General features: G+C 41.8%; 1 protein-coding gene across 2 annotated transcripts; it reads right to left on the bottom strand.

The window, feature by feature from the left end:
* Positions 1-1,157: 1,157 nt before the first annotated feature.
* On the bottom strand, positions 1,158-56,192 carry EPS8L1 (EPS8 signaling adaptor L1). 2 transcript variants are annotated; one of them, XM_060780440.2, is made up of 21 exons: positions 56,087-56,192; positions 42,447-42,506; positions 41,477-41,520; positions 37,858-37,916; positions 36,571-36,732; positions 35,229-35,378; positions 34,645-34,727; positions 31,580-31,695; positions 30,527-30,579; positions 28,489-28,615; positions 25,198-25,286; positions 25,029-25,103; positions 24,177-24,325; positions 22,681-22,822; positions 21,731-21,759; positions 13,937-14,033; positions 12,720-12,884; positions 10,341-10,440; positions 8,056-8,224; positions 4,730-4,862; positions 1,158-1,953 (listed from the first exon to the last, which is right to left on the bottom strand). In XM_060780440.2, the coding sequence occupies exons 2-21, from the start codon at positions 42,461-42,463 to the stop codon at positions 1,879-1,881; spliced, it is 2,034 nt and encodes a 677-aa protein (XP_060636423.2). In that variant the 5' UTR covers positions 42,464-42,506; positions 56,087-56,192; the 3' UTR covers positions 1,158-1,878. The 2 variants fall into 2 exon arrangements, with proteins under 2 accessions (XP_060636423.2, XP_067325981.1); XM_067469880.1 differs by having other exon boundaries at positions 56,083-56,189.
* Between the last annotated feature and the right edge of the window lie 1,348 nt (positions 56,193-57,540).

The raw sequence follows: 57,540 nt of genomic DNA, 5'->3' as shown, positions 1-57,540 counted from the left end.
GGAGAGACTGCCATCTTGTGATCAGAGGAGACTGAGTTAAAAACACCTCGTATTGCAATGGCAGGGAATATTTGATCCTCCTGAAACTGTTGAAAATCTTCTAGCAAGTTATAAGGCATTTTGGAAGGCCCCACTTTCGTTCCAAATTGACAACATGGGAAAAAAAAGGTGTTTGTTGAAAAGCAGCCTTTCATATTGATAGAGACAGTATTTTGTGAACTGGCTTCTTCCATTTTATCCCACGTTACCCTAAAATAGAAGGGACAGAGAGTTTCATCTATGATGACGATCATACCATCACAGCTCAAGCAGGGAGCTTTGTAATGGTTGAACAGAAGCCCTTGACAACATGGAAAAAAGGTTTCGTTGTTTGTTTGTTGAAAAGCAGCTTTTCATACTGATAGAGACAGTATTTTCTGGACTGGCTTCTTCCATTTTATCCCATGTTACCCTAAAATAGAAGGGATCGTCTATGATGACGATCATGCCATCACCACTCAAGCAGGGAGCTTGGTAATGGTTGAACAGAAGCTCTCTGAAGCTTTAGGTACTTTTACTGCCTATTACAGGGAAAACCATCTAAAACACAGACATGTGCTTTTCATCTTAACAGACAAGCATCGAGAGCAGTACTTGATAGCCCACACAAATGAAACATATTGAATAAGTTACTATATGGTAAGTGTGCAAATCCTATTGATTCAAGAGTCCAATCAATGTGGGAGTAGAAATTCAATCTAAATCATTACATATCCACAGGGACATCCAAGTTACATCTTGTGTCTGCTTGCCTTTTCAGCTCCTTTAAAAAAATGTTAGTGCCTCACTCTTCCTGTCACTTTTTCTTTAAACTTATATTGATTGCGTCAAACAGAATTCAAAGTGCATAACTGGTTTGCACTCCATTAACAGCTGGGGGAAAGAGAAGAAGAGGCAGAATTTTGTACTTCCCAGTAGGATCAGGCAAAAGCAAACAGCTGCAGCTTGTGTGTTTTTCCTCATTAATAAGATATACCATATTAACCACATAGTAATGTAGCTTGGCCATATGTGTCTCTCTTCTCATCTGTGAAATGAAGCAGGCTATGTCACTATTCCTGAGATATTTTGTGCCAAGTTCTCACCTACTCCCTAAAGCAGGCATGAGCAAACTTCGGCTCTCCAGCCAGTAGGCTGTTAGGAATTGTGGGAGTTGAAGTCCAAAACACCTGGAGCTAAAGTTTGCCCATGCCTGCTCTAAAGCCTCTGTTTATTCTTAACAAAGTAAAGACAGCAGGATAAATCTGAGGAAGAAAACATTCCTAGCTTAAAATGTGGTGAAGAGTCAGAGATTTGACTACAAGTCTTTATCTATGAGGCAATGTGCAAAATAATTACAAGAGGGCGGGGGGTGATCATTTTAATGCAGATTGCTGACCAAGAAATGCATGCCACTCAAAAAATATGTGCAGCAATATCTAAAACTGGGAAACTGGATAATAAAAAGTTCAGTTTCTCATTTTCCTACCTACACATGAGAAACCTAAATAAACACCATTCTTTTAACAAGAGAAGATAAATAAGTGCAATATGAATATTCTGCATTATGAGGAAGAGTAGGGCGGCACTATTTTCAGCTTTTTCCAAGTGTGCAAGGAAAAGAGTCCACGAACCAGATGATTGCTTCTTGACAGCTATTTCAACAAGGGAGATTGTTACTTGGAGAGATTTTTTTTGCAACTGATCAGAAATATAAATTATGCATTCAACAAAAGCCGCTTAGCTCAAGTACATGTTTCTGTATAAGGTGCGTGGAAGGAAGCTTGAATGTGATGCCTGAGACTGAAATCCAGTAGTCCAACATTTCTTCAGTAGAGGGCACTCCCATATCAAAGATTGCTATTCACTCACTCCCTCCAGTTTCCTTTTCTGTTTCTTCATGACTGCTTCCAGCTCTGATACTTTACCGGAATCCTGGAAGAAAATGATACGCATTAGGAACAGATGCTGTTCTGCCTTGAAGCATTTACCAATCCCCCTCCCATCTCACTTTGCTTTTTCACATCTATGACGCATGTGATGCTTTCTAAAATCAGCAACTTTCTGGATTAACTCCATCCTCCTGCTCACAGTCTCTGTATTTTAACTCCAGGCTGATCTCAGAAGACCAGAAGATCTCAGAATTTGTTCCTTTTTCTTTCCAACTTTATTTTGGTTATCTATTTTGGATATTTTGGATATGGTGTGTTCATGTCAGAATATTTTCTGTCAACTCCTAATATGATCAGACTCCGATACCAGATTCCCCAGGACAGGCTATTTGAACCCCATATAACTGATTAGCTGATTCCTAATCCACCTAAAACAGTGGTTCTCAACATGTGGGCCATGGCCCAGAAATGGGCCACAAAATCGAAAATCCGGTCTGCAAACCTCCTTCCTCTTTATTTATTTTATTTTATTTCCACTCCTTTCCATAGAGCTTACCATCCCAGCCCCTTTTGGTACTAATTTTGGAGAGTGGTTCTTGGTCAAAGTGGTTCCTGGTTCCTTAGGCAGCACATATACTAAAATTGGAATGATATACTAAAAGTGGTCCACCTTCAAGTGGGCCCTGGTCAAAAAAAGGTTGGGAACCACTGATCTAAAATGCAGACACGTGCTTTTCACCTTAATAATAGACAAGCATCTCGAGTCATTCTGTACCGTGCTCTGACTTGTAAGAAGCACTGCTTGACTATCTAGCAAAAAGTGGTTACTCGAAATAATATCATATGAAAGCTGACTGGAACAACCTGGGGATCACAACCAGATATATTGAAGACATCTGCCCTTGCACTTTGCTACTCTGATTTTCAGATATGCATGCCCAGTGTGGAATACATCTCACCACATTATGGCTCTTAATGAGACATACCTCATTATCACAGGATGTCTATGCCCTACACCTCTGGATAAATTATACTGTTTAGCCGGTATTGAACCACCTGACATCTATCAGGAAGTAGCAGCTAGCAATGAAAGGACCAAGGCAGTGACATCTCCAGGCAATTCTCTGTTCAGATACCAGCCAGCATGCCAATGCCTTAAATCAAGAAATAACTTCCTAAGATCTACAGAGATACTCGTAGAAACACCTCAGCAAGCAAGAGTCCAAAAGTGGCAGGCTAAAACCTGAAACCTCAACTTGTGGCTAATATCAGATGAGAAACTCTCCCCTGGGCATACAAAAATCTGTCCGACTTGGAAGGCGCTGAACAGACTGCAATCTGACACCAGAGATGCAGAGCTCATCTTAAGTAATGGGGCTACAAAGTGGAGTCCACGACGTGTAAATGTGGAGGAGAGCAAACTACAGATCACTTACTACAATGCAGTCTGAGCCCTGTCACATGCACAATTGAGGACTTTCTTATAGCAACACCAGCTTCTGATAAAAGGAAATCTAGTACAATGCCAAGTTTTTAACTTTGTTTGTGTTTTTTAATGCAATATAATTGTATCCTCAATTTGCTTCTGACACGATAAATAAATACCCCATATAACATTGGGAAGAACAGGAACAAAATCTGGGCGTTTTCCATCCATCTGGATGCACCCTGTGCTAAAGCCTCTCAGGGCCCTTCCACACAGCCCCATATCCCAGAATAGCAAGGCAGAAAATCCCACATTATCTTAGTGTGGACCAGGCATGTAGCCAGGGGGGGGGCTCGGGGGGCTTCAGCCCCCCCCCGAAATTTTCATGGTGGTTCGCGAAAAGGCCTTACTGGTGCATTATTTAAACTGTTATGTTTATTCCTATCATGATCTGATCACCATGCTCAATATATCCCATATGCATGGGGGTATTGGGGTAATGATACAAAAGGTTTGCTAGGCTAGACCCTCTTTCACTCAGACTCAGCCCCCCCCGAAACTCAGCCCCCCCTCCGAAACCCCCCCGAAAATTTTTTAGCCCCCCCCGAAACGAAATCCTGGCTACGGGCCTGGTGTGGACTTAGATAACTCAGCTCAAAGCAGATATTGTAGGATTTTCTGCCTTGATATTCTGGGATATAGGGCTGTGTGGAAGGGCCCTCAGATGTTCCTCTCAAAGAGATTTCCACCAACACCCTTCCAAATAAGTAGGCCATCCACTGGGGGTCATGAGAATAAGATGCCAGCAAAAGTGGAAAAACTGCAAATAAAAAACCCACAATTTTTAAATCTCCAGTCTCTTTGAAACTTCCACATTATCTGCTTTGAACTGGATTTTTTTTTTGTCGTGTCAGGAGTGACTTGAGAAACTGCAAATTGCTTCTGATGTGAGAGAATTGGCTGTCTGCAAGGACGTTGCCCAGTGGATGCCCGGATGTTTTGATGTTTTATCATCCTTGTGGGAGGCTTCTCTCATGTCCCCGCATGATGAGCTGGAGCTGATAGAGGGATTCGAACTTGCGACATGTTGGTCTTCAGTCCTGCCGGCACAGGGGTTTAACCCACTGCACCACCGGGGGCTCCGTTTTGAACTGGATTATATGAGTCTACACTGTGTGGCAAGTTCAAAGCAGATAATCCGAATTTTATGTGGCAGTGTAGAAGGAGCCTCAGAGAACATCTCTATGAATCTCTAGGTCCTCCAGTGTGATTCAGTGGTCAGTGTTGACCTTATAATTGCACTGGAGGACCTACAAATGTCTAGACAAGTGTTCTTGCTAGGAATCTCTATGTCCCCGAGTGTCTATGGAAAACTCTTAGGAAAGATTTGTACCTCCAAGAGAGCTCTCTGGACGGTAACCTGGCTGTACACCCGAGCGCCTTCCTCTGGGCTGACCGCTTTGAACTCATCCTTCTGCAGGGAGAAGAGCTGAGCGCCACTCAGAACTCCAAAGGCTTTCACGGTGCTGCAGTATCAGAGGATAGATACAGAAGTCATGGAAAGAAGTCATATTTCTCTGATTTACACCCATCAAACTCTAAATACCACACAGTTATGAAATTGAGTTATGTCACACTGAAAGAGGGATGGAAGATTAGTTCTGAAGAATGCAGTTAGAATCTACTATACGCAAACAGCAACTGAACAAATAGTTTGGCATCTCCTATACTCCATAGATTGTCTTTGGCAATGAGTCAGTAGGATAGTCTTTGCAAAGCATTTTATCATTGAGGAAATCCTTGAAATAATGGGTTGTTGTGGGTTTTCCGGGTTGTATGGCCATGTTCTAGAAGCATTCTCTCCTGACGTTTCACCTGCATCTATGGCAGGCATCCTCAGAGGTTGTGAGGTCTCACAACCTCTGAGGATGCCTGCCATAGATGCAGGCGAAATGTCAGGAGAGAATGCTTCTAGAACATGGCCATACAGCTCAAAAAACCTACAACAACCCAGTGACTCTGGCCATGAAAGCCTTTGATAATATCTTCAAATAATGTTCTGCTCATAAGAAATCCCTACAATAAATAATTAGATATATAGCTCTAAAATGCATTTCTGGCCCTAGGTGCTTGGAGATCTGCTACTGGATCTCTTTGGGAGCCCGATGGTTTCAGGGAAACATGATTGAGAAATCCTGTAGTAGGGAGTCACTTTATTGTTCATTCATTCAGCCGCTTCCAACTCTTCGTGACCTCATGAGCCAGCCCTCAGCAGAGCTCCCTGTCGACCGTCACCACCCCCAGCTCCTTCAAGGTCAAGTCAGTCACTTCTGAACATTATTTCAAGGTATTGTCAAAGGCTTTCATGGCCAGAGTCACTGGGTTGTTGTGGGGTTTTTGAGCTGTATGGCCATGTTCTAGAAGCATTCTCTCCTGACGTTTCGCCTGCATCTATGGCAGGCATCCTCAGAGGTTGTGAGGTCTCACAACCTCTGAGGATGCCTGCCATAGATGCAGGTGAAACGTCAGGAGAGAATGCTTCTAGAACATGGCCATACAACCCGGAAAACCTACAACAACCCATTATTTCAAGGATTTCCTCAAGGATAAAATGCTTTGCAAAGACTATCCTACTGACTCATTTTGTCACAACAACAATAATTGAGAATCTTAATCAGGACAAGATTCTATACAAGAGTCTATACAAGATTATTGTCCTGCATAAATAGGAGTCTAGTGTCGAAGTCATGCTACACTTCTATTCTGCCTTGGTCAGGCCACACCCTGAATACTGTGTCTAATTCTGGGCACCACAATTGAAGGGAGATGTTGACAAGCTGGAATGTTTCTAGAGGAGGGCGACCGACTCAAATGATCAAAGGTGTGGAGAACAAGCCCTATGAGGAGCGGCTTAAAGAGCTGGGTATGTTTAGCTTGCAGAAGAGAAGGCTGAGAGGAGACATGATAAGGGTTATGTATAAATATATGAGAGGAAGTCATAGGGAGGAGAGAGCTGGCTTGTTTTCTGCTGCCCTGGAGACTAGGAAATAGAACAATGGCTTCAAACTACAGGAAAGGAGATTCCACTTGAACATTAGGATAAACTTCCTAACTGTGAGAGCTGTTGAGCAATGGAACTCTCTGCCCCAGAGTGTGGTGGAGGCTCCTTCTTTGGAGGCTTTTAAACAGAGGCTGGATGGCCATCTGTCAGGGGTGCTTTGAATGTGATTTTCCTGCTTCTTGGCAGGGGGGTTGGACTGGGTGGCTCACGAGGTCTCTTCCAGCTCTATGATTTTATGATTCTAAGTCAGCTCTCCCAAGCCTCCAATATACATCCATGGAACACTGGAGCTGATTGTTCTGAAAGTGGATTAATTGCTTTCACACATCAGTGCTAAGTGGCCACTGTAAAGATCTGAAAGCCATGCATCACCTCACACAGGCTGAAAATTTAGAGTGAAGGTCATGATTTGCCGCATACTGGGTTCTATTCCATTCTATCCAACTCTCACAATTGTTTAAATATGCTTGATAACATGCTGCATCAAATTAACATGGCTAAGTCTTTCAGATTTAACTAGCATTACTCGGGATGTCAAACCCCTACTGAAAAATTAAGCAACGACACTGCATGAGAAGCCATGTGTTATTGAACAGGCCAGGAAATCAACGGCTGCTTCACATGGTGGCCAGTTGGGGAAATGGCTAATAAAATGGTCAGATGCTTGCCAACTAAGGAAAATGCGTGGGAAAAATTGGCTTATGCCGTTGTTATGGCAGGCCCACACCCAACATGAAATTTTAATGCACTAAGGCCAGTCAATAACAAAGGCAAGAGGCAGTTTTGGCCTGTGTTAAGGAGTATATGTGTGTGTGTATGTATGTGCATATATATATATCTTATATCTTATATCTATCTTATATCTATCTTATATCTATCTTATATCTATATAAATAAAATGTAATGTTAGTTTGTGGGATTAACATAACTCAAAAACCATTTGACGAATTGACACCAAATTTGGACACAATACACCTATCAGGCCAACGAGTGACCATCACTCATAAAAACACTGAAAAACATAGCGGAAGGGACTTTAAAAGGCCAAAAAAGCAAAAAGACGCTACAGTGCAAAAATGACTCCCCCTGGCAAACAACGCACAAGATAGCATATCCACACCCTCTTCCAGACTACAGATCCCAGCATCCCCTAGACCAGGCCCTTTAGGGAGGGGAGGATGATCCAAATGCACTGCTTCCAAGATGCAAGCTTTCTTCTCTTCGGATTTATTTTGAGAGCATCCCAATCCTTGCATATTTCCAATTTCCTATTCCTGGACTGCACCTCCCAGAAATCCATCAGATAGATAAGGTAGATAGATTAGACAGAGATCAATAGGTAGGTAGATAGATGGATCAGGAGGACTGCTGGGAGTTGCAGTCCAAGAATAGGTAGAGAAGGAAGAAAAGGGAGAAAGAGGAAAGAAAAGGGGGGTGAGGGAAAAGGAAGAGAAGGAAGGAAGGAAGGAGAGAAGGAAACAAGGAAAGGGAAGGAAGGAAGGCAAGAAAGAGGGAAGAAAGGAGAGAAAGAGGTAAGGAAAGTTGGCCACAGCAATGCGTGGCAGGTACAAGTAATATATATATGTGTGTGTTTGTGTATAGGCTTTTTGCTAACTACAACCCCACTATATATTTTTATATTAAAAAGACCAACTCACAATGGGTTGAACCCCTTGGCCTCTAGCCATGTCTGGACTTCAGCAGTATTTGAATCATATCTTAAAGGCACATTGGTATCAGGAGCACGCTGGATTTGAAGATTCTTGCGGGCAGTTGAGCCATTGGCCAACCTCAGGGCCAGCTCCTCATTGACGGTGTTGAAGCGCTCTGTCGGGGCAGGAAGTGATGTTATGCATGGTCCCATTGAGTTGTAAACATTTGCATGAATAGACAGAAGAATGAACTTTGCTTCCCGCAGTACAATACAAGTATCTATTGTAGTCGTTCAAAAGGTCATATTCTTTCAAGGAATTCCTGTAGTATGCTAATATAAGGGCAGCTATAAACTACCATATATACTTGAGTATAAACAGAGTTTTTCAGCCCCTTTTTAGACTGAAAAAGCCCCCTGTGGCTTATACTCAAGTCAAAGTTATTATTTTACTCTATTATCATTATTTTTATTTACTAATTTACTTTATTTATTATTATTATTATTATTACATTTATTATTTTACTCTATTTTATTATATTTATTATTTAACTCTATTATTATTGTTGTTGTTATTATTATTACATTTATTTTGTTTTACTCTGTCATTATTTTATTACTTTTATTATTTTACTCCATTTATTATTATTGTTACATTCATTATTTTATTCTATTTTTATTATCAGTACATTTATTATTTTACTCTATTTTATTATATATATATATTATTTAACTCTTTTATTATTGTTATTATTACACTTACCTTGTTTTACATTATCATTATTATTTTATTACTTTTATTATTTTACTCTATTTTTATTCTCATTACATTTCTTATTTTACTCTATTTTATGATTATATATTATTTAACTCTTTTATTATTGTTATTATTACATTTACTTTGTTTTACTCTATCATTATTATTTTATTACTTTTATTATTTTACTCTATTTTAATTATTATATTTATTATTTTACTCTATTATTATTATTATTTTTACATTACTTTATTATCATTACATTCATTATTTTACTCTATTACTATTACATTCATTATTTTACTCTATTATTACTTTTACTATTACATTTGCATTATTTTACTCTATTATTATTATTTTACTCTATTATTACTGTTACTACATTTCCATTATTTTACTCTTATTATTATTATTATTATTATTATTATTATTTTACTCTATTATTACTGTTACTGCTACATTTCCATTATTTTACTCTATTATTATTATTATTATTATTATTATTATTATTATTATTTTACTCTATTATTACTGTTACTATTACATTTGCATTATTTTACTCTATTATGATTATTATTTTACTCTATTATTACTGTTACTACTACATTTCCATTATTTTACTCTATTTATTATTGTTATTACTACATTTATTATTTTACTCTATTATTATTGGAAGGATATGTAAGCACATTTACGTTGAAGAATGTTAGAATAATATTTAATCAGAGTTGGACAGTTATCTTAAATTACAGTTTTATGTAAAAATTGGAAAAAAAACATTTAACCTACTGATGCCTCAATTAATTTAATTTTATTGGTATCTATTTTTATTTTGGAATTCACCAGTAGCTGCTGCATTTCCCACCCGCGACTTATACTCGAGTCAATACGTTTTCCCAGTTTTTTGTCATAAAATTAGGTGCCTCGGCTTATATTTGGGTCAGCTTATACTTGAGTATATACAGTATATTCTTTTACTGCTTTGTCAGGCCAACACAGTGTAATGGTTAAGTGTTGGACTGAGACTCTGGGAAGCCAGAGTTTGAATCTTCACTAAGCTATGGAAACCGGCAGGATGACCTTGCATAGGACACACTCTCTCAGCTTCAGAGAAAGGCAAGGGCATTCCTTCTCTGAACAAACCTTTCCAAGAAAGCCCTGTAATAAGTTCACCTTAAGGTCACCATTTGCCGGAAATGACTTGAAGGCACACAACAATGGCTTTTCATGGCCAACTAGTCTTAACTGTTTCAAGTATCTAATGTAAAGTGCTTTGTTCTAGAGGCAGGATTTGGGACTCCCCAAGGTAGTAGAGAGTTTTATTGCAGAGGCGTGAACAGCAACAAGACCTCTCCCCATTTCAATAGTTTATACTCAGAATGGGCCAGAAGCCAAAAGATTATTCTTGCAGTGCTATAAGGAGCAACTAAGACATCCTCTGCTCTGTGCCAAGATTTCGCTGATATCACTAGGACGAATTTGTTGGAACAAGGCTGGGGGTTCTCCATGTCTTCTACAAGGGAAGAGGGTCTTACCTCGATCACTCAGGTCCATGTTAAGTGCCTCTGTGCTGGCCCAGCTCCTGCCATTGGAGTACACACCTTTGGTCTTTGGTGGCGGTTGGGGTGGAACTTTCTAAGTAAAGATAAATAAGCAAAATGGGTTGCTGTGAGTTTTCCGGGCTGTACGGTCATGTTCCAGAAGCATTCTCTACTGAAACTGTTCCAAGACACAAGAAGATTAGAAAAACCAAGGACCAGGAAGGCACATCTACTGTGCTCCCTGACTTTCCTTCTACGCTCCAGAGAAATGGACACTCTCACACAATTTCTGCAGCCAAAAGGACTTTCAAAAACACCACAAGCTCACCATATTTACGACCATCTAGAATGCAAGGAGACGATGCTTCTGGAACATGGCTATACAGCCCAGAAAACTCATAGCGACCCAGTGATTCCAGGCAAGAAAGCCTTCAACAATACAATAAACAAATTGTATAGCTTGCCTCCTAAAAAAAAATCTTGTAGGGCAGGATATGGAACAAAGTACACTATCGGTACCACCTGCATTGACTTTCCAAGATGGCAGGCTTTTAACTTTGAAGCCCCTCAATGGTTTGGTTTGTACAGAACTTCTTAGGTAATTACTTTGTGTATGTGTACATTTGAATGTACAGCCTATATGGGTGATAATAAATGCCTGATTTTCAAAGCATTCTCTTTCACCTTTAATCTTCTTGAGTTTGAAAATAATAATAATAATAATAATAATAATAATAACTGCAAAGACTCTGGCACAAGCCAGTAAAGGTGGTTCCAGTGGTGATCGGCACACTGGGTGAAGTGCCTAAAGACCTTGGCCTGCACTTAAACACAATTGGCGCTGACAAAATTACCATCTGCCAGCTACAAAAGGCCACCTTACTGGGATCTGCAAGCATTATTCGCCGATACATCACACAGTCCTAGACACTTGGGAAGTGTCTGATGTGTGATCCAATACAACAGCCAGCAGAGTGCCCTTGTTTGCTGTGGACTAATCTTGTTGTGTTTCAAATAATAATAATAATAATAATAATAATAATAATAATAATAATAATAATAATAATAAACGGCACACTGGGTGCCGTTCCAAAAGATCTCAGCCAGCATTTGGAAACAATAAACATTGACAAAATCACAATCTGTCAACTGCAAAAGGCCACCTTAGTTGGATCTGCGCACATCATTCGAAAATACATCACACAGTCCTAGACGCTTGGGAAGTGTTCGACTTGTGATTTTGTGATACATAGATCTCATTTGCTGTGACATACTGTGTTTTTGTGTCAGTAAAATAATAATAAATAAATAATAATAATAATAATAATAATAATAATAAGGTAAAGGTTTCCCCTGACATTAAGACTGGTTGTGTCCAACTCTAGGGGATGGTGCTCATCTCAATTTCTAAGCCAATGAGCCGCCATTGTCCGTAGACACCTCCTAGGTCATGTGGCCAGCATACAACCCAGTTAACTTCCCGCATAAGCAGTACCTCTTGATCTACTCACATTTGAATGTTTTCTAACCACTAGGTTGGCAAAAACTGGGCCTAACAGTGGGAGCTCATTCTGCTCCCCAGATTCAAACCGCCAGCCTTTTGGTCAGCAAGTTCACCAGCTCAGCGGTTTAACCCACTGTGCTATCAGGTGGCCCAATAATATAATAAAACACTTTATTTCTAGGCTGCCCTCTCTCCCCGGAAGGACTCAAGGTAAACATTCAATGCCTTGAAATGGGTACAAACACATCAAAATAATACCGAATAATGGATTGTAACAGCAGAAAACTTACAACAAAGGAATTAAGCATCAAAATGAAATAAAAGTGTCCCAATCCTCCTTCTCTCCATACGCTAAAGTGCTTAAGTACATATTTAGAAGATTCTTAAAGGAGAGGAGGGTGGGAGCCATTGTTATTTCTTTAGGAAGGGAGCTCCAGAAACAGGAAGGTCCCCTCTCTCGTTCCCACCAAACGAGCTTGTGACAGGGGTGGGACTGAGAGGAGGGCCTCCTCTGTAGACTGCAGTGCACGTGATGCTCTATACAGGGAGATATGATTAGACAAATATCCTGAACCCAAGGCGATTAAAGGCGATTAAAAGAAATGGCATCTGTTCCATTCCTTAAGACTCCATGAGCTTGGGTCATGAGAATAGAAGATAGAGAATAGAAGAGCCACTCTTCTAGATTAGGTCACACAGCAATAACTACCTAGTCCAGTGCCCTGTTCCCAACAGTGGCCAGAGATATTCTGTTGAAATCTTGCATACAGGGCAGGAAGGCAACCATCACACTTCATTGCCTATTTCTAGGATTTGGTATTCAGAGGGATATGGAACCCCTGCAATTGAGTGCTGTAACAATTGCTCACCTTGCTTACCACAGGACTAGTCCCATTGACCTGGGCAGTTCTCTTGTGGTTCTGGACATCAGACTCTTCTCCAGTCGAAACTGGGCTAAGAATATTATAAGGAACATAGCCAACTTGTCCGTAACGGTTCTGAACTTTCCACCATTTCTTGCTGTCGTCCATGACCTACCAGCGAAGGAAAAACAATAGCCCATCAGTTAAACAGAAATGAAGTTTTACCCCAGTGTTTCTCAACCTTCCCAATACCATGAGCCCTTAACACAGTTCATCATGATGTGGTGACCCCCAACCATAACATTATTTTCGTAGCTACATCATAACTGTAATTTTGCTACTGTTGTGAATCGTAATGTAAATATCTGATATGCAGGATGTATTTTCATTCACTGGACCAAATGGCACAAACACCCAATATGCCCAAATTTGAATACTGGTGGGGTTTGGCAGGAGGGGTGTGTGTGATTGATTTTATCATTTGGAAATTGTAGTTGCTGGGATTTATAGTTAACCTACAATCAAAGAGCATTCTGAGCTTCACCAGTGATGGAACTGAACCAGACTTGGCACATAGAACTCCCATGACTAACAGAAAATACTAGAAGGGTATTTTTGGAGTTGTAGTTCGCCTACATCCAGAGAGTACTGTGGACTCAAACAATGATGGATATGGACCAAACTTGGCACAAATACTCAATATGCCCAAATGTGAACACTGGTGGAGTTTGAGGAAAATAGACCTTGACATTTGGGAGTTGTAGCTGCTGGGATTTGTAGTTCACCTAAATCAAAGAGCATTCTGATCCCCACCAACGATTTATTTATTTATCATGTCAGGGGCAACCAGACAATTGCATTACATTTCTAACCGATGAAGGTGAAAAATAAGAGAGAAACTGGGGTATTTTAAAGAAAACTAAGAGTCACTGTCAAACTGGGACAGTTTGAAGTGTATGTGATTCTCAGATGCAGTCAGCTTCTCTGAGACAATATCCAGCAGCATCTATACTACGCATGGGTAAACTCTGGCCCTCCAGATGTTTTGGACTCCATCTCCCACCATTCCTAACAGCCTCAGGCCCTTTCCTTTTCCCTCTCTGCTGCTTAGCAATTGTGGGAGTTGAAATCCAACACACCTGGAGGGGCCAAGTTTGCCCATGCCTGATGTATACCAATGAGCCCCCCACTCCATGTATAGGTTCTGTAGGACACTAACTCACCTCTAATAAGTCTTCTTGAAGCACTGAAAGTTCATTGTTGTTTCTGGCTGTGAAGTTATGGGTGCAAATTGCCAGCTTCTTGTCTGGATGTCTGTGTCTGTGAAGAAAGAAGGAAGAGAAAGTATACTGAATTATAAGTGAGGCAACATAGGAGTTCTTCGACAAAACATAGTCTTCGACAAAAAAGCCTTTGACAAAACATAGGAGTTGTGTGTCCTCTAGAACTGTGGTCCCCAGTCTTTTATTTTCCAGGTGTTTGGAATTTCAGCCCCAATAATTCCCAGATGTTGGCCAAGCTGGGCTACTGGGAATTGAAGCCCCAAGCCCCTGGAAGACCAAAGGCTGAGAATTATTGTCCTAGACCAGGCATGGGCAAACTTGGGTCCTCCAAGTGTTTTGGACTTCAACTCCCACAATTCCTAACAGCTTCAGGCCCCTTCCTTTCCCCCCTCAGCTGCTTAAGCTTGCCCATGCCTGGTCTAGATGGTGAAAATTACATCTAGAGATCCATCACACCAAGATTCAGCTTTGAGATGCAAGAGTTACTACGCATAAGGATATATCTGCATCGGTAAACTTGCTCCATTGAGATTTAATTTCACTTTTCTACTTCACCATCCTACTATTTGAGATGTGCATGCTTGAGACCTTCATATAGACTTATACTCTTTGTTTGATTTAATCTACGGCTACAGTGTTGAGCTAATATAAATCAGTGAATTAAATCCACCTTGATTGACAAACAAGATTTTCCTGAATAATTGAGTTGTTAAAATGGTTACACATGAATTTTAAGCAAAGTGTCTTGTAAAAACTGTAGATGCCAAATACCAACATAAAGCTAAGTGCATCAACGAATACTGGCAATTCCAAGCTAAATGGAAAATCAACCTAGGATTTCTTTAATTTCTCAACATGGGAGTCAGGACCCCTGGGGTGGTTGCATGGGAGTGTCATAAGAATGAACTACAAATCCCAGCAACTACACTCCCAAATGACAAAATCAATCCAACCCCACCAGTATTCTCATTGGGGCATATTGGGTATTTGTGCCAAATTTGGCCCAGTGAAGGAAAATTCATCCTGCATATCAGATATTTAAACTGCGATTCAAAGCAATAGCAAAATGACAGTTATGAAATGGCAACGCAAATAATGTTATGGTTGGGGTTAATCACATGAGGAACTATATTAAGGGGCCATGGCGTTAGGAAGGTTGAGAACCACTCAATGAATTAGATTATAGTCCCTGTTTAATAAACTTAGACCTTTAGCTGATAAATCACCGAAAGCAAGTTGGACTGAAAATGGTGCTTTACTCATTTGATTTCTTCCACAATATTTTAGTTTGGTTATGTTAGTACAACAGGAAATGAAAAGGAAATGATTAAACACAACCTAATGAAGTGTGATAGATTTTATTTATTCAGTTGCAAACATCGTGCAGTTCCTTCAATATCTTAGAAAGACTGGGGTTTGGCAAGATGCTGAAATTTTCATCGTGCCGGAAATTGAAGCCTGACTAAAAAGTCAAACGGTGAGTCAATTAAAAATATTTCAATGTATTTCAATAGATGATAGACCTCATTTTAAATCAGTTTCATTTAAGAAATGCTGAATTTACAAAATTCTTCATTAATATATACATTACATAGACCACAGTTGGGGTGCAATTTCCTGGTTTAAAAACATCGTGGGGGAAAGATTGTGAAGAAGCCGTGCTTTTAGCATACAACAGCAATTCTGATTATCAAGGTAAAAAGGTAAAGTTTTCTCCTGACATTAAATCTGACTAGACTTAATGGTGGTGATCTCCATTTCTAAGTTGAAGAGCTGGCGTTGTCCATAGACACCTCCAAGGTCATGTGGCCAGCATGACTGCATGGAGCACCGTTACCTTCCTATAGAGGCAGTACCTGTTGATCTACTCACATTTGCATGTTTTCGAACTGCTAGGTTGGCAGAAGCTGGGGCCAACAGCGGGAGCTCACCCTGCTCCCCGGATTAGAACCACCAAATTTTTGTTAAACAAGTTGAGCAGCTCAGTGGTTTAACCCGCTGTGCCACCATGGGGCTCTGATTAGCAAACCATCCAGTTAAATGGAGAAAATAATGACAATTCCTGGTTGCACAAATTTTGTACAGGAAATAGAAAATGTGATACTGAAGGAAGAGCATAATAATGTCCGGAAAGAAAAAAAAATGTAAGATCCACACAGTTACCCCTTTTATTCAGAGAACCTCTCCTTTTATGTTCCTTTTCCTAGCTGGAGTTTCAGAAAAGGGACCCACATTTTTCCAAGGGTTCAGAGAAGGACAGGAGAAACAAAGAAGGAAAAGAAGGAAAGTCATCCCGTCCCCCCACCCAGTCCTACCTTAGCTGGCTGCCTAGTGTCCCCCTCTCGGCTTTCTTCTCGGCGCCATCATTAAACCGCTGTCCTCTTCTTTTCATCCTGTTATCTCTCCTTTCTGTTCCCATCACCACAGCAGCTGACCTGCACCACTTGCTCCCTGCATCTGGGGACATTCCCAGTCCTGTCTGGTTCCCTTTCTGCCCTCTAAATCCCATCCGAAAATCTAACATTCCTGCTGCAACCCATCAATTGTATGAATCCTAGTCCCTGGCCTCTTCTCTGCACTTTTTTAATCCTAACAATCTCCACTTTTAAGATAATCCAAACTCTATCGCTCTGACACATTCCCATATCTTCTTAGAGCACCTAGGTCTCCTGATTCTTCCTTTCCATGCCTTCTGCTATATGGGTATGACTGACCATATTCTGACTTTAGTTAGCTTCCTGGCAACTTTTGCCTCCAAAGGATGAAAAATTCATAGTGTCCTTTTGTGCTATGGCTGGGAATGTTGTTTTGTTTGTTTAGCCAAGGCATGGGCAAACTTTGGCCCTCCAGGTGTTCTGGACTTCAAGTCCCACAATTCCTAACAGCCTCAGGTCCCTTCCTTAATATAATTTTACTATGCCTTTATATATAACTAGCTGTCCCCTGCCATGTGTTGCCGTGGCCCAGTCTGTTTATATGTGTTTTGTGTGTGTGCATATGTTTATATGTGTATTTTTAAGTCTCTTCCATTGCGTTTTTCAGTCTTTTTATGAGTGATGGTCACTCCTTGGCCTGATAGGTGTATTGTGTCCAAATTTGGTGTCAATTCGCCCAGTGGTTTTTGAGTTATGTTAATCCCACAAACGAACATTACATTTTTATTTATATAGATGGGACTTGAGCATCCACAAAATTTGATATCCACAACGAGCCCTGGAAACAAACCCCAGGGGATTCTGAGCATCCCCTATAGCTTAATAAATGTGTTGTCGAAGGCTTTCATGGCCAGAATCACTGGGTTGTTGTGAGGTTTCCAGGCTGTATGGCCATGTTCCAGAAGCATTCTCTTCTGATGTTTTGCCCACATCTATGGCAGGCATCCTCAGAGTTTGTGAGGTCTGTTGGAAATTAGGTAAGTGAGGTTTATATATCTGTGGAATGTCCAGGATGAGAGAGAGAACCTTTGTCTGCTTGAGGAAGTGTGAATGTTGAAATTAGCCAACTTGATTAGCATTGAAAGGCCTTGCAGCTTCAAAGACTGGCTGATTCCTGCAGACAAGAGTTCCCTCTCCCATCCTGGACATTCCACAGATATATAAACCCCACTTGCCTAGTTTCCAATGGACCTTACAACCTCTGAGGATGCCTGTCATAGGTGTGGGTGAAACGTCAGGAGAAAATGCTTCTGGAACATGGCCATACAGCCCAGAAAGCTCACAGCAACCCAACTTAATAAATACTCGGTTGAGAGGTGGTCAGCTTCCATCGTGTAACTATTCTGTTTTTATTTTTAGCACAGATGTGGCTCAGCCCATTTTCTGAAAGATGTTTGAAACTGGACAGCCACAATCTTAAGACATTAGTGAAACATGTGCATAACATCTCTATGTAAACACCACACCATAAATACTTGAACAAATCCACCCTGTTTAAATGGAGAGGTCACTAGTCTCAATTGTTTTAGCGATACGTAGGAATCTTAAGCAGTCTCTGTTTTCTATATCCGGCCACATACGCCTCAGTTCCAGAATATCTAGTTCAACTAGAAAAGAGGCATCTGGTATTAATTTATTTTAAGAACTACGAAATAACGTTTTTTCTGCTTTGGCATACTAGGCAGCAGTAGTCAGCTACTTCCTCATGTTGGGCGTGTATAGGTAGGGCAAGGTGAAGCGGACTCTATTCCGCTTGTCTATTTTATCCAAGGCAAATGTTGTTGACATCTCTGAGTTGGACTGATTGTTTAAAAGGCATGAGCAAATCATTGTGGGAATATCGATACTGAAGAATTTGAAACACCAGTTTCATAGTCTTATCCTTTCTTAGGAAATTATGGGCACTGTAGTTATTGTTATTGTGTGTCTTCAAGTCATTTTGGAGTTATGATCACTCTTTCATGGGGTTTGTTCAGGGTTGGTTTTCCTGGGCCTTCTTCAAAGGCTGAGAGAGTGTGACTTGTCTAAGGTCACTCACTACATTGATCCCGATGGTGCAATGGGTCAAACCCTTGTGCTGGCAGGACTGATGACTGACAGGTCAGTGGTTCAAATCTGGGGAGAGCAGACTGAGCTTCCTACATTGATCCCAGTGGTGCAATGAGTCAAACTCTTGTGCTGGCAGGACTGATGACAGACATGTCAGCGGTTCAAATCTGAGGAGAGCAGATTGAGCTTCCTCTGTCAACTCCAGCTTCCCATACGGGGACATAAGAGAAGCCTCCCACAAGGATGGAAAACATCAAAAACATGAGGGCATCCTAGGGGCAACGTCATTGCAGATGGGCAATTTTCTCAACCCAGAAGTGGCTTGCAGTTTCTCAAGTCACTCCTGACATGGAAAAAAAACCCCAGTGGGATTCATGGCCAGGGGGATAGTCAAACTCTGGCCCATTACTAATGCCACTAGACCAGGGGTCCTCAAACTAAGGCCCAGGGGCCTAATACAGCCCTCCAAAGTCATTTACCTGGCCCTCGCTCAGGGTCAACCTAAGTCTGAAACTACTTGAAAGCACACAACAACAATAACAACAAACGCTATCTCATCAGCCAAAAGCAGCCCCACGCTTCCCATTGAAATACTAATAAGTTTATATTTGTTAAAATTGTTCTTCATTTTAATTATTGTATTTTAAGTGTTTTTGCACTACAAATAAGATATATGCAGTGTGCATAGGAATTCATTCATTTTTTTCAAATTATAATCCGGCCCTCCAACAGTTTGAGGGACTGTGACCTGGCCCTCTGTTTAAAAAGTTTGTGGACCTCTGCACTAGACCATGCTGGTTCTTGGGAACAGTACTTTGAGATCACTACACATTTTCAGATCATACCATGCCACAATTTTCAGGGCTATGCTGAGAGAAGCTCATGATCATTGAAATAGTTTACGAAACTTTGAAATAGTTTCACTTTGACCCACCACTAAGATAAGTTGTAATTCAGGCATGAGCAAACTTTGGCCCTCCAGGTGTTTTGGACTTCAACTCCCACAATTCCTAACAGCCTACCGGCTGTTAGGAATTGTGGGAGTTGAAGTCCAAAACACCTGGAGGGCCAAAGTTTGCCCATGCCTGGGATAACTACTCTACTAGGGAATACTATAGAAGAATTAATGGGCTTTGAATATATTAACTGTCTAAGAACAATTCTGCCAAATTATTTTATTTCAGTTTGCAATTATTTTTGATATTGCCAAGGAAGCTGTGCCATGAAATTTACAGAAAAATTCAGCACACTCTGGAAACTACACCTCAGATCTCCTCCTACGTAGATCTAAATCCACCTTGAAACTATTTCCCTATTATTTAAAAGGTGTGTGTGCATGTGGAGGAGTATTTCCCCCAAAATTGAATAGTGTTTGTAAAACGTTTGCTTTGGGGTTCTTTAGGAACTATCCTACTCCCTATTTAGGTGACTTTATTCCTGAATGTGTTATGGTGGTCAGGCAAACTCTTTGCCCACAGTTACCACAAACCTAGATATGGAACAATAATTTGAAGTCCTTGCGTACACTGAAAAGCCGATCGTCCCCTACCCTAAGCTCTCACCCTCTGAGTCACCTTAGCAACCTGCAATGTTGTCTTAGGCAAACCACCACCTTTCCCCAGCTAGACCCTTAGTCACCCCACCACTATTTCACAATTGAGCCCATATTGCTAGCTTCATGCTCACCACCTGACCCACCTAACACCCAGTGCGGAAAGACAGAGAGAAAAAGAAAACAGCTTTAAGGAGGTGGAAAAAAAAGCAATCAGAATTTATTTAGGCTTCCCATGAACAAATGCCCATGACTATTCTCTACCCGAGAAAGTCCCTTGAATATTTTCAAACACCACCCAATATTTGCATGTACAAAGTTGAACCAAACCACATCCTGCTCTCCAAGTTTGACCATCAGAAAGATCTTCAATATTGCAACCCCTATGGTTATTGTTTTCCTCATTGCTGCTCTCTAGGACAGTGTTTCTCAACCTGGGGGTCGGGACCCCTGGGGGGGAGGTTGTGAGGGGGTGTCAGAGGGATCGCTAAAGACCATCAGAAAATACAATATTTTCTGTTGGACATTGTGGTTCTGTGTGGTAAGTTTGGCCCAATTTCTATCTTTGGTGGGGTTCGGAATGCTCTTTGATTGAAGGTGAACTATAATTCCCAGCAACTCCAATTCCCAAATATCAAGATATATTTTCCCCAACCTTCACCACATTTGGGCATATTAAATATCCATACCAAGTTTGGTCCAGATCCATCATTCTTTGAGCCCCCATGCTCTCTGGATGTAGGTGAACTACAACTCCAAAACTCAAGGTCAATGCCCACCAAACCCTTCCAGAATTTCTGTTGGTCATGGGAGTTCTGTGTGCCAAGTTTGGTTCAATTCCATCATTAGTGGAGTTCAGAATGCTCGTTGATTGTAGGTTAACTATAAATCCCAGCAACTACAACTCCCAAATGACAAAATCAATCCCACCCCCACTCCCACCAATATTCAAATTTGGGCATATCGAGTATTTGTGCCAAATTTGGTCCAGTGAATGAAAATACATCATGCATATCAGATATTTACATTGCAATTCATAACAATAGCAAAATTACAGATATGAAGTAGCAACAAAATAGTTTTATGGCTGGGTGTCACCACAACATGAGGAACTGTATTCATGGGTCGCGGCATTAGGAAGGTTGAGAACCACTGCTCTAGGTCGCAGGGAATGCTTTAGAAGCACATGATGCAGATTCAAGGAGAGAGTGCTTGGGTTGGGAATTCTTTCTGCAGTTGGTCTTCCACATATGTGGATTTGATTATTCAAAGGTTTGCTTAATACATTATCTCTAGGAATCTACAGGTCATCCAGTATGACTCTATGGAAGGCATGGGCAAACTTCAGCCCTCTAGGTGTTTTGGACTCCAACTCCCACAATTCCTAACAGCCTACCAGATGTTAGGAATTGTGGGAGTTGAAGTCCAAAACACCTAGAGAGCCCATGTGTGCCCATGCCTACTCTATGGTCAACTTTCACCACACATTTTAATGACTAGATAAAAAATAGGAGACCTCACAAGCTCTTAGCCTTAGTCATCCCATTCTATCCCACTGCATCCTCATCTCTCCTCCTTTTCCCTTCACTTTTTTATCCCTTCATTTCTCCAGATGTCTCCATTCATTTTTCAAGACATCTCAAGCTGAACATTCTCCCAAATGCTTATCAAGTGTTGGAAAGGTTATAGAAGACTTACCCATTGGCTGCAATTGTGACAGCTGATTGCTGTAAAAAAAAGAAGGGGAAGAAAAGAGAAGGAGTGAAATTCCAAGAAATCGCAACCATTACAGTGAGTCCAACGTCTCACTAAAGAAAGTATCTTTCCCTGTTACCTCTTTCAACTTATTAGTGCCATGTCATTGGACCCTTTTACACCACAAATTATAGCCCTGATTATTTTTTAATTAGTTTTTAAAATTCTAGTTATTGTCGAAGGCTTTCATGGCTGGAATCACTAGGTTCTTGTGGGTTTTTTCGGGCTATAGGGCCATGTTCTAGAGGCATTTCTCCTGACGCAGGCGAAACGTCAGGAGAAATGCCTCTAGAACATGGCCCTATAGCCCGAAAAACCCCACAAGAACCTAATTCTAGTTACAATTCCATTACAAATGTTTCATCTTTTGCCCTGAAAAAATACAATAAATACAAGATAAAATACATTGATCTATGTCATTAAACTTCCCTATTAACCACCCATTCCTTGGGTAGGAGACATATCTTCTCAATACATACATAATATATACCTTCCTAGGTTGTGTCTCTAACTAGGTTAATCTAGCTAGCCATTTTATATAGGATAGAATCAAGGTGATTTTCCCCCCTGCTTCTGAGTGACTCAAAATGCTCAGCCAATACTTCTGTGTCTAATTGAGATTTTTCTTTAAGCATCATTGTAAGTTTGTCATTGCTGTGCATTTGAAGACCTCTATGATCCATTCTTCTGTTGTTGGTGTAGCTGTCTTTTTCCAGTGTTGTGCATATTGCATTCTTATTTGTATGGTAGTATTAGTCAGTCCTGGTAAGGATTTGAATGGAGCACTACTATCCTCATCCCAAGAAAAACAGCACTTTTGTACACAGGTTTTCCTGCCGTAGAACTGTGTTTGGGATCCATTCATTTTACTGGTTTTGTAAACTATTGCTCACCTGAGCGCGACGTTCTTCGTGCCGGTGTTGCATCTCTACTGGATCTTCCCACGGCTGCCCAGAAGGGTCCAGGCGTGGGGGCTCCCAGCCACTTCGGAAAGTTGGGTTGTAGGGAGCAGCATAGTCCCTGGGGAAGTCCAGTCTGGAGGGAGGTGGGCAAAACAGAGGAGAAAGAACAGGAGGAAGGCAATTAAAAATGGGAATACAGAGGTGAAACTATGGAATCTTCAATCATGTTTCTGATTAGAGCTGCCAAAACTATTCAACTGATCTCTGTCAAGCTGGTAAAATGTGTTGGAAATAGCAACCTTCTCAAGCCTCTACTAGTTGTTTGCTGTGTATATAATTGTTTACTGTATTGTATGTGTGTATTGGTTTGCAATTTTTCCTAATCTCTTTGTTGGGGGAGGGGCTGCAGACCATGTGATCAGCTCCAGACATGTTCAGGACCTGAGACGCCATTTTAGATCAGTGTTTGCTTTAGTCTTCAGTGGAGATAGAAGCCATTAGATTCTTAAAGAGAGTGGAAGCTGTCTATATATTTAGAGATCGGACACTTATGCTTTGGACTATGGACTATTGAATCTATGGAAGATGCCCTGTGTTACCTACATAGAGAAACTACTCAAAATCCTATTATAACTGGATTCATAAGCAAAGTGCCTGTATGTTGTATAGGTAAAGTAAACTCTTTTAAATAAGACTGTTTATTTTGCCTCTTGAGACATGATTTAAAGGCTACACACACACACACACACATATACATACACACACGCACACTTTAATTTCACACACACACCACACTTTAATTTTTATTTATTCAAATAGACATAAATTTGTGTTTGTTGCATACAGTACAATACTTTCCAGTTATTAGTGTTCCATAGTTATTTCTCAGATATAATATATTTTCTTTAAGGGGTCACGGTCTTCTATTTAAATAATACATATAAAGGTATCATAGGCTCTTACTTAACAAATATATTTTAAAGGGGAGTAGATTTTTTTGGGCAACTATAAGAACACTTCTGAAACTCTGCTGAATAAATATATGTTTTTGTGCAAAGGCATGTCTTTGTCCCTGACAGATCAAAGTACATCAGTTTAACAGCTGAGAGACCTAGTTGCCTTGCAAGAATGCTGGTGAACATCATTTTTCAACAGGTTGTGACTTCTAACACGGTCATACCTTTCCTATGACCAGTGGTTTTTCAAAAAGGTTATGAATCCCATTTCCCAAATGGTTATGGAGAGTCACATTTTAAAAAAATGCTTGTAGCAGCCGGTGGTCCAGTGTTGGCAAAAGCTATCCAAAGTGATAAGTCCACCTGGACTAAAAGCTTGATGAATCTGACACCAAACTGACATGTAAGCCACTGGGTGTCACTGAATGTCACTGTAAAACACACCCTCTAGTTCACCTGAACAATCTGAGCATTTGAGAAGGAACACACAGTCACCCAGGAGGAGACAAGTCCCATCTCCCAATCTCTTACCTTGGCCTGATCCAGTTGTCTCCCAGTGAATGCCACAACTCGGCTTCCTTTTCCCCTAGGCAGCTGCGCATTAGTGTGACTGCCTCCAGGGTCAACATGGGACTGCGCACCTCAGAAGCAAATTCTGGTCCCCCAGAAGACTCTACAATCTGAAGCAGGATATGAGAATCAAAACATAGAACATGTGGCTCCCCAAGATAGACAAAATTATAGAATTATACTGTTGGAAGAGACCAAAGGCCATCCAGTCCAACCCGAATCAAAGCACAACAGAAAGACACCCAGCCTCTATTTAATAATATATGGAAGGGAGACTCCGCCACATTCCAAGGCAGGTCTTACTATCATGAAGGCCTTCCTAAAGTTTAGGTAGAATCCCTTTTCCTGATTCTGGTTTTTCTCCCACAGAAACCGGCTGAGGAAGCTCTAGCTGGAGATCTTGCATTAAGCAGTTGGTTGTTCCTGATGATCCACAGGGTACCATCCAACTCTATGATTCTATGAAATCTGCATTTTCTCTTCAACGCTAGGAGTTACTCTACCCATACCACAGAATCACCTGACACAATGGTTTGTACCAAACTGTTCTCCATTAGAGTGAATCATACAATTGGTGCTTGAGAAGTACAAGCTTGTTGCTAGTATACTACTGCTCACTGCACATAGAAATCTAGCTTGTCAAGGATAAATGTTCTAGGCTAACCACCCCTTGGACATATTCCTTATTTGTGTGCAAGGACTCTTTTCCCCCACGTTGGGCTTCAGTCACACGTCTGCCATCTATGATAAGTGGTACTGCTCAGCGACGACTATACCTTCCCCACACATCCCTCACTTGAAGCCAGGACATACCATCTTCAAGGGATTGAAGAGAAAATGAATCAGCTCCTCTGAGGTAGGGTTTGTGATGTTAGACTGCAGTCTTGCCTAGATAGTGAGAATAAAAGCACAAACAATTAGCATCAGCCCTGCCAGCAAGCATCCGCTCTCTTGGTAGAAAAGAGCACTCAACAAAGCTCACCAGAATGCTGAAAGAATATTTGATTTTAGCCAGAGCATCTTCAAACTCTTCTTGGGATGGAGGGCGAGCTCGGATTGTCAGGAGTCCCTCTGTAGATACAGCAAAGACAGACAAATGTGTCATACTCAGTCTTATACCTTACAAAGGATTTTTTGCAACAGGCTGTTGAGCCTGACATCCTAGTTTATCATTCATCTTGTCCTGTTAGTTTTGAAAGTTTCTAGTACAACAACTGTCCACGCAATGGTCTGTCATACCCTCCAGTTGCTCTGAACTGATTAATCAATTAATAATCTATCATTTGATGCTTTTCTCTATTCTGCACCCACTTTTCTGGGCCAAAACATGAGATGTATGAAAAGCCCCTGATAATGTCATTAGGGGTCACAGTGGTGCAATGGATTAAACCCTTGTGCTGCTGAACTGCTGACCTGAAGGCTGACAATTGGAATCTGTGGGATGGGGTGAGCTCCCACTGTTAGCCTTAGCTCCTGCCAATCGAGCAGTTTGAAAACATGCAAACTTGAGTAGATAAATAGTTATTGCTTCGATGGGAAAGGAAAAAACACTCCAAGCAATCATGCCGGTCACATGACCAGGAGGTGACAACGCAGGCTCCTCGGCTTGGAAATGGAGAACAGCACCTCCTCCAGGGCCAGAGATGAGCACCATCTCCAAAAGCCAGAAATGAAAGGAGATACCTTTGCCTTTGTTTGTGTGTCTCATTGTATTGTAACAAGGCACTGAATATTTGCCGGTATTTGTTTATATTGTAATCCTCTCTGAGTCCCCATGGGGAGAAGGGTGGAATATAAATAAATTATTATTATTATTTTACTGACACAAAAGCACAGTATGCCACAGCAAATGAGATCTATATGCCGGATTTCGTATCACAAAATCACAAGTCGAACACTTCCCAAGCGTCTAGGACTGTGTGATGTATTTTCGAATGATGCGTGCAGATCCAAGTAAGGTGGTCTTTTGCAGTTGACAGATCGTGATTTTGTCGATGTTTATTGTTTCCAAATGCCGGCTGAAATCTTTTGGCATGGCACCCAGTATTCCAATGACCACTGGGACCACCTGTACTGGTTTATGCCAGAGTCTTTGCAGTTCGATTTTGAGGTCTTGATAGCAGCTGAGTTTTTCCTCTTGTTTTTCCTCAGTGCAACTGTCACTTGGAATGGCTACATCAATAATCCAGACTTTTTTCTTTTCCACAATCGTGTTGTTGTTGTTGTTGTTGTTATTTGAAACAACAAGTTGAGCCCACAGCACACAAGATGGCTCTGCTGGCTGTTGTATTGGATCACACGTTGGACACTTCCCAAGTATCTAGGACTGTGTGATGTATTGGGGAATAATGCGTGCAGATCCCAGTAGGGTGGACTTTTGCCACTGGTAGATGGTAATTTTGTCAGTGCCGATTGTGTTTAAGTGCAGGCCAAGGTCTTTGGGCACTGCACCCAGTGTGCTGATCACCACTGGGACCACCTTGACTGGCTTGTGCCAGAGTCTTTGCAGTTCGATCTTTAAATCCTCATATTGTATCAGCTTTTCCAGTTGTTTCTCTTCAATCCTGCTGTCGCCTGGGATTGCAACATTGACAACCCATATTTTGTTTTTTAACATGATCATGGGGTCAGGAGTATTGTGCTCCAAAACCCTGTCAGTCTGAATTCGGAATTTCCAGAGTAGTTGAACGTGTTCATTTTCTGTAACCTTTTCAGGCTTGTTACTACTACTACTACTACTATTATTAGTTTTGTTTTATTTATCATATTGGGAGCAAACCAAACAGTTGTATTGAATTTTAAAAAGAAACCAAAACAAAAACACAAAGTTTGCAAACTTGGCATTCTATTAAATGTCCTTTGACCAGTAGCTGGCCACTTGGAGTGCCTCTGGTGTTGCTGCAAGAAGGTCCTCCATTGTGCATGTGGCAGGGCTCAGGTTGCATTGCAATTGTGGTCTGCAGTTTGCTCTCCTCTACACTCGCATGTCATGGACTCCACTTTGTGGCCCTATTTCTTAAGGTTGGCTCTGCATCTTGTAGTGCCAGAGTGCAATCTGTTCAGCGCCTTCTAAATCACCCAGATTTCAGTGTGCCCAGGAGGAGATGAAAGAAGCCTCCCCGCAGGATTGCAAGATGCCCTGGTCAATGTCTTTGTAGATGACTGATTCTCTCACTCCAGAAGCGACCAGAACAGACTTGCAGCATGTAACCAAACTATTATTAGTGTTATGTATTAACATAGTGAGTCACAACTTGCCATTCAAGCACACACACAAAGAGATGAAGGGAGACAATCTATTTTCCTGTTAGAAAATTATAACAGAAATCTTAACCATAAAGGATGTCCCAGGAAATCGGATGATTACACAACTTTTGTTCCTGGGTTACAAATGTCATTTCCTAATTGGTTCTATCATTAAAAAATGGGGAAGATTTATTAACTGAGAAAACTTTGTTTTTGTGGTCTGCACATTCATTGAAGAAAATTATAAATGAAGTGCCAAGGCTGAATGAAATAGTGTCACCCTCAGTCACAAAAACAAAGTTTATGGAGCGTAACAAGTACTTTCAAAGTAAGAGTCATACAATTAAACAGGAAATAACACTTTCAAACCAATAACATAATAACACTATGTAACTATTTTGTTGCATAGTGTTATTCTGTCTAATTTATTTAGGGAAACAGCATACAGAACATTTAATTTAGCCTACTGCTTCTAGCTGGGAGGTGGATGAAGAACAGCTATAAAAAAATCCATGTCATGAGTGACTTGAGGAACTGCAGGTTGCGTCTGGTGTGAGAGAATTGGCCATCTGCAAAGACATTGCCCAGGGGACTCCTGGATGTTTTGATGTTTTACCATCCTTGTGGGAGGTTTCTCTTGTGTCCCGCATGGGGAGCTGGAGCTGACAGAGGGAGCTCAACCCACTCTCCCCAGATTCTAACCGCTGACTTGTTGGTCAGCAACCCTGCTGGCTCAAGAGTTTAACCCATTGGGGCTCCTGGAACTATAATGAGTGGGAGGAAAGAAAGAAATGAAATAAATATAGACCCCACTGGAGAGTTTTTTGAATTGCAACAACAATCCAATTAAGCTTTGAAAATTGCAGCAACTATTCTTCTAGTTGAATTGAAGATTTGCACATAACACTTTCCTCTTCTTTGGAACACAGCCCTCCAAACTGGAGAAACTGCAGCCTTTTCTCCTGCATGGATATGATTCACAAAGACTGGAGATTCAGGACCTTAGAGGGCTGCATCTCACTCTCACCTCCTGGCTCTCGCCGACGGCCTCTGGCAGAACGTTTGCGTTGATCCAATACACGAAATGCTTCAGCAGACTTCTGCAGTTTCCCGACAAAGGCTTCCACGTCATCAAAAACCCGGTTCAACAGCTCCTGTCATCCAGAGATACAAAAGATAGGAAAAAAAGAGAATATTCATGTAAAAAGAGTTCACCGCACAGAAGGGTTATTGTACAATTCTTACATGTCTGCTCAAAAGAAAGATTCACTGAGTTTTAGGTATGCAAGTACAGTATTGTGCCCTCACTTTCTAAAACAGTGGTTCTCAACCTGTGGGTCTCCAGATGTTTTGGCCTTCAACTCCCAGAAATCCTAACAGCTGGAAAACTGGCTGGGATTTCTGGGAGTTGTAGGTCAAAACACCTTGGAACCCACAGGTTGAGAACCAGTGGCCTAAAGCAAAAAGTGCTGGGGTTCAAATCTATTCATGGCATACATTAGTTTTGCCTAAAATGGCATTTGCCATTTGTTGTTTTGTTCCTCCAAGGCATTCCAACCTATGGTGAAGCAAGGCAACCCTATATGACAGGGATTTTTGTTGCTGTTGCAAGATTTGTTCAGAAGGAGTTTGGCAATGCCTTTCTCTAAGGATGAGAGAGTGTGGACCCAAGATGATGGGAATTACAGTACACCCACATCCAGAGATGACTGTGACCCCCACAGATGAGAGATCTGGACCAAAATGGGCTCAAAGAACCCCCATGATGAACAAAAAATACTGGAGGCATTTAAGGGAATGGACCCGAGATGATGGGAGTTACAGTCCCCTCACATCCAGAGAGCCCTGTGGCCCCTACCGATGATGGATCTGAACCAAAGTTGGCACACAGACCTTGCCATGACCAACAGGTGGTGACTGAGGGGGATGGACCCAAGATTATGGGGACTGTGGTTCCACCATATCCAGAAAGCTCCCACTGGATCCGGATGAAGCTTGGTACACAGAGATCTCCATGACGAGCAGAAAATACAGATGGTGATTAAGGGGAATGACCTGAGATTATGGGAACTGCAGAGAGTCCTATGAATCCCATCAATGACGGATGTGAACCAAACCTGATGCACAGATCCATCATGGCAAACTTCAGATACTGGTGGGGCAATGACAGAGGATGATGGGAATTGCAGTCACCAGCATCCAAAGAGCTCTGTGACCCCCACCAAGAATGGGTGTGGACCAAGTGTGGCCAACATACCCAACATGACCAACTTTAAATACAGGAGGAGTTGGGACAGGGGAGGGTTGACCCAGAATGTTGAGAATTTTCTAGTGAGTTCATTCTTAAAATCCAAAACCTAACCATGAATAATTCTTATGCTTCTCCTTCCAAATCCTTCCAAATTCCCTAACCTGGACATCACTAGGTACCTAAGCTAGAGTAAAATATATATAAAGAGAAAGAGATCCTGATAGACCACAGTGCTACACAGATTCTGTGTCTTCCACAGTTGTGCAACATGCAGAAATACAATACAGATTACCTCTTCTCATCACTGCTTTGCCACTTAGGTAAAGATAAGGTTTCCTCTTGACATTAAGTCTAATTGATTCCAACTCTGGGGATGGTGTTCATCTCAATTTCTAAGCCAAAGAGCCAGTGTTGTCCATAGATGCCTCCAAGGTCATGTGGCCAGCATGACTGTTACCTTCCTGCAGAAGTAGTACCTATTGATCTACTCACATTTATTTTGTTTTCAAACTGCTAGGTTGGCAGAAGCTGGGCCTAACAGTAGAAGCTCACTCCACTCCATGGATTTGAACCGCAACCTTTCAGTCAGCAAGTTCAATAGCTCAGCAGTTTAATCTGCCGCACCACCGGGGGGGGGGGGGAGGAGGCAATTACATCTGCTAAAAGTAACTAGGGCGAAAGATGGACAATCCTACTTGATAGGAGCAAAGGAGATATAAGGCAATGCATACATCCTTCTGCTTGGCGATTACACCTACCCCCCCCCCCTCCCACCAATCTAATCCCATTTTTCATGCCCTTCCAGCTAACTCACCACATCTCTCTCAGCACGGATGAAGGATGGGTCAGTTTCTCCTGCCATGAGATCTGTAAGACAAAAGAGTAAAGAGATTTGGATACAGTTGACAGACTACAACCCAGGGTTTTTCTTTTAATACAGTGGCTACTAGGAAAATGCTCATCCACTATGTATATCCATCCAGCCCTTCTCTCCCCTTTTGTTACATGGAGCAAGAGTTAAAAATGAAGTTTGTTTTGTTTCGCTTACAAGTACAGTGAGTGAAAGGACCAGAAGAAATATGGGACATAAATGTTGCTGATTGGAAAATTGTAGAGGATCTCTCGCGCCTCCTTTACACTACCATTTAATCCAGATTATCATATCAGATAATCCACATCTGTTTTGAACTGTCTACACTGCCATATAATCAAGTTCAAAGCAGATAATTGGGATTTTATATGGCAGTGTTTTCACTAACTATGGGCCCTTCCACACAGCCATATAACCCAGAATATCAAGGCAGATAATACACAATATCCACTTTGAATTGGATTATCTGAGTCCACTTGAACATGAGGAAGAACTTTCTGACTGTGAGAGTTGTTCAGCAGTGGAACTCTCTGGCCCAAAGTGTGGTGGAGGCTCCTTGTTTGGAGGCTTTTAAACAGAGGCTGGATGGCCATCTGTTGGGAGTGCTCTGAATGTGATTTTCCTGCTTCTTGGCAGGGGATTGGACTGGATGGCCCACGAGGTCTCTTCCATTTAATAGATTCTATGATTCTATTAAATCAGGCATGGGCAAACTTTGGCCTTCCAAGTGTTTTGGACTACAACTCCCATAATTCCTAACAGCCTATTGTGGGAGCTGAAGTCCAAAACACCTGGAGGGCTGAAGTTTGCCCATATCTGCTATAAATCATATGATTGTTGTTGTTCATTCGTTCAGTCGTCTCCGACTCTTCGTGACCTCACCCACTAATCATATGATTAGTGGGTGAGAAAACCCTCTCCTCACTTCAAATATACCCTTTTTGGCAGTGTAGACACACAGGAGAAGCAATTTTGGATTGAGAGCCACATTCTCACCATTGTCTTTTTGCTCTGGTGCAATGACCTTTGTCCTGGAAGACACCTGTTTGGGAGGCTGAACAGCAGTCACCTGTGCATTTTGGGTCTGCTTGCCAATCCACTTCTGGGTATCTCTGTAGATGAGAGATGAAGCAAGTGGTTGAGATAAAGGGGGAAGGGTTTTCTTATGTTCTAGATCTCTGTGACCCTGGTGTACAGTGTACTCTATTCAGCCAGGCAATAGAAGAACGTGTTTTTTTACATTTTTATTTCCATGCTTTTAAGAGCTGTCTGCCAGGGAGAAAGTAAGGCTTTCTTTTTGGCACAGGGGTGAAAAAAGTAATGGGAAAATCTGTTCAGCATAATGCTTACAAGTCAGGTTGCTTGCAAACCATCGAATGAGTCCTCCGAGGGAAGCAGAACACGAGGCATTCTTCCTCTACAGATCTTAAAGCTTGATTGGGCTCAACTGAGAGAATACAGCCCTTCAGGTGTACTAGCCCCAAGCTGCCTAGGGCTTTCTAATAATTAATAATAATAAATACTTTATTTATAGCCTGCCCTATCTCCCCGAGGGGACTCAGAGCGGCTTACAGCAAAGTGAAACATATTGGCGAACATTCAATGCTGAAGGTACAAATAACAAATCAAAAACAGCTTAAATAAACAAGACATAATGCAATCACATTTTTAATATATTAGATTAGGCATGGGCACACTTTTTTGCTTTGGGGCCACACTCTGGGTCCGACCGTGAGCCGGTCCAGGGCATGTGAGAGGGTGGGCTGGGACCTAGGGCAGGGCCCAGGTCATCCTCAGGTTGTCCTCCTGGCATAAGAACGGAGTTGCTCACCCCATCCTTATGCCAGGAGCAAAATGAGAAATGTGGTGACTGCCCTGATCCTCCTCCCTGATCCTCTTTCCCTGATCTTCAGGCTGTCCTCTCAGTATTATGCCAGGAGGAGGATGAGACAGGAGATGCAGGGCTCTGGAGGGCTCTCAGCTACAGCATGCCTTCCTCAGACTGTCCTCTCAGCATAAGGACGGGGCTGCTTGCATCATCCATATGCTGGGAGGAGGATAAGACATGCGGTGGCTGAGAGCACTCCAGGGGGCTCTCAGCTGCGGTGTGCTTTCCTCTCCCATCCTTTCTGCGTAAGGATGTGGCAGGCCACTGTCTCCTTATGCTGAAAGGACAGGGAAAATAAGGAGGGCCTGAGATCAGTGCCCAGGGGGCTGCATCCAGCCCCTGTGCCTTAGTTTGCTCATGCCTGTATTTGATCATTTAAAACTCTTAAAATCCAACTAATATTATTGAGGCTAAGATGGTATACAGCAGATTAACAAAGGTAGATGCTCAACAAAACAAGCTGGTGTGTATATAAGGTGTAATTAGTCCTCCTTCTCTCCATAAGCTAACGTGCATAGATATGTTTTGAAAGCTTTTTAAAGGAGAGGAGATAGGGGCCCATTTTTAATTCTTTGGGGAGGGAGTTCCAGAGCCAGGGAGTGATCATGGAGAAGGCCCTCTCTCTCGTTCCCACCAGCCGTATTTGGGATGGGGGTGGATCTGAGAGGAGGGCCTCCTCCACTGACAGCAGCACTCCACTGTGGCCCCCCGACTCTGGAACTCATTGCCTGGTGAGATTAGGCAAGCCCCCACCTTAGCAGCCTTAAAGAAAGATCTCAAAACATGGCTTTTCCATTGTGCCTTTGGGGAGTGATATGATATTCTCTTTTGTTGTTCCTCCCATAAGGTTTGTTCTCATAATGGACTTTATTTTGCACATTCCCCTCCCTGTTTGAAGGCCTGTCTCCACTACTCAGTCTCCTACTTCTTTTTCATCCCTATCTCATCCTGAGTGTTATCATTTTAACTTGTTCATGTGGCCCGCCCTTGGGATTGATTTTACACTGTATTTAGGTCATGCTGTTTTTATTGTATTCTTATGTTTTATTGATTTAATCATACTGCGTGTACTGTTGTTTCGGTTTTATTTTACTGTAATGTATTGTTGGGCTTGGCCTCATGTAAGCTACCCTGAGTCCCCTTTGGGGAGATGGTGGTGGGGTATAAATAAAGATTATTATTATTATTATTATTATTATTATTATTATAGTACATGGAGATGCGGTTTTTCAAATAGTTTTGACTCAAACCATTTAGAGCTTCTTAGGTAATGAACAGCACTTTGTATTTAGCCCAGAAGAAAACTGACAGCCAGTGGAGCTGCCATAACATAGGAGTTGTGCGCTCCCTGTATGGTGTTCCAGATAGTAATCTGGCTGCCGATCTCTGGACCAGTTGAAGCTTCCGAACTATCTTCAAAGGCAGCCCCATGTAGAGAGTGTTGCAGTGGTCCAGATGGGATGTGACTAAGGCATGGACGACCATGGCCAAATCTGGTGTTTCAAAGTATGGGCACAGCTGGCACACAAGTTTTAATTGTGCAAAGGTCCTCCTGACCACCGCTGATACCTGGGATTACAGTGTCAGCAATTAATCTAGTATCACCCCAGACTGCAAACCTGTGTCTTTAAAGGGAGTGTGGCCCCCTCCAACACAGGCTGTAACCCCACACCCCTGGTCCACCTTCTGACTGATCTCTGTTTTGTCTGATTTCCCCTCAACTTATTAGCCCTCATCCAGTCCATTAACGTTGACAGGCAGAACCAGCATTGAATTACGTCTGGAAACAGATCAGTAGAGAGCAAAACTGTTGTAAAGAGTGACTCACAAATTCCCTGCACCTGGCCCTGAAATATTTTAAATGTACGAAGTTTCCAAATACTTTTCAAGATAGACCTATAAAGAGCACATCCCAGAATTTTAAACAGGATGCAAGTAAGTGGTGTGTCACTGTGGTCAGATCAGACAACTCTAAGAATAGCCACAGATGATGCACTAGTTTAAGCTGTGCAAATGCACACTTGCTGTCAATGCCAAAACTTGAGCGTCCAGCTTCAGGGATGAAACCAGCACTACGCCCAAATCATCTCCTCCTTACTCTTGCTTAGATCATACATACATCCGGATATGAGTATTTGTTGCTTGTGAGTAAGGTGTATGGATCTTTATTCACCTGAGTGCCTCCTTCCGTTGGGTATTTCCCCCTGACTTGAAGTCCTGCAAAGCACTGTTAATGTCTTGTCGGATCAATTCTGCCTGGAAATGCAAAAGGGAAATCAGATTGAAAGCTCAGTCAAAGTGGACATAACTCTTCTACTACCTCAAACCTCAAAGAATACATGCTTTAGGTAGGTAAAGGTAAAGGCTTCCCCTGACATTGTCTAGTCATATCTGACTCTTTTTGGTGGTGCTCATCTCCATTTCTAAGCTGTTGTCCATAGACACCTCCAAGGTAATGTGGTCGGCATGACTGCATGGAGCGCCATTACCTTCCCACAGAAGCACTACCTATTGATCTACTCACATTTGCATGTTTTTGAACTGTTAGGTTGGCAGGAGCTGGGGTTAACAGCAGGAGCTCACCCTGCTCCCCGGATTTCAATTGCCAAGCTTTCAGTCAGCAAGTTCAACAGCTCAGTGGTTTAACCTACTGTGCCACCAGAGGCCCCTTTAGGTAAGTATAATGCAATTTACAGTACATGGAACAAGATGTCACCACACAGCCATTTCCAAAAGCATACCACTAAATGTCCTTACCCCAACAAGGTTGCATTCGAAGAAGTGAACATCAGGTTTCAGCTGAGTAGGATCCTGGCACACAAGCAGAAGCAAGGACTGGGAACGGGACTCGGGTCTCACAGCCTCGCAACGAGCCACAGCTGCCAATCCATAGTTTTCCAGTTCTTCCTATAAGGGAAGACAAAGTCACCCAATGATATGCCACCCCAGAAAACCAGTATACATCCTTCTCTACAGAAGAGCTATTGCAACACAAGGATCAAGTCTGGGAGTTACATTTCAGGATTTGTTCTGAAATTATCTGTAATCTTCATTCCTTGCTATGTTGACAAAATAACTTGAAATTTGTTGTTAGTTTTGTTACTTTTTTGTCCTTTTGAATGACCCCCCCCCCCCCCGTTAAGCTATACTTTTTAGATTCCTGTCAAATTTCCTCACCTGCTCTTAAAAAGCAATTCGCAGTTGCTAATAATGTCACCAGAAATGTAATTTTACTCTTCCTTGTTGTCTTATGTGTAAAATGTAACTCCATTATTGTGAAGTCTTAGCTCTGCTTTTTCCTCTCCTCTGTTTTACTTTCCCGTTTATAGGTTTTCCCAATTGTGTAGATACCTTCCTTTGTATTACTTTTGGGGTGGAGCTTAACACCCTCCCCCCCCCCCCCCCCCAAGAGGCCAGCCTTAGTTGATCTGTTCCATTTGCCTGTATAGAGCTCCTTTGCTGGACTCCTTTTTCTGCAGTAGAGCTACAGAGAATAGTGGCTTGTGTATTGTCTGGTAACCCTAGGCCCAAGAAATTAAAAACAAAAACAAAAAACCAGACATCCTTAGCATCTGGTATAAGTAGTATTCTTATACCATCAGTCCCAGTGGCAACAGAAGCTTTTGACCAGCTTAAGCTTCATTAGAAAGAAGATTGAGACAGCTTATAAGCACCAGCTTGTAAACCATCACTTTGCAGCAGAGGCAGAAGACTCCAGAGATGACTGTAGCCAGCAAAGGCTTCTTTTGTAATGTACTGATTTAAGTTACCTTATAATAGTCCTGGGTGGAATTAACCCTTCATTCATCTTGTTTTCAGTAAACTCAGTTTGGTTATCTTTTCATCTTGCCTAAAGTGCCTCTCTGTGTTAAGAGTCTCAATCTTAACAGAAGGTATACAGATAGCCCTCGAGTAAAGCCAGACACTACAGATTTTTCCCAAAGGTTCAGGCGTGCCATCACAATTATATATCTGCTACACTCCAAAACATAACTACTTGTAGTGAACTCTGTTACTTGTGACTTTTCCCCTTCCAAGCTCTACAGAAGTGTTTAACCATGTTAGCCTCCAACATCATACTCCTTGGTTGCTCCTTCACCTTTGAGTCTATGTCAAAGAGCTTGATGGCCGACCCATTGACTTGAAGTAACATCTCCTGGACCCAGATCTTCCCTTGGGCATCCATGACGGACAGTTTCCTGGTAGCATCCTCTACAGATGCCAGATCATCTTCTTCCCCAATTGAAAAGGTCACCAGATGCTGGAGGATATAAAAAAGCAAATGAGATATGGACATATCAATTACACATCCCTGACATTTTCTTTTAGTTTACTTCATTGGTTTCAAACTAGGGATTGCCCTCCATTGCATAATACCTTTCACTCTTTGATTCCAGAGAAAGACACCTCCATTTGTCCTGGCCTTACAGAGCAGAATTAGGGTTTCCTATTGGCTGTTAGGAATCATGGGAGTTGAAGTCCAAACACTTGGAGGGCCCATGTTTGCCCATGTCTGGTTTACTCCTTCTGTTATATTGTGTATGTTGCCAGTTCTGTATCTCTCTGCACTCCTGCCCCACAAAACATTATCCCAATTGGCATTTATCAATTTATTGTGATTTTATGTTGACATCTGAACTATTTTCTTGTATGCCACCCTAACAACTTTACTGAAATCACTTGTGAAGACACACACACAAAATCCTCCCCAAACACAAGCTTAAGCAGGATTCTGCAAGAAATGAATGCATGCTATTGAACCCTGGTCTAAAGCTAACAAATCAAGACCTAGAATGAGGCTTTCATGCCACACATACAAGGTGTACCTTTAAACTATTTGGAGATAACCAATAGGTAGTAAAAGGTTAAGGTTTCCCCTTGACATTAAGTCTAGTTGGGTCCAACTCTGGGATATGGTGCTCACCTCCATTTCTAAGCTGAAGAGTCGGCGTTGTCCATAGATGCCTCCTAGGTCATGTGGCCAGCATGACTGCATGGAGCGCTGTTATCTTCCCGCCAAAGCAGTACCTACTGATCTACTCACATGTCATGTTTTCAAACTGCTAGGCTGGCAGAAGCTGGGGCTAACAATGGGAGTTCATCCCATCAGCAGATTCAAACTGTTGACCTTCCCCGGGACATTTGTATCCTGTCCTATCTCGACCTCCGCAGAGGGACTCAGGGCAGCTAACAACCAGCACACCATGGTGCCCACAACCATAAGCCTAAATATACAATTTAAATAAAAACTATATAAAAAGAGTATAACAACATTCAACAGTCAAATAGCATGCTCTCTTCCATTCTCAATTCATCTATGCAATCCTCAGCTATGGTTCCCTAAAATTCAGCACAATCCAAACTCAAATGTTGAAGAGACACCTACATTGACAGCATACTGGGAAACATCTGCCATGATGATGTTGGAATACTTCTTCCTTTGCTCTGCAGAAAAATAGTAAACATTAGTCAATGGAGGAGAAACTGGCTTGGAATGTTGACTAAAGCAGTCAATTGGAAAGTACAGGCTGGGTCACACACAACTACAAGTCAGATTTCCGCAGCTCTAACTCAATAGACCACAGAAGGGGAATGGCAAGACAACTCATAAACCTCCTTCCCAAACACAGCTTTTGTTTTTCATCAGGGATAAAAAGCAAGGTGGCACATATTGGATTGTCTGCAGACCACCAACAAGAGGACTTTGCTTAGCTGAAGAAGCTGTACACACCAGTTGTGAGACATTTCAGGGATTCCATTCGCCTCTCCCCGGATTCGAACCTGTGATGTGTTCGTCTTCAGTCCTGCCAGCACAGGGGTTTAACCCACTGCAACACTGGGGGTTCCGTGGAAATAAATGAAGATGTGCTGTTGAAGGCTTTCATGGCCAGAATCATTGGGTTGCTGAGAGTTTTCCAGGCTGTATAGCCCTGTTCCAGAAGCATTCTCTCCTGACATTTTGCCCACATCAACAGGACCTCACAACCTCTGAAGATGCCTGCCATAGATGTGGGTGAAACGTCAGGAGAGAATTTATTTATCATATCAGAAGCGAACTAAGGGGTACAGCTGTAAACACACACACACACACACACACACAAACAGAGCTAAAAACTTGGCATTATACTAATTGTTATTTGACCAGTAGCTGGCCACTTGGAGTGCCTCTTGTGTTGCTATGAGAAGGCCCTCAATTGTGCATGTGGCAAGGCTCAGACTGCATTATAATAGATGGTCTGTAGTTTGCTCTTCTCCACACTTGCATGTTGTGGACTCCACTTTGTGGCCCCATTTCTTAAGGTGGGCTCTGCATTTTGTGGTGCCAGAACACAGTCTGTTTGGTGCCTTCCAAGTCACCCAGTCTTTTCTGTGCCCAGGAGGGAGTCTCTCATTCGGTATCAACCAATGATGGAGGTTCCAGGTTTTAGCCTGCCACTTTTGGATTCTTGCTTGCTGAAGTGTTCCTCCAAGTATCTCAGTAGATCTTAGAAAACTATTTCTTGATTTAAAGCATTGGCGTGCTGGCTGATATCCTAACAGAGAATGGGCCGGAGATGTCACTGCCTTGGTACCAGAAGCAACCAGAAGTCAGGAGAGAATGCTTCTGGAACATGGCCATACAGCCTGGGAAACTCCCAGCAACCCAATAAATGAAGACTTACAGTACAGAAATTTCGAGTCAAGAATTACAAGTCGGAAGTGATTATAGAGGAGCATTCATCTTAACCAATTTAACACCCATAATGAAAGGGAATGTAACACAATGTAGACAAATTCTGATTCAAGTTCATCTGATTACAGGACTTCATGTCACCTAGTGACTTATCCCTCTAAGGAAGACATTTCTGTTTTTAAAGAGCCATTACCTCTCCTATAACACAAGGATATAATTATTGCCTCTCCCTCGGGGAACCAGTTTAGCTTGTGAGAATTACACACACCCTTCTCCTCTTTTCTTACAGTTTCTCCGGTAGCTAGTGCCTCAGGCTGGTGTTGACAACATTTGGGTTTTACAACCCGGCAAACCCAACTTTAAATTCCAGAGTTCTTTCAGATCAAATAGCCCCCTCTAATTCAAGGAACCTAGAAGGTTCAATTTGCAGGGATCTAGGGGAGAAGATTGTAGCTGTTCTCTCAAGTGAAAATGACACCTTTCAGCTTGATAAAACACAACAAAATATGGGATACAAGCAAGGAAAATACAACCTCCTCCCACATTAAACCTTCATGAACAGTTCAGCCTTTAGCAAACTAATTTGAAAAATTATGTATATATAATTTATTATAGCACAGGATAGTCTTTAGAGCAGTGGCTCTCAACCTTCCTAATACAGTTCCTCATGTTCTGGTGACCCCCCCCCCCCAACCATAACATTATTTTTGTTGCTACTTCATAACAGTATTTTTGCTCCTGTTATGAATCCTAATGTAAATATCTGATATGCAGGATGTATTTTCATTCACTGGACCAAATTTGGCAGAAATACCCGATACTCTCAAATTTGTATTCTGGTGGGGTTGGGAGGGGGATTGATTTTGTCATTTGGGAGTTGTAGTTGATGGGATTTACCCTAGAAACCTTTAAAAAGAACCTTAAAACCTGACTCTTCCACTGTGCCTTTGGTGAGTAGGTATAACCTTACACTATTGCTTAGACTCAACATCATTGGAGTATATGTAGCATCCCCCCGTCCCATCCCCCCCCCCCCCGTGGGAAAACTTGATTCCTCAAACCCCGCTATAATGAGCCCTCCTCCACAAATAACCTGCTTCTCCTTTGTCTCACCTGAGTTTTTAATTAGTTTTTAATTAGTTTTTCTTTCAATTATTACATGTAGCCCGCCCATTGTCACTGTGATTGTGCTTATTGTAATTTTATATTGTTATGTATTCACATGTTGTATGTAATTATGATGTTGTTGTTTATTGTTTGCATTTTCGGTTTGCATTTCCGGTTTTACTCTGTTGTAATTTGTTGTTTGGGCTTGGCCTCATGTAAGCCGCCCCGAGTCCCCATTGGGAGATGGTGGCAGGATATAAGTAAATATTATTATTATTATTATTATTATTATTATTATTATTTATAGTTCACCTACAATCAAAAAGCATTCTGAACTCCACCAATGATGAAATTGAACCAGACTTGGCACACAGAACTCCCATGACCAACAGAAACTACTGGAAGGTCTGCTGGGCATTGACCTTGAGTTTTGGAGTTGTAGTTCACTTACATCCAGAGAGCACTCTGGACTCAAACAATGACTGGACCAATATTGGCACTGATACTCAATATGCCCAAATGTGAACACTGGTGGAGTTTGGAGAAAATAGATCTTGACATTTGGGAGTTGTTGTTGCTGGGATTTATAGTTCACCTTCCATAAAAGAGCATTCTGAATCCAACCAATGATATGGGCCCAAACTTCCCATACAGAACCCCCATGATCAACAGAAAATACTGTGTTTTCAGATGGTCTTTGGTGACCCCCTGACACTCCCTTGTGACCCCCCCCCCCCCCAGGGTCCTGATCCCCAGGTTGAGAAACACTGCTTTAGAATTTTACAGGTTTTACAGGAAACTGATTTGCAAAAGAGTATAAATATTATTTTTGCATAGCACAGGAATGCTTCCTGAAGTTTTGTAAATTAATAAGGTTAGTTCCCTGCATTCAAGGAATGTATTATTTAGACTGGAGTGCAGGGGGTTTGTCAGAGGAAGGGAGGGAAGGCGAGGAGTGGGTGGGGCAAACGATGAATACAACCAAACCCACTTATTAAAGCGTTAACTAGAAGTTTCACAGGAAACACGAGAAGGACAGTAAGGCACAGGACATGTCAAGTTAAGGAAGTTGTGGTATAAAAGAACCAGTTCTTATGAGAGCCGGTGACCTTGAATTGGCCAAGGATAGGAGAGTTGGAAGTGAGGCTTTCGTTAGGCTCTGATCATTACCACCTCCTTGTTATGAAGGAATCCTTGTGATACATTCCCGCACCCGCAAACTCACCATATATGGCTCTGGCACTGGGCTTTGAGACATCACCAACTAGGCTGGAAGATAAAACAGACTATTGAAAAAAAAACCTGTAAGCGTAAATTCCCAGAGCACCATTCCTCCTTCTCAGAAACCATTAAGCCCTCAGGCTCTTTGAGAATCCCGGAGACAGTTATCCCCTTTATCCTGACATCTTGCAACAATTGACAAAGATCCATAATTCATACAGAAAACGGATGCCATTTAATTTAACTTGAGAAGATTTTGTAATTCTACTGAAGCAACGTAGTTCCCGATCCAGTAGGTTTTGCAGCAAATTTTTGTTCCAATAATTTTTGTAGCAAACCTCAGCCAATTTAGACCTGAAGTCACCAACACCCATTGCCTCCATCCAGAATGGAAGTGAAATAGAGTGAGAATGATAGTGGCCGAAACGCAAGTTGACTTGCCAAGAGGCTATAAGAAGTTGGAGCTGTTTGGGCCCTTCACTTGCTCCATTTGCTATTATTTCTCCAGCAGTATTTGATCATGATTTAAAAAAACCTCTAACCCAAATCAAATGGATAAGATAGGACATGGAGTAATACATATAGGTTGGGCATCTCTTACTCAAACTTCTGAAATACTCCAAAATCTGCAATTGTGCATATGGGTGGTTGAGTCAGTAACATCATTGTTTTCTACACCAGGCATGGGCAAAATTCAGCTCTCCAGGTGTTTTGGATTTCAACTCCCACCATTCCTAACAGCCTCAGGCACCTTCCTTTTCCCCTTCAGTCGCTTAAGTGGCTAAGGGGGAAAAGGAAGGGGCCTGAGGCTGTTAGGAATGGTGGGAGTTGAAGTCCAAAACACCTGGAGAGCTGAATTTTGCCCATGCCTGGGCTACATGGAGACAAGCCACCCCTTCCAGTCACTGGTGGCAGTGTCTGTCTGAGCAGTGGATCAGGCTAAAATGGACCCAAAATCTCATTGTCATTCTTACCTTCCTGAATCACTCATGATGTCAGTACAAGTTGTCTTCTCTGAGATTCACAGCATAAACCTGATAAGTACAAAAGAAACAGGTTATCAGTCCCCTATGACAGACTGTAAAGCACAAGATATGGCTTTTTACCAGCAGCTAGGGTTTGGGAAACAATATTCCCAATGGATTGTTGTAGGTTTTTCGGGCTATATGGCTATGTTCTAGAAGCATTCTCTCCTGATGTTTCGCCTGCATCTATGGCAAGCATCCTCAGAGGTTGTGAGGTCTGAGGATGCTTGCCATAGATGCAGGCGAAATGTCAGGAGAGAATGCTTTTAGAACATGGTCATATAGCCCGAAAAACCTTCAACAACCCAGTAATTCCAGCCATGAAAGCCTTCGACAACACAATATTCCCAATTCTTAAATATCAAGGTTAGGACTGCCCATGCCATATGAATTCTGATTTCAATGACTGGGTGTGAAAACTGGATATGAAGAAAGCTGATAGGAAGTCGATCAACTAATTTGAAATGTGAGACTGGAAGACTGCCAATTAGATAAGTAAATGGGCTAAATAGTAAATCAGGCCTGTGTTTTTTTTCCTGGAAGTGGTGTCAAACTGCATTGGGCTTGATCCATTAAAGTGGGACTGTCATAGGTGGACATATATCATGAAAGGACATGACTCATTTTGAGGGACAGTAGTGCTTGGTAAGGTAGAAGGCAGCAGGAAAATACAAAGATTGCCTTCCAGAGGGATAGAAGCAACTAGAGAAACTAAATGCCTTTTAGTTTGCAAGACGTGAGCAGGACCGTTGATAACAGAGTAATTTGGAGATCTCTGATTATAGAGAAAGTCAAAGACAACTTGATGGCAATTAACAGTTTCCCCAATATATGGGCTATACTCAAGATGGGGTTTATTTATCGTGTCAGGAGCAGACCAAAATGTTGCATTGCATTTTATAACAAACAGACAAACAAACGAAATACAAAGTTTGCAAGCTTGGTAGTTGATTAAATGTCCTTTGACCATTATCTGGCCACTTGGAGTGCCTCTGGTGTTGCCGCAAGAAGGTCCTCCATTGTGCATGTGGCGGGGCTCAGGTTGCATTGCAGCAGGTGGCCAGTGGTTTGCTCTTCTCCACACTCGCATGTCATGGATTCCACTTTGTAGCCCCATTTCTTAAGATTGGCTCTGCATCTCGTGGTTGCCAGAGCGCAGTCTGTTCAGCGCCTTCCAAGTCGCCCAGTTTTCTGTGTGTCCAGGGAGGAGTCGCTCATTTGGTATCAGCCATTGAGTGAGGTTCTGGGTTTGAGCCTACCACTTTTGGACTCTCACTTGCTGAGTGTCTCTGTAGATGGGGTGAGCTCCCACCTGTCAGCCCCAGTTTCCCATGTGGGGGCATGAGAGAAGCCTCCCACAAGATGGTAACATCTGGGTGTCCTCTGGGCAAAATCTCTGCAGATGGTTGATTCTCTCACACCAGAAAGGACTTGCAGTTACTCAAGTTGCTTCCAACACGATTTTAAAAAACAACAACACAACAACATCAGATGAGCTAAACTACAACTTCCATGGCCATGCTGGTTGGGGGTGATGGGAGTTGTGTAATGCATTTGGGGAGAACTGGATTGGAGTACGCCAAGCTATCATAACACTTTCTAGTTTCTATCCTTCTGTTGAAACAATAGTTTCGATTGGCAAGAGAAGCTCAATCTCCTTTGACAGACTTCAGAGTTGCTAGTGCAAACATGTAAGGCATTGGATTTCAGAGTTTATTTCCTCTTTACCATATTACAAACTCTGGATTTGATGTCTTGTTCTAATCCCCTTTGCCTTAAGCAAACAGCCTATCTGATCTCTTGCAAGCTTACGTCTATCTCCATATCTGAAAAACAACATGAGCACTATCATATTTGACCTATGCCTTAGTTATTCTAAGGCGCTTGAGGCGAGGAAGATGGAAAATTCCCACCTGCCCCACATTATATGGCCAATGGGTTTATGGAGTTCTCCTCCAAAACATCTGGAAGTCCATTGATTGCATCCCTACTCTAAAATGAAGAGTAATGCAAAGATACAGAATGGGGAACGATGCCTGGCTCGACAGCAGTATGTGTGAAAAAGATTTTGGAGTCCTTGTGGGGAACAAGTTAAACGTGAGCCAACAGTGTGATGCTGCAGCTAAAAAAGCCAATGAGATTTTTGCTTGCATCAATAGGAGTATGGTGTCTAGATCTAGGGAAGTCATGCTACCCCTCTATTCTGCCTTGGTTAGACCACATCTGGAATACCGTGTCCAATTCTGAAGAGAGATGTTGACAAGCTGGAATGTGTCCAAAGGAGGGTTACTAAAATAATCAAGGGTCTGGAGAACAAACCCTATGAGGAGCAGCTTAAAGAGCTGGGCATATTTAGCCTGCAGAAGAGAAGGCTGACATGATGAAGGCGATGTATAAATATGTGAGGGGAAGTCACAGGGAGGAGGGAGCAGGCTTGTTTTCTGCTGCCCTGGAGACTAGTACACGGAGTGATGACTTCGAACTGGACCTGCCCACTGTGATTTATTTTTGTGTTTAAATTATTGTGATTTTACATTGTTTGATGTGCTTATTTATATTGTTTCTTGTATCTTATTTTTATTTTTACATTTTATCATTGTTGTACGTTGTTTATTTGCATTGCTGTATCGTTGCTGTATTGTTGTGCTTCGCCTCATATAAGCCGCCCTGAGTCCTCTTGGTGGAGTGGTGGTGGAGTATAAATAAATAAATAAATAAATAAATAATAATAATAATAATAATTCAAACTACAGAAAAGGAGATTCCACCTGAACATTAGGAAAAACATTAGGAGAGTTGTTCAGCAGTGGAACTCTCTGCTCCAGAGTGCGGTGGAGCTTCCTTCTTTGAAGCCTTTTAAACAGAGGCTGGGTGGCCATCTGTGGGGGGTGCTTTGAATGCAATTATCCTGCTTCTTGGCAGGGGGTTGGACTGGATGGCCCACAAGGTCTCTTCCAACTCTATGATTCTATGATAATGTCTTTGTTTCCCCTTTTTGAAATGTGGTATGTGGCCTTCAGTGTAGAAATAGAGATTCGTTGTATTTGGGACTGTTAACAGTACATGGGGTGTGCATACTTGTGTATACACTGAAGGAAAAAGTCAAACCTAAGCCCCACTCCCTCCCTCCCAAGCGTCCTGCAGCATCTCTTGCCAATTGCCACGCCTGCTTTGTTTCACCTGGCAAGGTCGCTTTGTTTATTGAAGGCGGGATTCCACTTACTTTATGCTTGGCTAGGTGTCTATAATTCCTGGAGGTGAGCCAACAGTCCCTTGTTTTACCACTTTACCCATATATAGAGAGATGGGGGGAGGGAGAGAGAGATCATACAATGGGCAAGGGGCCGACTGTCAAAAGCCATGGTTATGTTTTCCTTTTCCTCAGGGATGGGAAGTGATTCTCGTTCTTAGATCTGCTTTATCTATCTCCGGCACAGATTTTTCCAACAGTTTTCAATTATGTACAGATCTAGTACAAGCAGTGGTTGAACTGAAGCAACAAAGTCAATATTTGCACAGGTTGATAGCTTATGATGCCATAAGCCAGAGCTTAAACTGTGTATATGGCTTAAAATCGGAGGGGTGGGAGAAAAGACTACAATCCTGTTTAAATGCCATCCCTTCCTTCCACTTAGTTCCACAAAGTTAGATGGGCTTCCAAATAAAGGATGCCATGTTTTTAGTGCTGGCTGTGTTTCCATATTTTTATCAGCCTGAAGGTAAATGTTTCCTCTTGACATTGTCTAATTATGGCTGACTCTGGGGGTTGGTGCTCATCTCCATTTCTAAGCCAAAGAGCTGGCATTGTCCGTAGACACCTCCAAGATCATGTGGCCATCTACTCACATTTGCATGTTTTTGAACTGCTAGGTTGGAAGAAGCTGGATCTAATGATGGGAGCTCATCCTGTCCTGCAGATTTGAAGTACTGACTTTCTGCTCAGCAAGTTTTGCAGCTTAGTGGTTTAAACCGCTGCAGCCTAAGCCTGAAACTACACTTCAGATTTGATGCAGTTTGATACTGCCATGGTTTAATGTTATGGTATCCATGCATTTGTTGTTTGGTGAGGCACCAACACTCTGAAAGCAGAGAAAGCTTGTAAAACTACAACTTTCACGTTTCTATAGCATAGAGCACAGCAGTTAAAGTGGTGTCAAACTGCATTAATTCTACAGTGTAGATGCGCTCTTAGAGATAAACATTCCATTATTCTCCAGATTTGCATAAACATAGAAGCCTCAGGTGATTATTTCCAATCTCCTATCCAGTTTTTTTAAAAAAAACAAACACCAAGTAGTGAACCTATGACTCCTCTGTCTTGTTCATGCCCAGCATTATTTTTTAACTTTAATTACATTTGGCCCAGCCATAGATTTTAAATGTGTTTTGTGCAATTGTTCAATGTTTATGTTATTTGTGTATGAGATTTATTTTAATTGCTTTGTATTAGTATTTGTATTTAGCCTTGTATTGTGGTTGTTATTGCTTGTATTGATGTATTGTGGGCTCGGCCTCATGTAAGCCGCACCGAGTCCCTTGGGAGATGGTAGTGGGGTATAAATAAAGTTATTATTATTATTATTATTATTATTATTATTATTATTATGACCAGGTGCTCTAGAAATCCTAGGTAATTCTAACTAACTACTAGATTTTGAGAAATTGCTAGAGAGAGAGAATAATAGAATCATAGAGTTGGAAGAGGCCTCATGGGCCATCCAGTCCAATCCCCTGCTAAGAAGCAGGAAAATCGCATTCAAAGCATCCCCGACAGATGGCCATCCAGCCTCTGTTTAAAAGCCTCCAAAGAAGGAGCCTCCACCCCACTCCAGGGCAGAGAGTTCCACTGCTGAACAGCTCTCACCATTAGGAAATTCTTCCTAATGTTCAGGTGGAATCTCCTTTCCACCTTGAACATAGTAGTTTGAAGTCATTGTACCACGTCCTAGTTTCCAGGGCAGCAGAAAACAAGCTTTCTCTCTCCTCCCTGTGACTTCCCCTCACATCTTTATCCATGGCCTTCATCACGTCTCCTCTCAGCCTTGTCTTCTGCAGGCTAAACATGCCCAGCTCTTTAAGCCACTCCTCATAGGGCTTGTTCTCCAAACTCTTGATCATTTGAGTCACCCTCCTCGGGACACATTCCAGCTTGTCAACATCTCCTTTCAATTGTGCTGCCTAGAATTGGACACAGTGTGATTCTAGGTGTGGACTAGCCAAAGCAGAATAAAGGGTTAAGCATGACTTCCCTGGATCTAGACACTATACTCCTATTTATGCAGGCCAAAATCCCATTGGCTTTTTAAGCTGCCGCATGCCATTGTTGGCTCATGTTTAACTTGATGTCCAGGATGACTCCAAGATCTTTTTTGCACATACTGCTGTCAAGCCAGGCATCCCCCTTTCTATATCTTTGCATTTCATTTTTTCTGCCAAAGTGGAGTAAGTGGAAATCTTACTGCTATGCTCAGAATTTTATCCTGGAATAGATTTGGAAAGACAGCTCATATCAACACAGCCTCAATTGAAGTGGTGAGCAACATAATGCCTTTTCCTCCCACCATTAGTAGATGACTCTTATTTCAGTACTAGCAATGGGAGTGTCCTCTCTCCCAAGAGAAGCAGCAGGGTTTTTTTTTAGGGACTCTAGAAGACACTGGTGGCATAAAAAAACTCCATCTCTCAGCAGAGAGAAAACAGTGCAGGCATACAAATAGCTATTTGCTCTCCAGTATCTGCCTCTTGAGGCAATTGCTTTACTCTGCCTAATGATTGGGCTGATCCTTGCAAACTGAAGTCTTAAATGTGAAATAATTCCTTGGAAGATGCAGTGCACTCTTTCCTCTTCCATTCGGTAACCTCAGGGTTACTTCCCAGATATTCAATAGTCCTAGATATTACAAATAGTTTGAGCATTGGATGATGACTCTGGAGTTAAATCACCGCTTGGCCACGAAACCCACTGGGTGACCTGGAGCAAATCCCACTTTCTACACCTCAAAGGAAGGCAATGCTAAACCTCTTCTGAACAAATCTTGTCAAGAAAGCCCCGTGGTAAGTTAACCTTAGGATCACCATTGGTTGGAAATGACTGGAAGGCACACAACAACAACAAGGCAAGTCAGCATGTGTTGTCAAAGGCTGGAATCACTGGGTTGCTGTGAGGTTGTATAGCCATGCTACAGAGAAGCATTATCTCCTGATGTTTCACCCACATCTATGGAAGGCATCCTCAGAGGTTGTGAAGTCTGTAGAAACTAGGCAAGTGGGGTTTACATATCTGTGGGATGTCCAGGGTGGGAGAAAGAACTCTTGCATGTTGGAGACAGGTGTGAATGTTGCAATTCACCACCTTGATTAGCACTGAATGGCCTTCAAGTTTCAAAGCTTGTCTGCTTCCTGCCTGAGGGGAATCCTTTGTTGGGAGGTGTTACCTGGTCCTGATTGTTTCCTGTCTGGAATTCATAGAATCATAGAATCATAGAGTTGGAAGAGACCTCATGGGCCATCCAGTCCAACCCCCTGCCAAGAAGCAGGAATATTGCATTCAAAGCGCCCCTGACAGATGGCCATCCAGCCTCTGTTTAAAAGCTTCCAAAGAAAGAGCCTCCACCACACTCCAGGGCAGAGAGTTCCACTGCTGAATGGCTCTCACAGTCAGGAAGTTCTTCCTCATGTTCAGATGGAATCTCCTTTCTTGTAGTTTGAAGCCATTGTTCCATGTCCTAGTCTCCAAGGAAGCAGAAAACAAGCTTGCTCCCCTGTTTCTTAGGTGTTGCTCTTTATTTACTGTTCTGATTTTAGAATTTTTTTTAATACTGGTAGCCAGATTTTGTTCATTTTCATGGTTTCCTCCTTTCTGTTGAAATTGTCAACATGCTTGTGGATTTCAATGGCTTCTGTGTTTCAAGGCTTTGAAGCTGAAAAGCTATTCAATGCTAGTCAAGGTGGCCAATTGCAACATTCACACTTGCCTCAAAGAGACCAGAATTCTTTCTCCCATCCTGGTCATTGTAGAGATATATAAACCTCACTTGTCCTAATTCACAACGGACCTCACAACCTCTGAGGATGCCTGCCATAGATGTGGCCGAAATATCAGGAGAAAATGCTCACAGCAATCCAAGTCAGCAAGAATTTTGGGCTAGTGTGAGGGTCATCTCTTTGGAGGAATTAAGGTCTATGTTCAACTGTTACACTCAAATTCGAGCCTTTCTTCTTGTTGTATAGTAAAGTTTTTACCCTAAAGCTTGATACAAAAGAGTACAAATAAGGCATTCACTACAACATAGGCTTGCATAAGGGTATCAGTTCAGGATCATATCAGGCCCTGAGATTTCTTTGCCAAAACCTGAGACCTAGGAATAACCTCCAATGATGCCATTCAGCATAAACCATAGTTGCTCATAGGTTGTCGTTCAAATACACATGTACACAAAGTGTTTCCTATTTGGAAACTGAAACAGAAGTATTTGCTAAAGAGGTTGTCCCCATGTTAGAGTGACATTACAAGATTAATCCCTGTTACTGTAGAAGGTGAAAAAAGAAACATTTAATGTAGTTTCTGTATAGTTTATCCTCCATATTGTGTATTCTATATGAATTTAACTATCCATGGCTTGGAAATATTTTTAAAAATCTCAAAATCAACCTTGATTTTGCCATTTTATATAAGAGTCATTTCACTACATTATACGTAAAGGTAAATAATAATAATAATAATAATAATAATAATAATAATAGTAATAATAATAATAATAATAATAATAATCAACTTTATTTGTACCCCGCCACCATCTCCCCAATGGGGACTCGGAGCGGCTTACATGAGGCCAAGCCCAAACAACAATTACAGTAAAGAACAACTGAACGCAAACCGAAAACGCAAACAATAAACAACAACATCATAATTACGTAAAACATATGAATATACAACAATATAAAATTACAGTAAAGGTTCCCCCTTGGCAATTTGTAGTCATGTTCGACTCTGGAAGAGGGTGCTCATCTCCATTTCTAAGCCGAAGAGCCGGCGTTGTCTGTAGACACCTCCAAGGTCATGTGGTCGGCATGACTGCATGGAGCGCCATTACTATACTTCACTATACTATAGTATACAATAGGATTTGAACATCTAATAATTTTGGAATAACGCTGATGACCTTGGCCTTAACAACACAAACAAAAAACTTTGAAACAGTTGAAAACCAACTTACTAATGCCCTGAAAGATCTCTCAAGCTACTTCAAAGATAACCACCTGAAGCCTAACTCTGCCAAGACACAAGTGTGTGCTTTCCATCTACGTAATCTTGAAGCCAACTACGTAATCTTGAAGCCAACAAGAAACTGAAAGTTACCTGGGGAGCTTGTTCCCACCCTAAATATCTCGGCTTCACCTTAGATCGAACACTAACATTTAGGAAACACTGTGTGAACACCAATCACAAAGTAGATTCATGCAATATCATCTTGCAAAAACTTACTAATAGCACATAGGATGCAGACCCAAAACTAGTAAGAACATCAGCTTTGGCCTTGTCTTACTCAACTGCTGGGTATGCCTGCCTTTTTTGGCACAAGTCTGTCCACGCAAAGCAGGTGAATACAGCATTGAATGAGACGTGTAGAATAATGACAGGATGTCTTAAACCTACACCTGCTGATAGACTTCATAAGCTACTTGGCATTGCCCCCCCCCCCCCCCCGCCGCCAAATGCGTGACGGGAAGTTGCTGCCAATTGTGAGAAAAATAAGGTTGAACACTGTGAAAGCCACCCACTGAATGGCTATCAGCCTCCTCCCAGTAGACTTAAATCAAGGAAAAGTTTCATGAGAACCATCACTCCTCCAGCAATGTTCCTCCAGCAACAACAAGAATATCCTTGTGAGCAGTAAAATCAGGCAATTCCAACTGGATGGTCCCCAACGAGGGTCTTCCTCCAGGGACAAACCTAGATTGGGCAACCTGGAAGTCCCTGAACAGACTCAGAAGTGGAATTGGCAGATCAAAAGACAACCTGGCCAAGTGGCACGACCTAAAAGAATCCTCCACCTCGTGTGACCGTGGAGCAAAACAATCAACTCCGCATCTGTATGCTTGCCCACAAGGTCCTGCCTCACACATGGAGGAAGAACTGTTTAAAGCTACAGACCACGCGGTCACTGTTGCCTGTTTTTGATCTAAAAATATTTAGCAGCTTGTGCTCCCTTTATTTTATCAGTATTATACTTATTTATTTATGCAACGCGTTTGTCATCAAATAAATAAATAAATAAATAACCATCCATGGCTTGGAAATACTAAAAAAATTTCTCAAAATCAACCTTAATTTTGCCATTTTATATAAGGGACATTTCACTGGAGCCCCCGGTGGCACAGTGGGTTAAACCCCTGTGCCGGCAGGACTGAAGACCGACAGGTTGCAGGTTCAAATCTGAGGAGAGGCAGATGAGCTCCCTCTATCGGCTCCAGCTCCTCATGCGGGGACATGAGAGAAGCCTCCCACAAGGATGATAAAACATCAAAAAATCATCCAGGCATCCCCTGGGGAATGTCCTTGCAGATGGCCAATTCTCTCACACCAGAAGCGACTTGCAGTTTCTCAGGTTGCTCCTGACACGACAAAAAAACCAACAACCATACTATTGTATATAACAGGATTTGAACATCCCAAGATTTTGGAACCAAATGCAAGTGGATGCCAAGGGCCCACTTGAAGCAACGGCAAGTCTTTGCTGATTAGTTCTTGCCCAAGAAAATCCCATGAAAGTCATGGGCTTCTCATTAAGAAATTGCTTTTTTCCCTTCTATGAGAATTTCTAAGTCTTCAAGCTCAACTCTACAATCAGTTTCGGCTAGAAGCCGATCATAGAATTGCATTGGAGAAGGTAACACTTGAGGATCTAGAGATTTCTAGGGTGCATCTACACCAGGCATGGGCAAACTTTGGTCTTCCAGGTGTTTTGGACTCCAACTCCCACAATTCCTAACAGCCTCAGGCCCTTTCCTTCCCCCCTCAGTCACAGAGGCTGTTAGGAATTGTGGGAAAAGGAAAGGGCCTGAGGCTGTTAGGAATTGTGGGAGTTGGAGTCCAAAACACCTGGAAGGCCCAAGTTTGCCCACGTCTGATCTACATCGTGGAATGAATGCAGTCTGACACCACTGTAAGTGCCATGGCTCAATGCTATGAAATCCTAGGATTTGTAGTTTGGTGAAGCACCAACAGAAAGGACCGAAGACCTTGTAAAACTACAAAGTCCAGGATTCCAATAGCATTGAGCCATGGCAGTTAAAGGGAAGTCAAACTTCATTCATTCCACAGTGTAGAAGCACCACTAGAGGAAATGTTTTTAATCTAATTCCCAAAAGTTAAAATGTGTAGCTACTTGACCCCTTGGAAGTTGGAGCATAACATCAATCAATCCTTGCAACTTGTGTCAACTTGTCCTGCTACTAGTTGAGCTGGAGTTTGCATACACCACTTTCCCTTTGCATGGTACATCATTTCCAAATACTCTCCAAAGTGGCAAACAAGTCAGGTATCACACTTTGGATCAATACAGGTGACTTTGAGCTTGCCGTGCCTTGTGTTACGTGTCATAATGCCCTCTCTCTTTTTAATATATATATTTTAAAAGCATTTTTATAGTCGAGGAAGGGCTGCTAGGCCAGGAAAGCTGCTCATTTTATTGTATTTACTTTCAAAACATATTGTGGATGCAAAATAGTGCGTTGTTCAATGCGTTCTTGTCAAACTGGAGGAAGCAAACGCCATTTTATTTCTGTAGGATGCATCTACACCAGGCATGGGCAAACTTTGGCCCTCCAGGTGTTTTGGACTTCAACTCCCACAATTCCTAACAGCCTATCGGCTATTAGGAATTGTGGGAGTTGAAGTCCAAAACACCTGGAGGGCCAAAGTTTGCCTTTGTCTGATCTACATTGTAGAATTAATGCAGTTCAACAGAAGTTTAACTGCCCTGGCTCAGTGCAAGGTTTGTAAAACTACAAACTTTGGGATTTGTAGTTTTACAAGGTTCAAAAAGTGCTGGGGCCTCACCAAATGACAACTTGCATTGTTCCATAACATTGAGCCAAAGTGGTGTCCAACTGCATTAATCTTGCCATGTAAATACACCTTGGTAGTGTTTTGACTTAAGTGAGCTTAAAAATTTAAATAATTTTGGTCACAGAAATAATTTTGTGGTAACATCTGATGGAAACTTTGAAGGAAAAGTAGCAGAATTAACAGAATTATATCCATTCACAGGTAATATAAACAACAACAACAACAGTTTAAGGAAAGACATATAGGAGTCAAAATTCAGGCTTTGTTGCACCTAGAGTGCATCTACACTGTAGAACTAATATAGTTTGATACCACTTTAACTTCCATGGCTCAGTCTATGTAATCCTGGGAGTTGTAGTTTTGCTAGGCCTTTAGCCTTCTCTGGCAAAGAATGCTGGTGCTTCACCAAACTACAAATTCCATTATTCCATACCACTGAGCCCATAACCCAGGATTAATAAAGTTGTATTGCTGTGTGTTTCCCAGGCTGTATGGCTATGTTCCAGAAGCATTCTCTCCTGACGTTTTGCCTGAATCTATGACAGGCATCCTCAGAGGTTGTGAGGTCTGACAGACAGACCTCACAAACTCTGAGGATGCCTGCCATAAATGCAGGTTAAACGTCAGGAGAGAATGCGTCTGGAACATGGCCATACAGCCTGGGAAACACACAACAACCCAGTGATTCCGGCCATGAAAGCCTTTGACAATACATTAATAAAGTTAACAACCACAACAACATGTTCAGTAAACAATCATAAATTTTCGACTTTTTACTTAAAGAAGAATCCTGGCTTTTCCCCATTTAGCTCATAATTAAGAAGAAAGTAGTTAACGTCAACCTATCCACCTTATTTTGTTTTAAGTTTGTGTTTGCAATAACAGAAACCTATTTAGGCCCACTATCTATAACATTGTTTTTATTCCTGAGATGGCACAGTGCTTCCTTAACACAGGAAAATTTCATATAACAAACTGTGCTCTTACTTCAAAGCCAAGAACAGAAGATCCTCATTTAACGGGCACCCCTGGGGATAAATGCTGGATAAATGTAGTTTCTGGTTGCTTGAGGGTTACTATTAAAAATAACCTAGCTAATATAGTTCCTAAAACTCACTATACATTAAGGAAAATGAGAAATTGTGGCTAAATGTACCTTCATTTACAAAACATTCATTATAAAATTTTACAAATACTTCCAGTCTAGGTATTGACTTGATTTGTTTTTTTAGTGACTTGAGGAACTTGAGAAACTGCAAGTCGCTTCTTGTGAAAGAATTGGCTGTCTGCAAGGACGTTGCCCAAGGGACGCCTGGATGTTTTTTGATGTTTTACCACCCTTGTGGGAGGCTTCTCTCATGTGCCCGCATAGGGAGCTGGAGCTGACAGAGGGAGCTCATCTGTGCTCTCCCCAGATTCGAACCTCCGACCTGTTGGTCATCAGTCCTGCCGTCACAAGAGTTTAACCCACTGTGCCACCGGGGGCTCCAATTTGACATTAATATCAAAATACTATAAGTAAAACATGAATACAGACAAACATAATGACACCCAATTTCACTATATTATAAAAGTAGCTTTAAAATTGAATTATTACACTATGTAACATGATTTTTATTCCTGAGTTATGAATGGCATTTCCCAATTGATTCTACTGTAAACACATGGAAAACGTTTATTAAACTGCTTTTGCAGAAGGGACATCCTGCACCCCATTTTGCTATTGTTATTCAATGCCTTTCTCATCGAGTCTCAACCAATTCAACATAATTTGCACCAGCCACAAAAATGAAGTTTCAGAAGTAGAACAACTACTTTCAAAGTAAGCACTGCAGTTCACAATTGAACAGGAATAACACTTTCAAACCAGGAAGATAATTATGTTTTCAAATTATCTGCTTTTGGTTTTTATTGGTTGTTTGCGACATCTGGTTATTTGAGAGTTCTGGTAAACTGAGGTCTTATCTACATTGCCATATAATACAGCCTATCGTTAGTTTAGACTCATATAATGCAGTTTAACTCCATTATCTGAATCTACAACAAGCATGGGCAAATTTGGGCCCTCCAGGTGTTTTGGACTCCAACTCCCACAATTCCGAACAGCCTCAGGCCCCTTCCTTTTCCGCCTCAGCCGCTTAAGCTTATGGGCCTGAGGCTGTTAGGAATTGTGGGAGTTGGAGTCCAAAACACCTGGAGGACCCAAAATTGCTCATGCCTGATCTACATTGACCACATAGTGCAGTTTCAAACAGCATTATATGGCGGTGAGTGCACTTTTTGCCCTTTTTCTAGAAATTTCGACTCCAACCCTATTCAATTCTGCTCTGCCATCAAGTCACTCAGAAAGGCTGGTTTGCAAATGGTGTCACTCCGCTCCACTAAACCTCCTTTCAGTACAAGAGAACTTGAAACTGCAATGCAAATCAAGCGAAGGTTAGATCCATCCTGGGCACACCATGCATTTTCATTTCCCTTTCCCCCACTCCGATTCTCTCCTATGTCCACATTTACCTACTGTCCTATTTTCGCAGGTGTTCGGCCCCAATTCCTACCATCGCTTTTCGGAGCACCGAGCTGCTGGCATCCGGCACGGCAAGCAGGAATTACAAAGTGTTGTGAGACCTACCGGTCCCTGTGCAGGTGAGCCAACCAGCTGAACCACACCCCTTTGCATACCTGGGCAGGTAAGCTGTACCTGCGTTGCTGCGGTCATTTGTGGAACACCTTCCTCTCTCACACATACACATCATTGTACTTGAAATGAAACTCGAAACTCAGGCTCGGAGAAAATCCGGAAGGCAGCCTGACCCTGGCTAATTGGGAATAAACAAAGGTAGCTTTGACTTACTTTATTATTACAGTATATTCACAGTTAACCACAACTCAAGCAATCGGAACTCTCAAAAGCATTGAACTTAATAATTCTCAAAAAATACATGTATAAGACACTAAATTTTGCCTTTAATTACCGCATTTCAATATTTATCTCAAGTCAAGAATGTATTACATGGTATAGTACAGGCATGGGCTGTTAGGAATTGTGGGAGTAGAAGTCTAAAACACATGGAGGGCCCAAGTTTGCCCATGCCTGGTAGTATAAAATATAGTATTAGTAAAGATAAAGGTTTTCCTCTGACATTAAGTCTAGTCGTGTCTGACTCTGGGGGCTGGTGCTCATCTCCATTTCTAAGCCAAAGAGCCAGCGTTGTCCATAGACACCTCCAAGGTCATGTGGCCAACATGACTGCATGGAGCGCTATTACCTTCCCGCCGGAGTGGTACCTATTGATCTACTCACATATGCATGTTTTTTAATTGCTAGGTTGGCAGAAGCTGGGGCTCCCCAGATTCAAACCTGCGACCTTTTAGTCAACAAGTTTAGCAGCTCAGTGGTTTAACCCACTGCACCACCGGGGGCTCCCAAAATATAGTATTAGTTAGGCCTATTTTTAATAGTAAGTCTCAAGCCACCAGAAACTACATTAATCTCGCATCTGCAAATACCAAAGAAATGTATTATATGTAAAATACCAAAGAAATGTATTATATGTATATGCAGTAGACTCTCAGTTGACCAAGTTGATTAACTGAAAGACTACTGTATATCTATTAAATATTATTTCCACCAGTCATAAAACACAAAACAAAACTGTTTTCTGGCTTCTTTTTGCCATTTTTTTTACTAGTATACTTTATCTTCAGGTGCATCTACATCTTCAGGTGCATCTACACCTTCACAGAAGCATACGAAAAGCTCAGCCTGTCATTGAACATCAAGAAAACCAATGTGGTCTTCCAGCAGTCACCAGCCAATCCCTCTCCAATGCCAGAGATACAGCTTAACATTAGCAAATGTTGACCTTTCCACTACCTTAGCAGCCACCTCTCCACAAAAGTCAACACTGACACTGAAATACAACACCGCCTGAGCTCTGCGAGGGCAGCATTTTTCCAAATTAAGCACAGAGT

This window comes from Anolis sagrei, chromosome 6 (genome assembly GCF_037176765.1).
Source record: "Anolis sagrei isolate rAnoSag1 chromosome 6, rAnoSag1.mat, whole genome shotgun sequence".
In the NCBI taxonomy this organism is placed as follows: Eukaryota; Metazoa; Chordata; class Lepidosauria; order Squamata; family Dactyloidae; genus Anolis; species Anolis sagrei.
This window is presented reverse-complemented; position numbering and strand designations above follow the sequence as displayed.

Bases quoted from the DNA above. Each gene is read 5' to 3' on its own strand.
- EPS8L1 (XM_060780440.2), bottom strand. The intron at 31,696-34,644 runs GTGAATAAAGAT...TCTCATCTACAG, and splicing joins CAACGGAAGGAGGCACTCAG to AGATACCCAGAAGTGGATTG. The intron at 28,616-30,526 runs GTGAGTTAGCTG...TCTGGATGACAG, and splicing joins TCCGTGCTGAGAGAGATGTG to GAGCTGTTGAACCGGGTTTT.